Source organism: Schistocerca americana, chromosome 2, assembly GCF_021461395.2.
Source record: "Schistocerca americana isolate TAMUIC-IGC-003095 chromosome 2, iqSchAmer2.1, whole genome shotgun sequence".
Lineage (NCBI taxonomy): Eukaryota > Metazoa > Arthropoda > Insecta > Orthoptera > Acrididae > Schistocerca > Schistocerca americana.
This window is the reverse complement of record NC_060120.1, coordinates 865,932,123-866,004,211: the sequence shown is the minus strand read 5'-3', so window position 1 is coordinate 866,004,211 and position 72,089 is coordinate 865,932,123.

Genomic DNA, 72,089 nt, shown 5'->3' with positions numbered 1-72,089 from the left:
GCTAGACGTTATAAGTAGTAATTTTTCTTCCTTTGATGAATTCCTATTTGCATACGTAGCAGCAACAGTTCTGCACCATTGCTGTTAATAAAAAATACGTGAAAGCAGGGGAATAACGCGTGAAGTTTAAGTTTCGGCCTTGTTAGCGTAAAACGCAAACAACAGCGTCATTATGTTGCCACGTTACTGTTTCGGATTGATGCTGACGCCACTACGCTCACTCCATCGATATTCCTTCTTTGAGTGTCTTCACAATGGCTACCGGAAATCAGTTTGCAGAAGGACAATATTGTCAGTTAAAGTGTACATCACACATTGCTATACTCTACAGCAACCGCGCATCTGGAAAACCACAACTTTAGATGTTTTGATTCACTCGTTCGGAATATCCACGCAAACAAAATTGTGAATCACTATGTCCGTTTTAATGTAAAGGCTTGTAACTGAGAGTGTAGAAGTATTCTGCTAACAACAGGAGATTCTGTTGTGGAGAGAGCACATATTCCTGATGCCTAGGAGGAAATCGAGGACTTCTAAGGCAGTTGCGTGCCACTGCCCCAAGAGCGAAGCATGTTGCAATGGTGCGGCTTGTCCGTTACGCGGGCGTCAAGTCCATTAGGCAGGAACACTTTGCAGCTGTATATGGTTTCCAAGAGCAATTAGAGGACGATAAGCAAAGTGGCTGCATCTTGATCGACCACATTCTTAACGGTTGTGTCAGGAAGTCGTCAGCTGATGTACAAGCACAATGTCAGTAATAAGAGGAACAACAACTAACCACAAGTAAGAGGTAGATGAGATAAAAAAATTAATTCCGTGGTTAAGAATTTGAAAAACCTGTTTTCAATGGCTACTAAAGGTCTTTTCATTTACGAATCGTCTTGATGGTATTTTAGTGGTGTTACGCATTTTTTAAAACTCCCTAAAACTATATTTAGAAAAGTGGTGGTCCTAGAACAGCACGTTGTAATACTTAACAGCACTCCAGTCAGATTCAAAACTGTTACCGGTCTATGCTGGTCTAAAATTATGTTGTATCACCATTAGTAGCTATATTATTGCAACCAGTTTCAGCTTTTACTGGGCGCCTGAGTGAATTCGTGAACACACCACTGAAAAAATGTGGGACACCGAACTTGTACGATCTTATAAATTCGAAAAAAATGTACGTCCAAGAAAGTTTTCGATTACAGTTGTGGATAGATACACGACGTTCCAGTTCACTCTGCATTAGTGTTGCTACGTGTCCCGTATTGTACGGGACATCCCTTATTTGAAGCGAAATTTATGCGTCTCGTATTATGAACTGTTGTCCCGTAAAAACGAGCGTTTGTCTTTTTTTGTCACTAAATATTTTTAAATCTGTGTTTCAAATGGTTCAAATGGCTCTGAGCACTATGGGACTCAACTGCTGAGGTCATTAGTCCTCTAGAACTTAGAACTAGTTAAACGTAACTAACTTAAGGACATCACAAACATCCATGCCCGAGGCAGGATTCGAACCTGCGACCGTAGCGGTCTTGCGGTTCCAGACTGCAGCGCCTTTAACCGCACGGCCACTTCGGCCGGCAATCTGTGTTTGATTTGATCGCCGTTGTAGTTCGAAGCTCAATTATTTTTTTTTCTCCTTTGGAGCCTCAGGAGAAGGAAATCTCGCGATGTCTCGCCATTCGCTGTTAAAGCTGAGCATGCTGGGTTATTTACCACGTTTCCCACCGTGTACTTTCGGTTCCTTCCCATCCAATCTCCAACGTGATTGTTCGTTCTGTTTGAGAGTAAATGAACGTAATCTGTGAAGTTATCAAAGGTAATCGAAGACATCAGTGTTAAGATGTCTGATACTGACGAAAATTGAATCAGTACAATTCCTTAGAAGAAAGTAAAACGAGTCACGTCGTATCAGAATAGCTGGGAACCGTCATGCACGTGGGTGATACCTCTTACTGGACAATGGGACGAGACCCTACGTCCAATCTGTGCGCGTGAATTCTTTGTATCTTGAGGCGGCGAGTCAGATCTTAATAAACATGCTAGGACTGAAACCCATGAAGGAAATACAAGAGCCGGCCGCTGTGGCCGAGCGGTTCTAGGTGCTTCAGTCCGGAACCGCGCAGCTGCTACGGTCGCAGGTTTGAATCCTGCCTCGGGCATGGATGTGTGTGATGTCCTTAGGTTTAAGTAGTTGTTAGAAGACTGATGACCTCAGATGTTAAGTCCCATAGTGCTTAGGGACTTTTTTTTGAAATACAAGATCACAAAATAAAACGAAAAATCTGAATTCGTATTTTTCTAGTCAAGTGATGTCTCAAACAAAACAAGTTTCTGTATGTTCATTTTTCTGATTGGAGGTTTGAAAGACCTTGGCCGTTCACTTATGTAATAAAATGGAACACCTACAGCCGTCCTTACAATGTTATTTATTATTCATCTACCTGTTTCGGTGTTCCAGTGCACCATCCTCAGGCCTTGACTGATGCTGAGAGGGTTAATTCCAATTGTATACACGATCCATCAGCGGCCAACATCTAAGAGCTGGTTTTCACAGAGTACGTGTAACAACGATGTTGTCTCCAATCATCAACTACCAACTCATTTGCATACGACAGTCGAGAAAATAGTTGAAGTTTTCGTTTGTGGCGGATATTGCCAAAGAGAGCAGAGGCGTATTTGTTTGCTGAAAGATATCCTGACAGAGACTGCCAGGCCCTCACGACTTGTCTTTGCAAACATTACAAACAGAAAATTTCTTGAAACTGGAAGTGTGAAGAATAAAACACGCCAACGAAAAAAAAAAAGATTCACGAAAACTTCGTCTGACACAAAATAAAATATTGTTAAAAGTTTGGTATTACATTTCTTGTTTGACCATCTCCAGTCCACTTCATCAGTAAACCACGTAAGAGCCCTCGGCTCTTCCATGAGAGGCGTTCAGAAAGTAATGCAACGAAGTTTTTCTCTCTGAAAGTGCATTTAAGATTCCAATACACCACTCTTTTGGCTACAAAATCTGTTATTCAACATAATCTTCGTTCAATGCGACGGCCTCACTCCACCCCTCTGGGAGGGCCCGTATACCAGCGCCCGCATATTACCAGTCCATTAGTCGACGTCGTACGTGCAGCAACAATAACCTCCCTTTCGTACAAGTACTGCTACCCGAGGAGTGCATCCTTCATTGGGCCAAACAGATGTAAGTCGGTAGGTGCGAGATCCACGATGTAAGGTGGATGAGGTAGAACAGTCCAACGAAGTTTTGTGAGATCCTCTCGGGTGGACAGAGTTGTGTCAGGTCTTGCCTTGTCCCGGAGAAGCAAAAGTTCGTTTGCATTTTTGTGCTGACGAACACGTTGAAGCAGTTTCTTCAATTTCCTATACGAAAAAATGGTTTAAATGGCTCTGAACACTGTGGGACTTAACTTCTGGGATCATCAGTCCCCTAGAACTTAGAACTACTTAAACCTAACTAACCTAGAGACATCACACACATCCATGACCGAGGCAGGATTCGAACCTGCGACCGTAGCGGTCGCGCGGTTCCAGACTGAAGCGCCCAGAACCGCTCGGCCACTGCGGCCGGCTCTCCTGTACGTAGCACAATACACTTCAGAGTTGATCGTAGCACAATGAGGGAGGAAATCAAACAAAATCCGGTTCGAAGTGATGATCCCATGCTTCATCGCCAATGACGATGTTGGACAAAATATTGTCACCATCAGCCTCCTAACGTGCAAGTCATTATACACATCTGGTCCTTCGTTGTTCTAGGTGCAGAGGAACACAGTGGGCACGCAGCTTTGAGTAACCCAACTGGTAGACGAGTGTGTCAGTACTACCGACAGAGACGTCCAGTTGTGCATCGAGATGTCTCATGGTGATCCGTCGATCGCCTCCAGTGAGACTGTCCACACGTACCAACACTGCAGGAGTCAGAGCTGTGTGCGACTGGCCGGCGCGCAGGAGGTCCGACAGGATTGCTCGACCTTGTTGCGATGCTGACAGACGCCTCTGCCAACGATTCATCGTACATTCGCTCACCACCACGTCTCCGTAGACATTCTGCAAGCTCCTATGGATATCTGCGATCCTCTGGTTTTCCGCCAAAAGAAGCCGAGACAGCCCTCTGCTTGTAACTCCTTACAAACGCCATTTTGAAGGCTACATGTTGCACCGCCATCAGACGGAAGTTCATGAAACTATAAAAAATTCCGCATTTCTTTCATTCCAAGTTGGTTGAGAAAAAGATATGTTGCATTACTTATCGAATGTACATAGTACCTGTTGGGCAAACTTCGGACCTTGGACGGGGGACCTTTTATAGACGCAAATTTTATCGCGTGCAACTTCCTGGAAGATTAAAACTGTGTGCCGGACCGAGACTCGAACTCGGGACCTTTGCCTTTAGCGGGCAAGTCCTCTACCAACTGAGCCTACCTAAGCACGACTCACGCCCCGTCCTCACAGCTTTACTTCCGCCAATACCTCGTCTCCAACCTCCCAAACTTGACAGAAGATCTCCTACGAACGTTGCAGGACTAGAACTCCTAAAAGAAATGATATTGCGGAGATATGGCTTAGCCACAGCCTGGGGGATGTTTCCAAGATGAGATTTTCAGTCTGCAGCAGAGTGTGCGCTGATATGAAACTTCCTGACAAAATGGTTCAAATGGCTCTGAGCACTATGGGACTCAACTGCTGAGGTCATTAGTCCCCTAGAACTTAGAACTAGTTAAACCTAACTAACCTAAGGACATCACAAACATCCATGCCCGAGGCAGGATTCGAACCTGCGACCGTAGCGGTCTTGCGGTTCCAGACTGCAGCGCCTTTAACCGCACGGCCACTTCGGCCGGCAAACTTCCTGACATTAAAACTGTCTGCCGGACCGAGACGCAAACTCGGGACCTTTGCCTTTCGCTGCAGAGTGAAAATCTCATTCTGGAAACATCCCCCAGGCTGTGGCTAAGCCATATCTCCGCAGTGTCCTTTCGGTGAGGAGTGCTAGTCCTGCAAGGTTCGTAGGAGAACTTCTGTAAAGTTTGGAAGGTAGGAGACGAGGTACTGGCGGAAGTAGAGCTGTGAGGATGGGGCCTGAATCGTGCTTCGGTAGCTATGTTGGTAGAGCACTTGCCCGAGTTCGAGCCTTGGTCCGCCACACAGTTTTAATCTTCTAGGAACTTTCATATCAGCGCACACTCCGCTGCAGAGTGAAAATCTCATTCTGGAAATTTATCGGCTGCAGTTTATAAAACAACAAAAGCACAGAAATTGATAACAGTATGCAACAAATGTTTTATTAATTATATCACATAATGCGCACGTCATTACTGTTAGCCAGTCTGAATATAGGAGTGGTTTCAGTTAACGACGTGTTCTGTGAATACTACATTACAACGCATTTCATCCATTCCACATTTCGCTCTATAAACAACTTTATGCCAGTGACTTACAGTTCTCCGAATTTTGTCTACGAAACCTACAAAAAATGTGCGATATTTCTGTGCGTACGAGGCATCATATATTCACCTCGGGCCAATCAATCTTCGAGTCGTTAGGCGAGGAGTCTGTCATCGCTGCAGCAAGGTAGCGCTGACCTATCTCCGGCTTTCTTGCCGGCCACACATAGTTCTGACTCTTGCCGTGTTCGAACGTGCGGACAGTCTCATTCGAGGTGATGGACGGAACACAATGAGACACCTCGCTTCACAGCTGGACGTCTTTGTTGGCAGTGGTGGCACATTCGCCCACCAGTTGGGGAACTCAAAGACGTGTGCCCACTAGGTTCCTCGCTGCCTAGTAGAAAACTATAAAGAGCAAAGAAGGATCATTTGTGCTAATTTCTCCTTGTCCATGACGACCCAAGGCCTTTCCTCACGCACCCTACAGTTCGGATCTCGCACTTTCCAACTTCCATATATTTGGCCCAATGAAGGATGCACTGTGCGGGAAGCTGTTCGTGGATGATGAGGAGGTTATTGATGCAGCAAGATGTTGGCTCCGACGTCGACCAGTAGATGATACCATGCGAGCATGTGGGCCCTCTTAGCAACATAGCGTAAGGTCGTGGCACTGAACGGAGATTATACTGAAAAACAGTGTTTCGTAGCCAAAAGAGTGAGGAATAATATGGTGTATTGGAATCCTCAATAAAACCAAGCTGCTTTCAGAAAATGATGTGTTGCTTTACTTACTGAACGCCGATCGTATTAAAAAGCTGTGAAGACCACTGAGTCCTCGCTGATTATTTACTTACAAATCATTAAGTATACTGAAACAGCATTATCGACTCTAATATTGAGTTATAGTTACAAATAAAGTGTACTGTAGTTCTTGCAATGACGAAGCCTATTCAGGCTGATTTTACACTGTACCTGTGGTTTAGGCGTAGCGTCTGTAACCAAAATGTCCTCATTCTCCGATTCGTACGTCGCCACTGCTTAAACATTGAATCAAAATTACCAGCAATGGCGCCCGAAGGCTTCCAGCATAAGAAGTCACCCACGTTCTGCGAACGGCGTTGTCAAAGAGGGTGGAAGAGCAGATAGAGGTTAAGGGCACTCTCTTGCCCTTGGGATAAGAAACTGCCACTAAAACTGAGAGGAGTCAGTAATAATCAATGGCACGAAGATGCAGAAGGCAATGGAAATCGCTGCATTAATAATCCGTAATGTATATTCAGAGGACGTGTGGCCTGCAGTTGAAAACAGTGTCATGATGCTCTCTCAATTGGCAAAAGATTCCGGACTAGTCCGTCATTCGGATCTCCATGAGGGGACTGCCAGGCAGAAGGTGACAATGAGGAAAAGGTTGAATAACCAACGAAAGGGTAACGTTCTACGAGTCGCGGCGTGGAATGTCAGATGTTTGAATGTGCTAGAGAAGGTAGAAAATCTGAATAGGGAAATGCATAGGATCAAAAATGGCTCTGAGCACTATGGGACTTAATATGTGAGGTCATCAGTCCCCTAGAACTTAGAACTACTTAAACCTAACCAACCTGAGGACATCACATACATCTAAGCCCGAGGCAGGATTCGAACCTGCGACCGCAGCAGTCGCGCGGTTCCGGACTGAAGCGCCTAGAGCCGCGGCCGGCTCATAGGATAAATCTCGATATAGTTAGGGACAGTAAGTGGAATGAAGAGAACACAAGTTTTCCTGGTCAGGCAAGTATGGGGTTATATCAACAGCGGTATAACAAGAGTAGGATTCCTTATGAGCAGAAGGTGAGCAGAGAGTGAGTTACAATGAACACTTCAGTGATAGGACTTCAGCAATAGTTTAGGTATACAAGCCGATGTCGCTGACAGAGGATGAAGACAACGAGAAAGTGTGTGAGGATACTGAACGGGTTATGCAGTACATAAAGCATAAGCAGATGAAAATCTAATAGTCGTCGTGGACTGGAATCCGGTTGCGGTGGAGGATCTAGAAGAAAGGATTGTGAAAGAATATGCGCTTGGTAGTAGGAACAAGGGAGGAGAAAGATTAATTGAGTTCTGCAATAAATATCAGTTAGCGAATACTCTGTTCTAGAATGGCAAGAGGAGGAGGCGTACTTGGAAAAGACCAGGTAATACGAAAAAACTCTAGCTAGAATACATGATGATCAAACAGAGACTCTGCAATCAGATATTGGATTGTAAGGTATACTGAGGAGCAAATGTAGACTCAAGTCACAATTTAGTACTGAAGTTTGAGAGACTAGTCAGAAAGAATCAATGCGCAAAAATGTGGGACACAGAAATCCTAAGGAATGAAGAGCTGCTCTTGAGGTTCTTTGAGGCTATAGTTACTGCAATAATAAGTAGCTCAGTAGGAACTTCAGTAGAAGAGTAATGGATATCTCGAAATAGGGTAATCACAGAAATTGGAAAGAAAACCATTGGTGCAAGGAAGGTAAATGCGAAAAAACCGTGGATAACAGAAGAAATGCTTCAGTTGATGCGTGAAAGAACGAAGTACAAAAATGTGGATGGAACTTCAGGATTAAAGTGACACCGATCACTTAGGAATGAAATAAAAATGATGTGCAGGGAATCTAAGTCGAAATGGCTGCTTGAAAAATGTGAGGAAATCGAAAAATAAATGTCAGTCTAAGGAATTAGCATACAGAAAAGTCAAAACAGCCTTCGCTTAAATTAAAAACAAGGGCGGTAGCATTAACAGAGTACTGGGAATTCCACTGATAAATGCAGAGGAGAGAGCGGACAGGCGGAAAAAGTACACTGAAGGCCTCTGTGAGGGGGAGGACTTGTCTCACGACGTGATATAAGAATAAACAGGAGCCGGTAGAGAAGAGATAGGAGATCGGTATTAGATTTAGAATTTAAAAGAGCAGGAATGATAACATTCCATCGGAATTTCTAAAATAATTGGGGGAAGTGGAAACAAAACGGCTATTCATGTTGGTGTGTAGAATGTATGAGATTGGCGATATACCATCACACTTCCGGAAAAAAACATTAGTCACACAATTCCGAAGATAGCAAGAGCCGACAAATGCGAGAATTATCGCACAATCAGTTTAACAGCTCATGCATCGAAGTTGCTGACAAGAATAATATACAGAAGAATGGAAAAGAAAATTAAGGATGTGTTAGATGACTATCCGTTCGGCTTAGGAAGAGTAAAGGCACCAGAGAAGCAGTTCTGATGTTGCGGTTGATAATGGAAGCAAAATTGAAGAAAAATCAAGTCATGTTCATTGGATTTGTCGGCCTGCATAAGGCGTTCCAGAAGGTAAGATGGTGCAAGATGTTCGAAATTCTGAGGAAAATAGGAGTGAGCTGTAGAGAAAGACGGATAATATGCAATGCGTACAAGAACCAAGAGGGACCAATAAGAGTGGAAGACCAAGAAAGAAGTGCTCGGATTAAAAAGGGTATAAGACAGGGATGTAGTCTTTCACCCCTAGTGTTCAGTCTATACATCGAAGAAGCAGTGATGGGAATTTGAGTAAGGTTAAAAAATGGGATTAAAATTCACGGTGAAAGGATGTCAGTGATATGGCTCGGTGTTGACATTGCTATCCTGAGTGAAAGTGAAGAAGTATTTCTGGAAGTGTTGGGTGGAACGAACAGTCTAATGAGTGCAGAATATGTGTTGGTAATAAATCGAAGGAAGACAAAAGTAATGAGAAGTAGCAGAAATGAGAACGGCGAGAAACTTAACATCACAATTCGGGATCAAGATGTAGACGAAGTTAAGTAATTCTACGACCTAGATGACAAAATAATTCATGACGAACGAAGCAGGGAGGACATAAAAAGCAGACAAGTGTCGGCAGAAAAGGCATTCTTGCCCAAGAGAAGTGGATTAGTATCAAACATCGGCCTTAATTTGAAGAATAAATATCTGAGAATGTACATTTGGAGAACCGGACTGTTTGGACTGTGAGAAAACAGGAAAAGAAGAGAATCGAACTATTTGAGATATTGTGCTAGAGATGAATGTTGAAAACAGGGTGGCCTGATAAGGTTTGGAATCAGGAGGTGCTCCGTAGAATCGGCGAGCAAAGGAATATATGGAAAACACTGACAAGAAGAAGGGGCAGTATGCTAGCACATCTGATGTTAAGACATCAGGGAATATCTTCCATGGTACTAGAGGAAGCTGAAGAGGGTAAAAACTGTAGAGAAAGTCAGATGTGGGAGTACATCCAGCATATAATTATTATTGGTAATTATAATTGAGGATGCAGGTCGCAATTGCTACTCTGAGACGAAAAGGTTTGGCACAGCGGAGGAATTCGTGGCGTGACACGTCAAACCAGTCAGAAGACTGAAGACTGAAAAAAAGCACACCACATTCGTAAATGAGCATTTATCATTCTGATTCTATAAATTTAAGAGTGTTTAAGGCCTTGCAACAGTACCGGTAAATAGCTTTATGATGAAACTAGCTGCTCGCAGCTCGTTTCACTAGCGTTTGATCAATAAACCAACATTAAACGTCACTCAAATTACCCTCCTGTCACCATAAACTACAGTCAAATCTAACTTTTTTCAACTGTAATTTCCTATGTACTGCACACACATTTTCTATGTTTTGAACGTTGACCCACGACACAATGCCAATGAATTTTTGGCCACGAGGGATATCTGGCTTTAGTGAGTAAATATGTGAAGAGTACGTCCTTCTTCTTATCAGCCATTCACACATCCACTTTTTCTTTCCTTATTGGTTTTTCGACTGTCAGTGACAGTAATTAAAATTGCCACAAACGACGCGTTCAAAATGATTAGCGAAGATTCGCATTTTTTTCACACCGTTTCTCTCCTGTTGCTCCCATGGGGTTCGGCTGTTTCTTTCGCAAGCAATACTTGGTGGAAAGAAGCTACCGTACAGTCGGAGGGAAGCTAGGGCTATAATTACGCTTGGAAGAACTAATTAGATATTTACATAGTCGATGGTATTGCTTTCGTTTACAAAAAATTTTGCGTATTTCGATTTCTGGATATTAAGGGGAGGTTTGCTATCTTTTGGTTAAAAAATCGATTTTTTTAAAATTGCATTTTTGGACCCATGAAAGTGTTTAGAATCCATCCCTGAAACGGTTTTTCCGAATACGGAACGGAAATGTTTGTTATTCGCGATTGAACAAAAAAATACACCTGCCTGAAGTCGACCTTTTTCACGCACCAATTTTTTTTCGGGAATTTCGACTTTGTAGCCGCGAAAATTTATTCTATGTGCTTGCCCATGACTAAAACTGATAAAGTGATCAAGGAGCTTACGACGTACTACGGCTTGGCAATCCGATGGCAATCCAATTCGGTGGAACAGATGAAGAAAGCAATTTGGGCAACGTATTTCCACAAGTGTTCGACGGATGAACACCCACAACACCAAAATTGTCCGGCTGGGGAAACTAGTTGGCGCAAGTGGCTCATTGCAAAGGCTACCGGAGACCTGGACGAATATTAACACGACCAGCCGCTTTCCAAAGAAGTTCAAAAAGTGATTCATCCGTTCTACGAAGCCCTTTCAGAGGAAGAGTTATTGTACCGGTGCTTGGGAGGAAACACAAAATTCAAATGAAAGTTTGAACGCGTGTTTTTGGAAGCTAGCCCCCAAGCATTTGCATTCTGGTGTGAAGGCTGTGGAGATTGCGACTTTCCTGGCAGTGAGCAGCTTCAACGAAGGGTATTCAGCAATTCTAAAGACTATGACAACGGTGGACGTCACCCTGGGACAATATTCGACGCAGTTTGCCAAGCATTCGGACGACCACGGATTTCAAGCGGCAGAAAACCGCTCGTCACCGGCCGTACGAGCGGCTCTGGAGAAGCGCAGGATGACTCAGATCGAGCAGAACGCCCTCTGTGAGGAAGAGAAAGAGAGAAAGGACTCGTTTATGGACCCAGAATAGCAGATTGAACGTAATTTGCATAATATTGGTTTTATGTGTAGTCAAAACTTCAAACGCGTTATTTTTTTAATCTCGCGGTATGGAAACTTCAAATCTACTGATCCGATTGGCGTGATTCTTTGTCTCCGACGAAGCTAACTAAATTTTCTAGAAGTTGTGCCACTTTTATTCCGATCCATCGACTATAAATAATTTTACTTGTCCGACGAAGTCGGAAAATCGATGAAAAAACCCTATTTTTTTTCAAACGCCCTCCATTTTGTTTCCTATGCTCCAAATAACTTAAGCGAGGTACAACTCCTAAATAATCTTATATACTTCGCTAACGTCAACTCAGTTTTGATTTTAGACGAGCCGGCTGACCTGTGACATACCGCGCGTGGAGGTCTACATCGAAATTTTGTTTCGTTCCGACGGCACTTTCGCCTTTGTTCTTAAACATTTCCGGGCCGAAAAAATTCCAGTTTCTAGAGGAGATGTCAATAAACATTTTGACCAAATTTAACATTGATATCTGTAATACCTCGCGAGAAAAAAATTCTGAAAGAACATGCTCTTTTTCGGGCGAAAGGTAGTAAACCTCCCCTTAAAAAGAAGCTCTGTATGTCGATACATTTGGCCGGCCGCAGTGGCCGTGCGGTTCTAGGCGCTCCAGTCCGAATCCTGCCTCGGGCATGGGTGTGTGTGATGTCCTTAGGTTAGTTAGGTCTAGGTAGTTCTAAGTTCTAGGGGACTGATGACCACAGCAGTTGAGTCCCATAGTGATCAGAGCCATTTGAACCATTTGTCGATACATTGGAACGGTAGTGTGTTGGTGTTAGATGCAACTATTAAATCTAAAATCCATCCATGTAGTGGGGCACCATCAATTAACTGTGTGAGTATTATTATTTGATAACGTGATTTCAAGAAGCCAAGATGTTGAATAAGGAGTTCCCTTAAGTACAGCTTGTGTCGGGTAAGACACAGAGGTGGCGGCTTGAAATGGGGCACGACGAGTAAGGGAGGGCCTCCCTTGCCTGAGGAGTCGCCGGTCAATCTACCTGGCTATGGGGAAAACCCTGCCGCTCCCCGCATAAGTCCACTATCGCAACTGTTGGACATTCCAAGCGCCATCGGCGCTCCCATTAGGTGGTCCACCGTTTGGACTCTAGACTGGTTCACTAGTTGTTTACGAAACGCCCCACATTCCTCCGTCGCTAACATTTCCTGTGTGAGCGGCGGGAAATCATGGCGACGAGTAACTTTTCCCGACGGCTGGACTCACAAACAACAGACAAATAATATAACATTCAAGCAAGAAATTAAGAGTGCTGTTCGGAAAATAAGGTCCCATCGGTCGCGAAATGGAAGCCACTGTGAAAATCAAGAATGTTTTATGTGCAACAGTTAGCTACACCTTCCAGCTATTTCTCTACACAGACGCCGCTCTGACTTAGACATTAGTCGTGGCGTTGTACCAACTTTCCAACACCCTCGCCATGGAAGGCAGCCGCCTGCGTTTCCGCCAGTACTTTACGCTGATATACAGCCCGCTGTCTGCGCTAAAATGATGTCTTCATAGCCAGCGGTTCTTGTGAGCACGAATGAAACTCAGGGGGAGCCAATTACGGTCTGTATTGTGAGTGATGAAACACTTCCAATCGGAAACGCTGAAGGAGCATCTTCGTTTCCCTTGCATAGGGCGAGCGAGAATTGTCCTGAATAAGGAAACGCGTGGCAGTTATGTGGACTGCAAGACATGAGTCGAAATTTCTCACCAGGCTCCCATACTTGGCGGGAGAATCTATTGTTATAGGCTTCCTCACGTGTTCACTGTGCGCTCGGAATTAAAAAAAGAGATGTGACGCGATCGACGGGCATACTAGAGACACTGTCCAAAACATCTGCTCAAAGCCTCATCGGATTTTCACTGTGGTTTCCATTTCGCGAGTTATCTGACCTTGCATTCAGAATAGACCTCGTACAATGATTCATTTCTCCAAGACGTTCTTTGCAATGTAGGGTTTTCAACCTAATAGCATTATTTTATTAATTGAAGAAATACATAAATAACCTGCCCGAGAGACTTGATTTTAGAACCACGGCTGCAGTGTAGGTTTTTAAAGTTAACCATCATTTAAGCTTTACTGAATAAAGGAGATGGCTAGAGAATAAAACGCTCGTGAATAAATCAGCGCGAGCTCATTTTTCATATTGAATATTCACACCCATTCACACAACATCATGGAATTCATTCTCACATGTATACTGTGGCGTCAGTTTCGTCTACACGCAGTCACAATTACGACACATCAGTATATTACATTTCCTAACACGCTCTACTACTGCCAATTGCTACCTAATACCACGTGTGCACATATAACCAGTGCCGCAATAGCACAACACCTCCTCGTGGCCTTATACCTGTCGTCATAAATTTGCCCCACATCTAAAACATAAGTACATCTGTTGGGGACGGCAGATTACATACACATTAATCAAATGAACATATTCCTGGAACATAAGAACACTTCTTTTACGTATAGACAATTTCAATCACAGTGGCACTTCGATTTAAGCAATACTAAAGAAAAACAATTTAGAATAAACCTGTCGTTTGTACTTCGGGTGCATAAAAAATACTTTATACCATTCATCGTATCTTCCGCCTGGATTCTTGCTTGGGCATCTAATGAAATAAATGTAATCGTACATGGTTAACCATAATCTTACAATAAATATATACAAAATATTCGGCATACCAGACGACTTGATCCTGCTTTCTGGCTACCTCCATTCTCATCCTCGCTTCGCACGTTAGAGCAAGGTTTGTGGAACAACTTTCGACATTCCTGTACTCGGAACTCCTTCGTGAAATTGTTAATTGCACAATGGTCACAACTCAGATCGAGAAAGAAATCTCAGGCACCTCCGACTGATTTCTCAAGACATATTTCTCAAAATTCAATTCAACGTTTTTTCCCTCAACTTTTAGGTCATAAAACCTCCACTTAAACCCATAATTGCGCGGTGTGTACTCATGAACTTGGACCCAAATATCATTTGAAGATTCATTAGGGGAACAATTAAAAAATTAACTGCAAAAACTGGTCCCTGGGACTTAAAATAAACTCGGGCCTGCCGTATGAGTTCCACACACTTTCCCGAATTTGCTCCCTTCAGCCTTGTCCAGTGGTCGTCAAACTGCGGCCCGAATCAAGCGTTCGTGCAGTCCGCGATTCTCAGCCATATTTTTTAATAACATACTTTCAGCAACTAACGGCAGAATAAAAAAAGTCAACTAACGTTAAGAGCTTCTTAAAGATATATATTTCTTGCTCAGTAAGAAACAAAAATACGTACAGAGACAGTAATACTTTAAGCTACGCTTGATTTTAATTGAGGCTGGTGATTTCGGCGTGAGCTAAATAAGCCGCCTACGTCAGGGGCATTGTGGTATGTAGAGCGTCCGCTACAAGGTAAATACGAGTAGAAGTTAGAGGGTGAATGTCTTCTTGTCTTCCAATGCTGACGGCTCACGAGCGTGTACAACTAGCACCAGTTAACTGCTGTGATATAAATGTCAGAAGGAAGTAACATGTATTCATGAAGGCGCATTGTTACGGAGACAGTCATCTTCAAATGTGGTACATGTTTGTAACAAGTAATATGAGATCAAATTAAGGCTGTTGTAGTACAATGCGAACCGCAAAAGAAAATTGACATTCAAAACTTTCAGTAAACATTTGTGATCGTGTCTCATATTGAAACTACTGTTATTAACCGAAATGACAAACCAATTTATGTAGACTACTAATTAATACAGTAAACTCGTGATAATCCACGAGTGGTTCATTTCTTTTTTTTTAAGCTGGTGTAAATTTTTCTTTCACCCAGGAGTGATTGCAGGTGAACGGTAATGTCACGTTACAACACGAGTGTAGCGAACAATGCGCTGGCCGGCCGGGTTGGACGAGCGGTTCTAGGCGCTACAGTCTGGAACCGCGCGACCGCTACGGTCGCAGGTTCGAATCGGGCAGGTTCGAATCGGGCATGGATGTGTGTGATGTCCTTAGGTTAGTTAGGTTTAAGTAGTTCTAAGTTCTAGGGGACTGATGACCACAGCAGTTAAGTCCCATAGTGCTCAGAGCCATTTTTGAAACAATGTGCTGCTCGACCATCTCGAACGCTGGACTGTATTGTCGCGGTCGATAGTGTAGTCATTTGGTTTCTGTTGGGGCCGAATAATGTCTGGAAAGCAAAATGTGTTGTGCTGATGACTCAGCAACTGGTAATAATACACAAAGTCGAAGAAGGCAGTACTGATACGCGGAATCTGGCACTGATTTACGATCCGTGATTTTCGGATAACAAAGACAAAATCCAAATGGTTCAAATGGCTCTAAGCACTATGGGACTTAACATCTGAGGTCATCAGTCCCCTAGACTTAGAACTACTTAAACCTAACTAACCTAAGGACATTACACACTTCCATGTCCGAGGCAGGATTCGTACCTGCGACCGTAGCGGTCGCGCGGTTTCGGACTGAAGCGCCAAGAACCGCTTGGCCACAGCGGCCGGCAAAGACAAAATAATTCAGTTTGCTAGCAGTTCCGATTCATCTAAAAATTTGTCAAAGCGGAAGGCTGTGAATATGTCTGCGTACACAGAACTAGATAAAGCCACATGAAATGATTTCAGCAGAAAACTGGAGAGAGCAGTCAAGTATCTGGCCCAGTATGCACCAAATATGTCCAGTTTTTCTGAAAAATCTCGCCGATTGAAGAAGATTTTTAATGCATCTTCCGGCTGGCTAACAAGATGTAAATAGCGCCATGAAGATTGCCATCAAAGGGGAGGAGTTAAGCGCAGATGTAAGGCTACTCCTGATTTCTTGGTGTTTATTTCACGAGAAAATTTCGAGTTGGGTAAATATACAATGCGTTTGAAAGGGGATGTTTTGGAAGTGTCTTCCAACAGGCGTGCTTTCGAAACAGAGCTAGTTCGCCTGGTTATGAATCAACTTAGGAAAGGATAGTTGTATTGTGTTATGCTAATGGTATGGGATCACGTCAAGTTAAGATTGGCATAATAGATAAAGTTAAAAAGCCGCGTTTTCTGACGAGTTGGCGTGCGTAAAATTCGCAGAGCGATATGTGAAACGCAAACTACCTCACTGAGATAGAAATCAATTCAAGACTATTTTGTTTCGAAGTAGCGTAGTGTAAGGTGAAATTGGCTTGCACTCTATTCCTTGTAAGCACTGTATTCTGACACAAAATACGACGAATACACTAGAAATTATTATAAACATTAATAAGTGATTCTAATTACGACCTTGTAATTAATTTTTGTTTTTGAACAACTCTGGTACATTAACATGTACTTTAATTGTGGGTATATACGGAATTCAATTATTCGCAGTTTTCAAGTCCCCAGTTACCGTGGAAAATCGACTTTACGCTGTACTAAGGTAGATATGGGAATTTCAGTAATGTGGCCAGGTCAAGAAAAGTGGCCATTGCATATTTTTTTCTTCTGAACAGTGTTGCTACCTGCTGAGAAGCGGTCACTCTAGTTCTAAAATACATCGCCGCTGTTGTCAGTAAAAACATTTGTTTTTGAGTCATTTGAAGTAGGACAAGTCATTTATACTATACTTGTTACTTCACTTATATGGAGAGTAATAATTTTTTACAGTATCAGTGTTCAAATAACGTCTTCTGGGCTGAAAATGTAATTCCTTGTTATTTGTTTCAGTTTGTTAGTTTCTTCTGTGGATGACTGATACAGACACCGCGTCCGATCGGGAAAAGTGGCCATGCTACTCGTCGGGAAAACTGGCCAAGTTGTTTACTCCAGTACGAGTTATTTTCTTACAAAAAGCACACATAACACAACAGACGAATCTGACTGTTAAACCCTTTTGTATACATTGCTATCATCCGCCATTCTATACCTTTGTGACAATTTTGAACTAATTAAGTTGTGTGATACCGTCTCTTTTCTGTTGTATTTGGGTTAATACAAAAGTTCGACTGCTGGAAAACGGTTCGCTGGAGCAGCTTGGTATTGTTTCAGGTACTGGAGCGTGAAGACGCCTAGAAAACGTGCCCGGAAATCAGGTAATCAAACATTGGATCCTGTTGCGAAGACACTGGCCAACTGGCCACAGTAGACGCTATGTAAGCTTTGAGAAAAATGTAGTTCCAATACATTATTTTCCTTTCCAGTTAAAAATACACCGCTGGCCACCGTAAATGCAACACCCTGAAGGAAGCATCCGAATCAAGTGAAATTTACACCATGGGTTTGCAGCGATGAGATATGCAACTGATTAGAATTTCAGCGCAGACGCACATCATGCGCGCCTGTGGCGCCACCTCATAGCGCCATTTAAGGCTTGGCGATTTCGACGAGTGTACGTTCGGCACGTGTGTTTACCTTGTGGTTGTTTCACAAGACGATCAGTTATGCCTCGTAGACAACAGCGAACATCGTTTGATCAAGTATCCGAGTTCGACAGATGAAGGATAGTGGCTTACCGAGATTGTGGATTATCATACAGAGAAATCGCTAGTCGTGTTGGACGAAACCAAACAACTGTAATGCGGATATGTGACAGTTGGATGCAGGAGGGTACGACGGACCGACGTGGTCGATCGCATTCACCTCGGTGCACCACTGCACGTGCTGATGGGCAAATTGTGCGCATGGCAGTGACATCCCGAACCATAGCACAGCACATTGCGTCTGTAACGTATCATCCAGTGTCTGCGCGTACCATTCGACGCCGTTTACAGCAGAGTGGTCTGTCCGCAAGACGTCCATTGCTTCGTCTACCATTGACGCAGAACCACAGACGTCTCCGTCGCCAATGGTGTGATGACAGACGGATGTGGACGGCAGAATGGAATGACGTTGTCTTTACTGACGAGGCACGCTTCTGTCTGCAGCACCACGATGGTCGGATTCGAGTGTGGAGACACCGTGGAGAGAGGATGCTGGACAGCTGCATTATGCACCGCCACACTGGTCTTGCACCGGGTATTATGGTATGGGGCGGTATTGGATATTACTCTCGCACGCCTCTAGTACGCATTGCCGGTACTTTAAATAGCCGGCACTACATATCCGAGGTGCTGGAGCCAGTTGTCCTTCCTTACCTTCAGGGCTCGGCCACAGCTATATTTCAACAGGATAATGCGCGACCACACGTGGCACGCATTGTCCAAAGGTTCTTCGTCAATAACCAGATTGAATTGCTTCCCTGGCAGGCTCACTCTCCGGATCTTTCGCCGATAGAAAACATGTGGTCCATGGTTGCTCAACGAGTGACCCAGATTACATCCCCAGCTGCCACACCAGATGATCTTTGGCAACGTGTGGAAGCTGCTTGGGCTGCTGTACCCCAGGAACACATCCAACGTCTCTTTGACTCAATGGCGAGACGTGTGGCAGCGGTGATCTCCAACAATGGCGGCTACTCTGGCTACTGATTCTGGCAGGAACCACATGTCACAGACGTCTGTAAACGTAATCATTTGATACTTGGTCAACATGTTATCTACAAAATAAATTTTGTTGTGCTCCCTCTTGTCTTTCTTGGTGTTGCATTTACGGTGGCCAGCAGTGTATTTTGTGTGATACCCCCCCCCCTCCCCCCCTCCACTTCCCCCGCTTTTCCCAAGCGGCTCTAGGTATCGCCCTACAATGCCAATATTGGCTCTTAAGCAGAAAAGTTTGACGGCAACTGCCCCAGACCCTCTCAACGGCAAGTTGGGCCAAGCTTCAACCTCTTCGGATTTCCGAACCGTAACCTCACCGATTGCAGAGAAAGGACCACTGGTGTCGAGAATACACGCCAGTGATTTATCTCTGATATAAATCATTACAACTGGGCTGACAGCACAGTCTTCCTGGCTAATGTAAGGCACACTGTTAAGTTCTTGTCGTGATTCGCTGTTGAGCAACGCCGTAATCAGCTGGCAGCGGTCATAGCTGTGGCACCGGTTCGTTTTCCGGTTGGTTATTGGGTGACTGGTTGATCTGAGCTGCGCTCCTTGTAGAATAACTATTCTTTCGTGTCCGTCACGGTGCCAATCCCGGTTTCCGTGACCATTCCTCTGAAAACCTGGTCTATTTCCATACCGGTTGACACTCCCTATTATTGGTGGCGACTGTTGGGTCGCCCATCGTCTCCCGTGCGATTGCGTCGCCTGTTTTTACTACGCCGGCGACTGTCATCTCGAGCCGCGCCACGTAAATGGCTTTGCGCCGCTTGCACATTACCGTATTTTATCGCGTAACCCCCCTTTTTTTCTCGAAAAATTTTCCTGAAAACAGCAGGGAGGGAATTATGCGAAATAGCAGAGTGGTGCCTCTAGGAATTCAGAAAGGAAGGGAAACGATGTATTAGGTAGGTAAAATTTATATTTACGGTAATTTGTGTAGAAAGTGGTACCTACCGGTATTTATTTTCAGTTGACACAAAAGAACACCATGATTTCATTACGCCTCCAATCACGGGCAGCTGTGCGTTGTTTCATTGTTTCTTTTCTGTCACTATTCTGCGGCATCACATTCGTCACTATCATCACTATTTCCAGGCTCAGATAACGCATCATTTTCTTCACTTTCACTATTACGCAACATGTCGCCGTCGGAACCTTAAATGACACAAGTTTATTTTAAAACTCTTCCCAAGAATATCGTCTAATTTTCTCACATGCACGGATTATCCGCACGCACATCGTCGCTATTGATGGCTTCCTTATCTTGCCTCCTGGAGTCAGCTGATGAGATCCCGCCGCCATCCGTTCTGAATAAAGGCGTGGAAGAGGTTTTTTGAAACGTTTGCTGACTCTGACACGTAAAGGTTGAAGAATAGACGTTAAACCTCCAGGGATGATGACAGGATGGGACTTCATCCGTTTCATTTCCTGCTTTACAGCTTCCTGACCCCGGAAACTGTTTAGCCCAAGAACGGTATTCTTTTGTATTAATGCCCCTGGCCGTCTTCCCCAGACTTTCTCCAACCAATGTACCATGAAATCTGCTGTCATCCAGACCTTTTCCTGTACTCGCAAATGAATTCCGTTTGGTGTAGTCTCCTTTGGCAATGTCTTCCTTTAAAAAAATGGCATTCGGTGGAAGTTTATTGCCGTCTGCTATAATGCACATCTTCACTGCGTATCTAAGTTTCTCCGGTCCAGATGTCTTCACAGAGACACTTTTTGAGCCAGATGGAGCAACGCCGGTGTTATGTGGCATATCAATAAATACTGACGTCTGGTCAGCGTTACCAACCTGGGAGAGCACTTGTATTACGTAACAATGGAACTCAATTACCTTATCTGTGTAGTCTCGACGTAAACGCTGGCACAAAGATGTTCGCCTTCGTAGATTAAGATTTTGCTGTCTCTAAAACGAATCATCCAACCAATGCTTGCTTTAAAATCTTTCCTGTCAATGTTGAGCGTGGCAGCTATCTCGCAAGCTTTGTTCTGAACCATTTCGTAAGAGACAGCACAACCAACATTCTGAAGTTCATTGGCATAAGCAGTTACACCATTATCAATTTCGGGATATTTCCTTGTTTTAGGCCAAGGGAAATATTTGGAGCTTGCCTTTGCAGCCATGAGTTTATCTTTTTGTCTCCTCTAATATAGTACTGAATTAGAATGAACGGAGAAATGCCTTCCTGCAGCTTTCAGTCCGTTTGTATCGGCGTAAGATAACACAGCTAATTTAAATTTTGCCGCGTAGTTTCAGTATTTCGGCATTATGAGGACATGTAACAAACTGAGCAAGAAATATGCCCGCAACTTCAAATGTACGGTATGTTGTGACAATGGAAATATTTTTATGCCAAGTACCACTGTGTCCATTGTTCTCATTGTCAAGTCATTTGAAGGCCGCTCCAGTAAGAACGAACCCGGGGAGGAAATATGCGCAATATTAAAAAAATAATTTTAATGATGAAAAATCGTAGGCGATGGGAATATGAGAGGGAGGAGCTTACGTGATAAAATGGGGTATATTTAGTTCTCTCACCGAGTCATACTCTGACTCCTTGAGTAGTGAGTTGAACGTTTCCACATCATCCTCACATCGTCCAGAATGAAGCGCAGAATTTGTGTGGGTAATTTCTATACACAAATAATATCAGCTCGGCCGGACTGTAGGGGTTGTACACACCTTAATTGCACTGAACACAGTGCTCAAAGAGCTGCCTAGATAGCAAAACTCACTTCCTACTTTAAGTTTCTCGTTTCCTAATCTAATTCCCTAAACATCGCTAGTTCAATTCTACTACATTCTATTATCTTGCTTTGCCTTTTGTGAATGTTTATCTTATACATTTCTTTGAAGACATCGTCCATTCCGTTTAAGCTCTTTGTTGTCTCTGACAGAATTACAATGTCATCGATGAACATCAAAGTTTTTATTTCTTGTCCCTGAACTTTAATTAATTCTCCAAATTTTTCTTTCCTACTAATTGGAAAATTTCCTGTTCTGAACACGAAGCCATATTTAAGGTTTTGTTCCTGACGTTAGTCTATTGTAGAGTTTTGGAAAACGTTTTATGTTCGCGTTTTATGATCTTTCTGGAGGCCGAAAATATCCCCTGTGGGAATCCACATATCTACAGGAGTACTGCACAACTGCTGTATTGGTCAGTGAATAAGAAGCCACGAGCTGATGAACTACTGACTGTATTTTACAGAACAGAAAATGTAATTATACAAAAAATACACAAGTATCGTCAAAATTAAACTGCTGAAATACATACTATGAACACCTTGGTGATGACATATATAAAGACAGTATGTAACAAACAAAGCTTTCTTGGCAGACTAACTGACTATCTACAACGCAGTAACGAGGAAGACAGTTTAAGCCACCAGAGGGCGGTGGTGAATAAAAATGTAGCGCCACGTAGCGACAAAAGCAGAAAAAACATTTTTTCTTTTTCTTAAGAAATGTAGAATATAAAGTTATACACTTACAACAATTTACAAAGTTTGAATAGTAAAATGAAAGGTTACATAAAAAAGAAATACATGTAAACTGACGGATAAACAGAATAAAAATTCCAGAACGATTATATGAATTCAAACTTTCATGCATAAACGAAACATGTGAAGGAAAACAATTTAACAAGGTAAAATAAAATAGCAGTAATAACACCAATCGTAAGATAGGGCAAGGACTCAGTCACTCACAAGATTATGTGAGGGACACATTGCAAGTAAAAGTCATTAAAAGATAAAATATATAATGTGATAATAAAAGACCATGAGAACGCAAAGGAAAATATTAGGTCTACAACTTTGCTTCCGCCGTTTTGCAGTAGACGACAGTAGCAGCAAGTGAGGTTCGCGTGATTGGTCATAGGTATAATACAATAAGCTTAGGCATCTGTAAGCCTAATGCCATAAAAATATTAGCCATTTTGTGATTGTATCATAAGGTTACTCTCGATTAAGCACGTCAACTTACGTACCTATTCCTCGCCATTTGCGTGAAGTTTTAATTTTCTGCTTTAACATGAAGAAATCTGCGGCTGTGGCTCTTAAAATGTTGGGTAAGACCAATGGTGAGGGAATTATTAGTGGAGGAACGTACAGAGAATGTTTTCAACGCCTTAAGAACGGTGATTTTGATGTCGAAGACCGCCATGGCGGTGGAAGACAGAACGTTTTCGTAGCTACTGAAACAGACGAAGACAGTCACAGTGCATCATTATCGAAAGCAATTGATGCGTCCGAGACCAGCCCTGAAACACAAACGGCCACAATATAGCGATAGACACGTAAAGGTAATTTTGTAGCATGTCAGTGCTCGACCCCATGTCGCAAAACGCGTCAAAATATATATGGAAACGTTGAAATGAGAGGTCCTATACCTCCCGCCGTATTCTCCATACATTGCTGACTCTGACAACCACCTTTAGCGATCAGTGGCATACAGTTTGGCTGACCAGCACTTCCGATCATATGAACAAGTGCAAAATGGAATCGATTCATGGATCCCCACAAAAGACGCCCAGTTCTTCCGCCACGGGATTCGTATGCTACCCGAAAGACGGGAGAATGTAGTGGCCAGTGATGGGCAATACTATGAATCATAATTTTTTTGCAAGTTTTTCACATTAAAGCCCCGAACTTCGAGAAAAAACGGTGGAAGCAAAGTTGTAGACCTAGTAGAACACTAATTATTATAGTATGTGATATAAGGAGTATGTATTCATCACCGGCCTCTTGTGGCTTAAATTGTTTTCCTGGTTATTACGCTGTAACTAGTCAGTTAGTCTGCCCCGACATCTTTGTTTCTTACGCATTGTCTTTGTATATTTGATCACCAAGATGTTCCTGGTGTATGTTTCAGCTGTTTAATTTTGACGATACTTGTAGTTTCACACTCTTGTATATTCTTTGTATAGATACATTTTCTGTTATTTCTTATGTTTTTCTAGTTTGTAGAAAATCTGATAAGGGTTTCTACCGAAATGCATCAAATAAAGTCTTTAGTTTAGCACCTAGTGGCTTCTTATTCAGTGACCAATACGGTAAATGTGTAGTACACCCATTGACTTCCAATATGATCGCATTTTCTTAGCGTAACTTTATGGCACAATTACAAATCCACATATCTCGCTAAAAGACTATCAATGTTAAAATTAGAGATGCTCGAGCTCACATGGCAGCTTACGAATAATCATTCTTCTCGCGAAGCGTTCGTAATTGGAACAGGGAAGGGGGGAAGTGATAGTGGTGGTCAAAGTAAGCTTTTGAACACAGCGTAAAGTGGGCTGCGGAGTATACGGGGTGAAGCCGAAGTCCGGCGACAAAATTTCCGAGTTATGCAGGAATATTCATCTACATCTACATGGATACCCTGCACACTTAAATGCCTGGTAGAGGGTTGGCAGAACCACTTTCACAGGAGTTCTCTAGTATTCCAATCTCGAACAGCACGCGGAAGAACGAACTTTAGTATCTTTCCGTGCGAGTTCTGATTTCCCACATTTTATTATGACGATCGTTTCTCGTATTCGGAGGAGAAAGTTGGTGACTGAAATTTCGTGAGAAGATCCCGTCACAAAGAAAAACACTTTTGTTTTAATGATGCCCATCTCGAATCCTGCATCATGGCCGTGACATTCTCTCCCCTATTTCTCGATAGTACAAAACGTGCTGCACTTCTTTGAACTTTCTTGATGTATTCCATTAATCCTGTCTGGTAAGGATCCCGCACCGCGCAGAAGTATTCTGAAAGGGGACGGACAAGCGTAGTGTAGGCAGTCTCTTTAGGAGACCTGTTTGCATATTCTAAGCGTCCTGCCAAGAAAACGCAGTCTTTAGTTCGCCTACACCACAACATTTTCAATGTGTTTTTTCCAATTTAAGTTGTTCGTAATTCAAATTCCTAGGTATTTAGTTGAATTTACGCCCTTCACATTTGACTGATTTATCGTGTAACCGAAGTTTAATCAATTCCTTTTAGCACTCTTGTGGATGACCTCACACTTTTCGTTATTTAGGGTCAATTGCCAATTTTGCCACCATACAGATAACTTTTCTAAATCATTATAAAATTTGTTTTGATCTTCTGAGGACTTAACTAGATGATAAACGACAGTACCATTTGCAAAAAACCTAAGACGGCTGCTCAGATTGTGTCCTACATCGTTTATATAGATAAGGAACAGGGCCTATAACACTATCTTGGGGAAAGCCAGAAATCATTTCTACTTTACTCGATGACTTCCCGTCAGTTACTACGAACTGTGACCTCTCTGACAGGAAATCACGAATCCAGTGTCACATACAGGGTGAGTCAGGAGGAAAGGTACATGCTTTGAAATGCAACAGTATTAGTGATTCTAAACAAAAAACTTCGTGTGGACATATGCCCTATTGCGAATGGTTTCCGAGACAGGACACGTTTAACAACACTTTTGTACGCATTTCTTTAATAACTCGAAAAGCGCACACTCCAACGAAAACGTATCTCAGTACATAATTAATCTAAATTAAATTTTATACAAAAAGGTCTTATTTATTTTTTGTCTAGGACTAACAGTTTGCGCGGAGAGATCGTGAGAATATTGAAAATCTCGCGCAATGCGCGTGCGCCGTATCTTAGGTACTTTTTGTAGGCCAGTTTGAGGTAGTTTTTCAACTTGATAGACCACAAGCGTGCTGTAGCAACATGTTCGTCTCAACTTCCTCTATATTACTGTGGTACGTTGTAAATAATGACAGTGAATAATACAGAAAATAAATAGAAATGTACGTTAAAAGTGTTCTATTTAGGAAACCATTCGGAATAGGGCATATATCCACATCAAGTTTTCTTTGTTCAGAATCACTAATGCTGTCACCCGCCAAAACATGTACCTTTCTTCCTGACTCACCCTGTGTATCATGTGAGCACTTTGATATAAGGCACCCGTAGTCACCAGCAGCATGTATCTTTGTGTCTGTATTGCACTTAAAATATATGCACATCAGTGCAAATGTCGACGGTATATGCTGTGCGTGGTATTTGGAAACAAAAGTTATCCTCTTCACTCACGGTATCTACATTTGACAACAATAATGTCCACTTTACTGTCCACTCTCAAGCTAGCATCCATTTCTACCAAGTTCCGTCTTGGTTATGTTTTTTCGACAGTTGTCGTCAGAAATTGTGCACAGCAGTAGGGACAGTTTTATTGATGAAGAATTGGCCGATACGCACCTCGTGTTTTTGACAGGGTGGAGCCCCTCCACGCCCACACCAGCATGATGGCCAACACAAAAGGTCTACTGCCATCTCTTCATACGGGTTAGTGTTCACTAAATGAGATCTTAGCAGGGTGTGGGAACTGCGATGTTTGCGTACGTCTGGTTAAATGGCTCTGAGCGCTATGGGACTTAACTTCTGAGGTCATGTCCACTAGAACTTAGAACTACTTAAATCTAACTAACCTAAGGACATCACACACATCCATGCCGGAGGCAGGATTCGAACCTGCGACCGTTGCGGTCGCGCGGTTCCAGACTGTAGCGCCTAGAACCGCTCGGCCACCCCAGGCCGGCGTACGTCTGGTTATGATTTGCCATTAATACGCGCTCACCTGGAGATACATTGTGTCAAAAATTGAACGAAGGTTAGCGGTTTGAAGGACAGAAGAAAAAAAGTGCCAAGGTAATTACGAAGGGGGAAAAAAACCTCTGCGATAGTCGTGTCGGTTAGCGGACTGCTTGCCACCTGCGATCATGCAAGGGATAAGTAATAGCAGAGGGTATCGTGCAGGCGAATATCTTTGACGTTACGGAGCGTTGTCACTCGGCGGCTGCAGCTGGGTGCCGGCGTTGTCTTCTCGGCCAGCGTCAGCGTACCTGTAACAGTTGAGTTCGTCATCGGTTAATGTACGGATGCACAGTGTAGGGCAGGATAGCGGTTTGTTTGTGCGAGTTTATTGGCTTCCCTGCTGTTGCCTGTTGGTCAACTGTGGTGACAGCTGGCAGGTCCAGACAGTATTGTTGATGTGCAGGGGCTGGCCGTTGTCGTTTATGAGTGTGTGTTAGCTCGCCATAGGTGGTTAGGCCCTAGCTAGCAGTGTCCTTGTTCGCTTATGTTTCCACCTATGGTTGTGATAATAGTTCCCCAGAGTAAGGATGAAAGGATTGTTCCAGTGTCTCTAGTTCAAATGGTTCAAATGACTCTAAGCACTATGGGACTTAACATCTGAGGTCATCAGTTCCCTAGAACTTAGAACTACTTAAACCTAACTAAGGTAAGAACATCACACACATCCATGCCCGAGGCAGGATTCGAACCTGAGACCGTAGCGGTCGCGCGGTTCCAGACTGAAGTGCCTAGAACCGCTCGGTCACAAGGGCCGGCTGTCTCGCATTTCTGTATAGTTGTGTAGCGAGTTTTTTGAATACTCCCTGGACGGTTTTAAGGCGGTATCCATTGTGAAGACCCGCGGTACGAGTGTAGCGTGGAGTTCTGCTACTGATACGGAGGACTTTGTTCTCTATGTGGATTTACTGAATGCAGCGCAAGAGCGCCACAACGGCGCTATGGCGAGCTGTTACCACTGCTACGGCACCCACATCACACTACTTTTGAATGTGGGTAACACTGCGTTACCCTGCGTTTTGAATTTTTACGTTTTGGTGATTCCATATTGCAGGTGGTTTCAGTGATGTGAAGGTATTTTCACATAAACAAAGGGATTTCGGGTAACAAACGAAATAAACCATAATTAACTTATAACAAGCCTCCGCAGGTGACGGATCCCTTATACCAAAATACATAGAATATAACCCTGAAGAACATCCGAAATTTGGTCGGCGGATTTCTTGTTCACCCTGTAGATATAGGTGAAGGCTGTCTAGATCTCGTAACTGTTTCTAAGCTTCTTCACAACATCAGAAGTTACGCCCGAGGACTCTGTAAGCGATGTAGATCTGAGAACGACGAATTTGTGTAGTAGAAGGTAGGTAACGAATACGAAAGTTTCAAGCCACAGCCCTGGACTCTCTGTGTTAACGAATACGAAAATTTCAAGCCACAGCCATGGATTCATTGCGTATGACTTTATCTGCTTCCCGTGATACGAACGCCAGAGAGCAAGAGGAGCGTTTCAGATGGAATTTGATTTGTTTCAATAATGGTAAAGTACAAACGAATTGACAGCTGAAGTAAATGCTCTACACATATATACCGATATTTGTGCTGGACAGAACCGATATCTGTGCTGGACAGAACAATAACACTCGTGTAACTGTAACGTGCACGGTGGCTCTGCAGGCAGAACTGGAAGTAATTGGCAATAAATATTTGCTGCTAGGACACACGAAAATGTAGGGTGATCCATCACACAGCTGATCGAAAGAAAAAAACGAGGTATTTCCATGGATCCACTGAACATCAGCATGACGGGGCAGAATTGATTCGGCCGTATGGTAAAACCAAACCATTGCTACGCGCCTGCTTCAAGACAACTTCATTGACTTTACATCGCCGATAAAAACAAAACAGACGCACCCTAACTCCGTCACTTCGTACCTGCTCAACAAGTTACTTTTTGTATCGCCGAAGCGAGACGAGGACAGTGGCTGAGGCTGATGAAAGATAAGTGGGCGAGAGTAACCAAAATTCTGTGAGATTACTCATGCGACTCAGTAGTGATCCTAGTAAACCAACACATTATAATGTCGCAACAAACCAATAGCTCACAAGATTTTACAGAATATACAACCATCTAAACCTTGTTGAAGTGAGATGAGGGAAATGGAGAAGGGTCATGAAGGGGAGACATGTTCACTCACCAAACCCTTCTCTTTGGATGTTTTGCACTGCGCAATAGATCAGTATAACTGCATGAACACGTGCAAAGTACCACGGGTGTGAGGGCACCTGAATGATAGCAGTTCTCAAGCTGGAGAAAGAGCCAATCGCAAAAAAAAACAAAAAAAACTACAGACCTATTTCGCTTATATGTCACCTAGTCACCTATACAAGGTTTCTGGATCTTATGATTCCTGAAAGACTTGAGATGAGCATCTAACCACTTGTGATTCCTGTATTTAGATGTAACAATGGGTACCACTCTCACTTAAAAATAGAATACTACATAAACACCAATACGAAAGTGTCAGCTAGAAATAACGTCTTTCGCAAACTGACTCGAACCAGTTGGGGTACACAACCAGCGGTGTTGGCAACTCCCTTTGGTCTGTGCTACTCCGCCACAGAGTATGCTTGCTCTGTTTTTACCCGGATCCAGTCATTCAAAACACGTTGACACTTCTCTGAATGAAACAAACTCATCGCTGGTTGCCTGAGACCAACTTAACATGACAAATTTATTGTTTGGCAGGAGTCGCTCCACGAGCTATTAGAGTTGCGTCCATGAGCGAGAGATTTAAAGTACTTGATTCACAAGCGCATCTCTTACGTGGATATCATATGCCCATCTACGACTGAGGTCTAGGAGGATAATCCATTAGACAACCGAAAATGTAAATGAACCTCTTACGACTGCAAGGTTAATATTATGGTGAACGAGAATCGCTCACCTTGCTGGTTGGGTGCTAGCAATCTAACTTATCCACGGAGAGCATGAAGAACTCTGTTCTAATTGGAAATCGGTAAACATGACCTCGTGGTGGTGTTGGCAGATCCAAAATGAGTATTTAAAGCGGGGCTTCCCTAGCGAATGTGGCGGAGATCTAACCACAGTTCACTTCATGAACTGCAGCAAACGCCCTTTGAGATGCGCAATGGGGCCTTCTTGGCATCAATACCTAATGCCCGTCAATTGGCAAAACTCTGTGCAGATACTATTTTATTTGTTTCGTCATTAGGTACCATTATACAATCAAATTTGCATTTTGATCACTGTTTCCTTCTGATACAAATAAAACAACCCTGATCAACACCCGAATTCCGCAACTTACCCCAAAACTACCCCTATCGCAAGTACGTGAAATCTGCAGCAAGCAGCAGACCAGTCGAAGCCTGGGTGCAACTGCCAGGGAACTATATAAATTACATCTACGGCTGTCCAACCGGATCAAATCCTCAACATGGGAATCGACATGATACGTTGCGCTACTTTATGACCGTGTGTGTGCGTGTAACACGAACATTACATTGTATGCATAATACTGATCATTTATCGCTGGTTTTCATAGGAAAAAGCTCCTTAATAAGTATACGGAGAGTGGCGACGGATAATAACTGTTCATGATTTGTTGTTTCCGCCGTTGCTATAGCATTAACCATCCATGTGTTTTATATTCTGCCCCTGAGATTCTTTTCAACTTTATCAAATGTATTAAAGTAATTTTCGTACCTTGCGGCGTATTCATCAGTGGTATATATACCTTCTCTCTTTTGATATAATTTATAACATTTGAATCTTTGTCAGTACTATATACTTAGGAGATTTCCATAATATGTAGACGACTAACTCCAACATATACACTTTAGTTTTTTGTATCTCGTAACTTTATAAAAATACGATAACTCATATTTTTCTGGTTTTTCACTTCTGAAAGAAACATGGTTAATCTAAAAATTACTCTTCAGTTTTTCACACGACCACAAGAAAATATGTTTATTTTCACTTTTGCCCTGGAAAAAATTCACAGTTACAAAAGTGTTACAGTCGTCATCGTCGTTCTAAGGTTTCCCAGAAAACGATACACAGGCAACCTCTGGTGCGAGAAACAAATGACAACTAACAAGTACAAGTAACTTCCAATATTATTTTTCTTTTGTTGTAGAATTTCGTTGTTTTAAATAATGATCACAGTGAATGGGAACAAAACGGTTATATCTTGTGGTGTACGAAGTCAATCGTGCGCCTATGATTCCCGCTCGATGAACGTGGGACATACGCAAAATAATCTCCAGGTATCCACAAAAGGTACTACAGCACAGAAGTATTAATATATGCTTGACATTGTTAAGTTCGGAGGCGATGTAGGTTAATGCAGTAGCAGACGCACAACTTCAACAGCCAAGATCGCTGTTGTACAGTTTTTATTGTGATGACCGGTTAAAAGAAAAAGAAAAAAAAAGGCTCAAATAGCTCTGAGCACTATGGGACTTAACTTCTGAGGTCATCAGTCCCCTAAAACTTAGAACTACTTAAACCTAATTAACCTAAGGACGTCACACACATCCATGCCCGAGGCAGGATTCGAACCTGCGACCGTAGCGGTCGCGCGGTTCCACACTGAAGCGCCGGTTTCAAAAACTATGTTGGCATCATCCAGTCTCTAAAGCATAGATCAACACTTTCAAGCACACTGGGCTCAGTTTATTTGCTGTATGTCTACAGTGTAACATTCTTGGATTACTGACTTGTTTTTATATGACAGACGTACTTTGGTTAGTAACTATTATAACAGTGCCACATGGTGGCTGGTTGTAACGTCTGTGATGTTCACTTGAGAATCTTGGTCTTCATTCTGCTAATATGCGAACATGAGGTTGTATAATCAGTGCAATATGTACGTTGTTTTATGTAACAGTTATTTTATGCTTGAGTTGTTGATACACTATTGTTTTCATGTTCATAAAATATCGTTCTGTGATGTGATACGATATACAACGCATTTGGTCAAGATTCAATGAAATATACTGCAGAAAGTACATTATATTCCATGGAATAATCCATGTTTCAGTAAAATTGTATTATGCCGCTTTACTTCCGATCCCAGTCTGGTTGTAGATGTTGATCTGTGCTTTACAGATCTGATGATGGCAACGTATTTCGCTGAAACCGGTCGTCACAATAACGATCTTGGCTGTCTGAATTTGTACTTTTGTTTCTGAAGAAATATTAATAATTTCATTTCAAGCCCTCGCATTTGTACACCGAACTACCACTGGCGAATAATTTATATTTTTAATGTCTCTTCGTGTGTTCTCATCAATAACGACAGCTGCCATTAGTTCTAGTGAAACGTGGAAATCTCGCTATTGGCGAACAAACAATACTGACATGACGTCTATTTGTGGGTAGGTGCTGGGTTCGAATCCCAGTCAAGCAAAAAAAAAAAAAAATTATTTTGTCATTTCACATTAAATCATATCGCTACTGGTGAAAAGTTCTCTATCTAACACCTGATTTAACTTGGTTAACAGTCAGATTAGGTGTTACGTGCTGTGCTGGGTTCAAATCCCCGTCACAAAACTTTACATCATGACATTTCAATTTTAAACACGTGCACACCTTTTCCTTATGAACGAATCTATTTTAACGTTTTTAGTAGTTAGTTAACAGGGAGATAAGAGTATGACAGGAATTCCTATCGAGCGCAAAAATTTTCCTAATTTACTTTCAAGTTTAGATTTGCTGGTGAAAACCTTTATATTTCACGTATCTTTATGCCCAGTCAACAGTGACGATCTTTGTCGTGATAAGAGTCTCTGTCAAGCACGAAAGCTTTGCTTAGTTAGCAGTTGGTATAGGTGCTGCGTTTCAATCCAGATGCAGAACAAGAAAGTTCATCGTGTCATGTAAAGTTTAAACATGTGCACAAATAACTGTTCGTGAAACATGAGTATAGTGAAATTATTGCTGACACTCTTTTAATGTTGTGGTATCCATTAGAGCTCTTACCGCTGTTAATCGCGTTTTTTTTTTTTTTTTTTTTTTTTTTTTTTTTTTTTTTTTTTTTTTGAATTCAGTAACCAGTTATGCAAAGCCACTCGCCATAGGAACACCGCTTAAGGTGTAGGATAGCCTTTTAGAGAGCAAAATATTTCTGATTGTCATAGAACTTGAGGAAACCGGGCATTGTTTCAAAATCTATTGTTCATAAAAATATTTAATTTTGCCCAAGGATTGATGAGTGATTTGCGTGATAGAGGTAATTTTCTCGAGGTCTAATGAGAATGGTAACGCTTCTGAAATGTCACTTGTTGTAATATAGCTTACAAGCGTTAAGGACTGTCACCTCCCTAATAACGTGTTTCCTAGTATTTGAAATGTCGTGGTGCTTACAAACATCTGGATTATTGCCATAAAGAACTGAGTTCTGTAGTGGTCTTGTGGTATCCTTTTTCTGTAGTCGAACGACTGTGTTGTAAATAGACTAGAGGGCCTGCACGACAGATATGTTCTGTGGACTGCCTGCAAATCAGGCGGAACTCAATTCAGTTCATTCGTATGATAGTACGGGATACGAAATTTCGAGGAGGAAGCCCTGGAGTTGACAGGTGGAACCAACTTGCTTTTCTCGTTATACTTTCGATACATCTGAAATTTGGCCACATAAAATTCAAAGGCTCCATCATACACCTGGTCTCCAGACGTACAAACAAAGCGTCACTATAGAGATACGGGCTGCGGAACTATTCTTTTCGTATAAGTCGTGGTAGAAAGAAAAGCAGTTGGAACATAAGCCACAAGGTTTACCGCTAGAAGACACACACACAGCTATAGCTACACTCACATAGCTGTCACTACGCGGCGCAAAGGAATGGATTGCTCAATCCGATAATACACAGGACTAGTACGGTCTCGAACGTAGACAGGTCTCCCTCGACAAACAGAGCGTGTGGAAACGGTGTTCCGGAGAACCCGTTACCTTTAATGGCAGATCGACGAGCGCTACGCCCCACGACGGCAGCACGACGTACAGCGACAAAAGAAAAACGGGAAGAACGAGTGGCCACAGCCGTTGCTGAGGTATCAGGAAAGAGTAAGCGAATCCTCAAAAAACATCGCGTTACGTCAGTCTTATGTTTACCAGCAAAAACTAGGGCACTACGATGTAGTATATAGGATTTTGTCTAGGACTACTTAATGCAGGATTTACCAATTACCGTGCAGTGCTGAAACAAGTGTGTAGAAAGGCTATCGCTTCATTATTTGCAGTAGTAGATACGTGTTTCGGTTTCACATATACATATAACAAACAAATGAAAATTCAATAAAAGAAAAATACTTTCTCTTAAAAATCATAATAAGACGATATTTTTTATCAATATTTTCCATTTTAACACTAAAATGTCTTTAATATGCGGTTAAAGCATACACACATCACAAAAAGATTTTGAATCACCCCGGTTCCCAGAACTTCTGAAGATAGACTTTGACTGCGAATATTGTATCATAGACACAGTCCCTTTGACTCTTCGAAGATGTCACCAACCCCTGTGTCCCTTTGACTCTTCGGACATGTCACCAACCCCGCCCAAAGACGTAAACAACCATGCATGTGCAGCGCCTATTAGAAGGAGGGGGTCCGACAGCCGATAAGTTCCAGTCATTCCACCAGGAAGGAGGTACACGGCTCCTGTTGTCTGTAGTTCAACCATACCTAGACGGTCAATATCGCGGTTCGATCGCGTCCGCATTGTTATTTGTGCCAGGAAGGGATCTCAACAAGGGAAACGTGCAGGCGCCCCGGAGTGAACCAAAGCAATGTTGTTCGGGCATGGAGGAGATACAGAGAGATAGGAGCTGTCGTTGACATGCCTCGCTTAGGCCGCCAAAGGGCTACTACCGCAGTGGATGAACGCTACCTACGGATTATGGCGCGGAGGAACCCTGACAGCAACGCCACCATGCCTTTCGTGCAGCCACAGGACGTCGTGTTACGACTCAAACTGTGTGGTATAGGCTGCATGATGCGCAACTTCACTTCCGACGTCCTTGGCGAGGTACATCTTTGCAACCACGACATCATGCAGCGCAGTACGGATGGGCCCAAAAACATGCCGTATGGACCGTTCAGGATTAGCATCACGTTGTCTTCAGCGATGAGTGTCACATATGCCTTTACCCAGACAATAGTCGGAGACGTGTTTGGAGGCAACCCGGTCAGGATGAACGCCTTAGACGCCCTGTCCAGCGAGTGAAGCAAGGTGGAGGTTCCCTGATGTTTTGGGGTGTCATTGTGTGGCCCAACGTACGCCGCTGGTGGTCATGGAATGCGACGTAACGGCTGTACGATACGTGAATGCCCTCCTCCGACCGATACTGCATCCATATCGGCAGCATGTTGGTGAGGCATTGGTCTTCGTGGACGACAATTCGCGCCGCCATCGTGCACATCTTGTGAATGACTTCCTTCACATTAATGACATCGCTCGACTAGAGTGACCAGCATTTTCTCCAGACATGAACCCTAACGAACATGCCTGGGATAGATTGTAAAGGGCTTTTCATGGATGACGTGACCCACCAACTACTCTGAGGGATCTACACCGAATCGCCGTTGAGGAGTGGGGAAAACTGGACCAACAGTGCCTTGATTAACTTGTGGATAATATCCCACGACGAATACAGACATGAATCAATGCAAGAGGACGTGCTACTGTGTTTTAGAGGTACCGGTGTGTACAGCAATGTGGACCACCACCTCTGAAAGTCTCGTTATACTGTGGTACAACATGCAATGTGTGGTTTTCATGAGCAATAAAAAGGGAAATAATGTTTAGTTTGATCTGTGTTCCAATTTCCTGTACAGGTTCCTGAACTCTCGGAACCGAAGTGATGCAAAACTTTTTTTGACGTATGTAGTTACCGTGGATACAGGAACAATTTTCGATCTCTCTGCTTTATGGGAGATCCCATCACTTATTAATCCTTTCAAATGCTTTTGCATGTTGCCGATCCTATTTATGGTGTACTCCGTATTCTTGACTCAGCGTCGTTTTCAGATCTTTCAAGCTGATTGTTTCTTCTCTTGTCCTTCTGAAGAGTTTGTAGCACTACTCTGGTGGCTGAGAGAATGTCTGAGCACATTAATGATAATTACAAAAAAGCAGCACCGTTACGAGGTATGGTGTGCTTCGGGTCATTACCTTGGAAAAATATGAATGTTCATCTAACCCTAACTTTTCTGCACTCATTTGCGAATGTTTCTTCAGGATGTCCATACTTGTTTAACGTGCTGTCAGTGAGTAATCTCTGTCTCACCAGATGACGAAACAAAGTCCCTTACTGAAACACTCGTCTTCACGTGTTTTACAGAACTTGGAAATATTTAGCCTGCTACTCGTCATTTTGCTTTCCTTAAGCCACAGTTCTTTCGCCTGTTGATAAGATGCTCAGGCGGTTCTCGTCAACAGCCCTCCAGACAGTTAATTCCCACACTTGCCCACTCACCACACACGTACAACAGCTGGACTGCTCTTTCAATTGCACTTAATCGAGATTTTTGCTGAATCTTTGTTAATCACCTATCTTCTCCATATACGAGAGGCGTCCAATAAGTAACGGAAGGCTTTTTTCTCGGCTAATTTCGGCTGAAAAAATCCGTAATTTGTTGTGGAAAATCGTGGAATATTCCCGCTTCAGCCACTTTAGTTTCATGAAATTCCCATAGGTGGCGGCGCTATACGTAGCCTTTAAAATGGCGTCTGTAACGGAGGTGCGTTCCAAGCAGAGCTGTATTCTGTTGACGGAAAACCAACAGGTTCTTTGAGAATTTCTACAAAGACCTGTCAGTGAACAAAAGCACGGCGAGTCGTTGGCCGAAGCGTCTGTCATCATCGTAACAAGGTCGCGCAAGCCTGTCCGATCTCCGGCGTGCCAGCCAGCCACATACAGCTCAGACTTGTGCGGTGTTGGAACGGGCAGACACTCTCATTCGAGGTGACCGACGGATCACACTCAAACACTTTGCTGCTCAAGTGGACGTCTCTGTTGGTAGTGCTGACACACACGTCCAGCACTTGGAGTACTGGAAGGCGCTGGGCTCGCCTGCCGGAGTGGCCGAGCGGTTCTAGGCGCTACAGTCTGGAACCGCTCGACCGCTACGGTCGTAGGTTAGAATCCTTCCTCGGGCGTGGATGTGTGTGATGTCCTTAGGTTAGTTAGGTTTAAGTAGTTCTAAGTTCTAGGGGACTGATGACCTCAGAAGTTAAGTCTCATAGTGCTCAGAGCCAATTCAACCAGTTTTGAACCGCTGGGCTCCTCACCACCTAACAGAATACCTTAAAGAGCAGCGAAGGACCGTCTGTGCGCAATAGCTTGCAAGTTACGAGGCTGATCGTGACAATTTTTTGTCGAACATCGTCACAGGTGATGGAACACGGGTTCATCGCTTCGGACCGAAAAGAAAACGGCAGTCCAAGGAGTGGCTCCACACCATCTCTCCTCCAAAGAAAAAGTTCAAAGCCGCACCTTCATCCTCTGAATTCATGGCGACAGTCTCTTGGGACTCTGTAGGTATTATTCCGTTTGATATCCTCCCTCCTGGTGCAACGATCAACTCTGAAGTATACTGTGCTACCCGCAGAAAACTGAAGCAACCACTTCACCGTGTTCATCGCCACAAAAATGTCAGCGAACTAATCCTTCTCCAGACAACACAAAGCCTCACACATGACTACGCACCTGAGAGAAACTCACAAAACCTCAATCGACTGTTCTTCCTCCATTATGGAGCTACCACTAGCTTGGACAGTTCCGTGATGACAACCTGAATGCATGACTTCGTGGGGTCTTGAACACTACTATCAGCTCTTACCAACTGAAACTGGGACTCATCTGATGAGGCCACGATTTTCCAGTTGTGTAGGGCCCAACGGATGTGAACACGCTGCAGGTACTGTCGTGCTGTTAGCAAAGGCGCTGTCATCGTTCGTCTGCTGCCATAGCCCGTTAACGCCAAATTTCGCCGCACCCTAGTAACGGATACGTTCGTCATATGTCCCACATTGATTTCTGCGGTTATTTCTCACACTGTTGCCTGTATGTTAGCACTGACAACTGCACGCAAACGCCGCTGCTCTCGGTCGTTGAGGGCCGTCGGCCTGTGCGTTACTCGTGCTGAGAGGTAACGCCTGAAATTTGCTATTCTCGGCACCTTCTTGATACTGTCGATCTCGGAATACTAATTTCCCTAATGTTTCCCGAATGTCCTATGCCTTTATCTCCAACTACCATTCCGTCTCCAAAGTCCGTTAATCCACGTCGTGTGGCCAAAATCAGGTCGGAATCCCCTGAGTACAAATGACAGCTTCCCAAATGCACTGCTCTTTTATACCTTGAGTATGCGATACCACCGCCATCCGTGTATCTGAAAATCGCTACTTATGACTTTTGTACCTCAATGTGTTTCCCCCTCCTATCTTTCTATATCCTCTTCCACCTCTGTCTGACCTTGCCTTTTGTACCTCAATGTGTTTCCCCCTCCTATCTTTCTATATCCTCTTCCACCTCTGTCTGACCTTGACTTTTGTACCTCAATGTGTCTCCCCCTCCTATCTTTCTATATTCTCTTCCACCTCTGTCTGACCTTGACTTTTGTACCTCAATGTGTTTCCCCCTCCTATCTTTCTATATCCTCTTCCACCTCTGTCTGACCTTGGGCATTGTTTATTAATATTGCGAGCGAAATCTTGGTTGAGAATTTAAGACGCTTAAATTAAATGGGTAAACCGGTGTACGGGGTATGTTCAACTACTTGGACATCATTCGCAGGCAAAAAACGATGTAATTTTTATTGATGACGTGGGGCCACAACTGTTCGCGACTGGTTTGAAGACAGTTATCGACAATCTAAGCGAATGATTTGCCCACCCAGATCGCACGATATGAATGAATCCGAATGAATCCAATCCAACATTTATGGGAGGTAATCGAGTGGTCAGTTGGTGCACTAAATGCTACACCAGCAACACCTTCGCAACCGTCGACGGTAAAGAGGCGCCATGGCTCAATATTTCTGCAGGAGACTTCCAACGACTTGTTGAGTCCATGCCACGTCGACCTGCTGCACTACGCCGGGCAAAAGGAGGTCCGATACGATATTAGCAGGTACCCGATGACTTTTGCCTCTTCATTGTAGGGGAAGGTAGCGATGGAAAGAAATACACTATGTGATCAAAAGTATATGTTTTTCATATTAGGTGCATTGTGCTTCCACCTACTGTCAGGTATTCCATATCAGTGACCTCAGTAGTCATTTGACATCGTGAGAGAGTAGAGTGTGGCGCTATGCAGGACTCACGGACTTCGAACTTGGTCAGGTGATTGGGTGTCACTTGTCATACGTCTGTATGCGAGATTTCCACACTCCTAAACATTCTCAGATCCACTGTTTTCGAAGTGGTAGTGAAGTGGAAACGTGAAGGGCCACGTACAGCCCAAAAGCGTACAGGCCGACCTCGTCTGTTGACTGACAGAGACCACCGACATGTGAAGAGGGTCCTAATGTGTAATAGGCAGACATCTATCCAGACCATAACACAGGAATTCCAAACTGCATCAGGATCCACTGCAAGTACTATGACAGTTAGGCGGGAGGTGAGAAAACTTGGATTTCATGGTCGAGCGGCTGCTCATAAGTCACACATCACGCCAGTAAATACCAAACGACGCCTCGCTTGGTGTAAGGAGCGTAAACATCGGACGATTGAACAGTGTAAAAACGTTGTGTGGAGTGATGAATCACGGTACACAATGTGGCGATCCGATGGCAGGATGTGGGTATGGCGAATGCCCGGTGAACGTCATCTGCCAGTGTGTGTAGTGCCAACATTAAAATTCGGAAGCGGTATGTTACGGTGTGGTCGTGTTTTTCACGGAGGGGGCTTGTACCCATTGTTGTTTTGTGTGGCACTATCACAGCATAGGCCTACACTGATGTTTTGAGCACCTTCTTGCTTCTCACTGTTGGAGAACAATTCGGTGATGGTGACTGCATCTTTCAACACGATCGAGCATCAGTTCATAATGAACGGTCTGTGGCGGAATGGTTATACGACACTAACATCCCTGTAATGGACTGGCTTGCACTGAGTCCTGACCTGAATCCTATAGAACACCTTTGGAATCTTTTGGAACGCCGAAATCGTGCCAGGCCTCACCGACCGACATCGATACTTCTCCTCAGTGCAGCACTTCGTGAAGAATGGGCTGCCATTCCCCAAGATACCTTCCAGCACCTGACCGATCGTATGCTTGCGAGAGTGGAAACTGTCATCAAGGCTAAGGGTGGGTCGACACCATACTGAATTCCAGCATTACCGATGGAGGGTGCCACGAACTTGTAAGTCATTTTCAGCCAGGTGGCCGGATACTTTTGATCACGTAGTGTAGGTGGTAGGTGAAGATGGAGAGAGGGAGAAGGAGGAGGATTTGATGGAGTGGGGGAGAGGAGATGGACAGAGAGACTGGGGAGAAGGAGACAAGGATGCATATTCAGTTCCCATAAATAATTTAGCAGTTGCGAAGCATTGCCAGGTTCGCTATGGTTCAATTCTTTTATCTTGGCGGTTCGCGCATGCCGGCCCAGACGCGGGAGATCGCTGCGTTGCCAGTTTCACGCGACAAGAGAAGCAGCGCCATAGTATAGTTCGCAAACTTACGTTTATGGGGGAGCGCGTAGTTTATCAAGTAAAGCCACCACGGCCGCATTAACCCTTTCGCTGCTACAGAGACGTGCTCCATGCATTCCGTGCTGTGCGCGATTTTGTCTTCGCTGCACTGCTCGCCTGTGCAGACACATGGTGTTTCGGCTGCTTTGACACACTTTATCATTCGATTTCACAAAAACTGTTTGGACCAAATATTTGATTTTTACACATCTTCTTGACTGATACCTTCCCCCCATAAATGACTTAATTTTGTTTCGATGTTCAAATGCAGTTATTGTGCAGCATTAGATGCAGTAAACCATTGCACGAAATTTTGAAGAGTTCGCAGGGGAAAAGTCCATAGCGTATACTTTCCGTATGGTCGATTTTAGTTGCCACTGGAAATTTCAAAAAATTACATTGAAACGAATAAAATTCATGAAGTATGACACTTAGATATTGTTTTTAAATAAAGGAAATATTAAGCACCAAACAAGGTTTGAACTCAAAACATTTCATTTAGCAGCCCAACACTTTCACCATTACGCTAACGCAGCTCATCATTCAATCAACCTCTCTAAGAACTGTAAAATCTCACGCAAAATACCGACAAACATTGTTGGTATGACTATGAATTACTCACGATTCGTCAAAGTACAATAGGAAATAAACAATTACCACTGTTCTTTATTGCAAAAAAGCGGTTAGTGAGAATGATACAAACACCTCTCCTTGCTATCGCCTAAATTAGGAGGCTTATTGCTTGTTTGGTTTAATTAATTAATAGAATATGAAGCAATTGGTATAAAGAATGCTTTCTCCAAACTTTCTATACCAAGACATTGCTATCAAGACATCTGCTATCAAGACATTGCTTTGGTTCAATTACTTTATTTATGACTGAACGTTTCTAAAACTGAAGACACTCGTCCGTGCTCTGCACTGCAGTCGAGCTCTGGCAACGCCGTTCTCTGTTCATTGGCTGACTGAGTCTTGTGATGTCAGATGCGCAGAACGAACCTAAACTCGGCCGCCGTCGTAAATGACGCGGACTTTAGTATTTGTGTAGTCTGGACACCTTCTATCGTAAAGACAAGGTTATTTTTCTCCAAATTAACAGCTCACTCTCCACATAATTAGTGTTGCACATCAAGACTGATATGTTCTGATCGGTAGCGCACGATAGACTGAAAGCCGCGTGTAAAACTTCTCATATGGTCGCTCAGGCAGGTGGAATTTCTGCAGAAAAATAGGCATGGCGTACAGTGTTGTGCGCGACCGTGAAGAGGTGTGCAGCCTGTGAAGCAGTGGCTGGAATTCCAGCGCTGTGTGGTCTCTCTCACTCAGACGTCTTTCCTCCGACTTGAGTTCTACTGCAAGCACTGCACTTGTGGTCGTTGCTTTAAGGAAGCAGTTTGTTTTCAAGGCAGCCGCGCATCGTTATTTACAATTTCGCACCACGTGAGAATCTCACTGTGTCCATTTCTCTAGCCACAATTAGTTGATGGAGATACAAGACGCAACCGCGTGTCTAATTAAAAAACGTGGTATCACGTTATTTATAAGGCTAGCGATCTGTTGTCCACAGCTCGTGCTCGTGCGGTAGCGTTCTCGCTTCCCACGCCCGGTTTCCCGGGTTCGATTCCCGGCGGGGCCAGGGGTTTTCTCTGCCTCGTGATGACTGGGTGTTGTGTGATGTCCTTAGGTTAGTTAGGTTTAAGTAGTTCTAAGTTCTAGGGGACTGATAACCATAGATGTTAAGTCCCATAGTGCTCAGAGCCATTTTTGAGCGATCTGTTTCTCGTAATGGAACAAACAGACTGTGTTGTCGGTATATTTTTATTTACTTGTCGACCACCACGTCGTTCAGATCACGGATTTACTTCAGTCTTTCTACACTTTCAGTAGCCCAGTAGGACGATGGAGTGTGCGAACAGTAAGGCGTACTGTTTAGGTGATTTCGAGAAAACCGCAAAAGAAGTTCAAAATGGCTCTGAGCACTATGGGACTTAACATCTATGGTCATCAGCCACCTAGAACTTAGAACTACTTAAACCTAACTAACCTAAGGACAGCACGAGGCAGAGAAAATCCCTGACCCCGCCGGGAATCGAACCCGGGAACCCGGGCGTGGGAAGCGAGAACGCTACCGCACGACCACGGGATGCGGGCCGGAAAAGAAGTTTTACGGGTCAGTGACGTACCGGCTCTTTACGTCGTTGAACACGAGCCGGCAGCGGTCGTATAGCCTTTAAGCTCCGTAATCGATGGATTTCTGGGTCGAGTCCCGCTGATGTTTCTTTTTACTTTGGTTTTTTTTCAGGACTAGTCACATTATTTCGTTCGTACTACGTTTGAGGGGCAATATAATGAGTAGACACGTGTATTTGCGTGAATTTTTATTGAATAGCCTTTGGTGTTTGGCTGTTTACCACTTTTTATTATTACAACAAATGTTATGCGGCTTTTATTTCTGTAACCAAGTTAAAAACTGTATCAAGCGCCTTCAGTCTTGTTCATATTTCATTGACTACGAAAGACAAATTGCTTCTCGTTTAGATGCTACTAAAACGCATTCAATCGCAAATCGCCAATTTTCGGCACCAATACTTACGAAAATGTTGCGTTAACATGGTATGCATCCAAATCGTCGAAAGAAAGAGAAACTTTTGAAAATGTCGGGGAGCTTTCCTTTTCGTTAGAAAGGTTCTTTGAGCATGCGGGAAAATTGCATCCATTCGATGAAGGAGATGCCGATGCGATTTATGTTACCCGTGTATATATGAGAAATATCATTCTGCAACCTGTAATGTCGAAAACACGCCTACCGATTAGTCGTCCATTACCCTCGCATTCTGTCATATTTTAACTTGTTTTATTACTGAAAAAAGTTATTTACGCCTTTATTTGTCGATGTTTGACTTGGGATTTCCATGTTTTGTTTCTCGTCCTTAAAACCTATATCTACAGATCTAAGCGTCCAAGTGCAAAGCAATTCTCGGTACCTTACCAGATTTTGGATATAAGGGATTTGTGAAATCACGACAGACGTACAGTTTCAGAAAAACTGTATGCGTTTGGTCATTTACTTGTCGACAATTATAAATATAGTATTGCTGTGATAATAAAAAATGAGCGAACAACCAAATAACATTTGAAATTCAATAAAAGTCATGCAAATACACGTGTTTTTTCATCATGTTACCTTCCAAATGCAATATGTATGAAATAATGTGGTCAGTACTGAAAAATAATATGAATTAAATAAAAAGCATGAGCGGGACTCAACCCAGCAACACATCGGCTACGGGGCATGAACGGTAACCACATGACCACCACCATATCGTGCACAGTATTGCAACGCACTGGTACATCAATGACGTCTAATTTTCTTGCGGTTTTCTGGAAATCATCTAAGTTGTGCAGCTTACTGCGTGCACATTACGTTGCCCTAATGGACTACTAAAACTGTACAAAATTTGAATCACTGTGGGTATCTGGTATTGTATTCGATAGGCCCCTATCTTTAGTTCAGTATTAATTTCCAGATTGTCAGGAGACTTTGTTGGGGGAATGAAGGTGATTCTGACAATGAGTGTTTTTCTCTGGTTACAATACTCATCGAGTCGTGCTCGTAATAAAATCGCGCGTCGTGCCTTCTTCTGTTGTACGTTTGCAGCCCCGCCGCCGGCAGCGAAAACAAAAATAACCTAAAACCGAAGTTAACTTCAACCCCCTGACTGCTAAGAGCTTGACGCGCGAGCAAAGCATAACGCCTCACATTTAACTCAAAATACCTTGTTTTAACAGTCTCCGACACCTTTACGAGTAAAATTTGGAGCATATGAAAATATAATTTATTCATAAGTTTCTGTTCACGTAACTTCAGTAACAAAAAGGTTTTTCACAGGTTGAAAGTTCGCGTACGTCATCGGGAAATACAGTGCAAAAATATTCTGTGAATCTTCTTGTAAATTACTGGAAATAAAAGTAATCTGAAAACACAGTGCGGTAGTTTCAGAACACACGGATGCCACTTCTACCTGTCTATACTGAATAGTTTGCAAGTCTGAGAGAGTGAACTGAAGCGTAGAGCCCATTTTCCACGAGCGACCCTCGTTTTTTGAACGACTGCGCGTAGCAAGCGAATCTACTGCGGCGCCCCAGGAGTTTTTCAATTTTTTTTGTACTGACTCTCTCGTGTCACGAATGATCGTTTTTTTATGCACCTAGTCGCCAAAGTTGCGCAAGCTGTTCAAAAATCTTCAAATGTGTGTGAAATCTTATGGAACTTAACTGCTAAGGCCATCAGTCCCTACGCTTACACACTACTTAACCCATGCCCGAGGGAGGACTCGAACCTCCGCCGGGACCAGCCGCACCATCCATGACTGCAGCGCCTAAGACCGCTCGGCTAATCCCGCGCGGCAGGACAGTTGGGGTTCTTGCAACTCCTAAGTATTATTGATTGGCGATTCCATGGAGTGTCCTGTACACCATGACCAGATAATGGATATAATTGGAAGGAGAAACATCATTGGACGTAGTTTCTTGTTTTATTATCCGCAAAATCGATTTTCGGTCACTTAGCGACGATCCTATGTGCTGGAAGTTAAAAATTTTTTTACATAGCGATCAGAGAGTATAAAACAGAAAATCACAACTACACCTGCGTATGAACATAACAGTTGGTAGGAACGTACCTGTAATATAAGTATTATGTACTAATAAGCGGAATGCGTGCTCACGAACTAGAGCACGATATGCAATTGTTTGTCGATGGAAGCCAGGTTTGTCAGCTGCGAGCAGAACCAGTGTCAGGCATGGCTAAGATTCTTACAAACAAGAAATATCGTAAAATATGGAACATTTTGACTACAGACACTAGAAAGTTTCAAATATTCAAGGACAGTAGGAATCCGATGCACCCGAAGGCTTGGCTTGAACAAGCTGGTCTATGTTTCCCACTACCGTGGTCATTAATGCAATGGTTAGAGTTTATCTGTGAACTTCTGTAGGGAGAGATCGCCGTGAAAATGCGATCGATCGCGCAACACTGCTCAACATATAAAGAATTCCGAGACGCTTTCTTAGGCACTATGAGTCTAAAGCTGTGCAAGGAAGGGTGAAGGTAGAACTAATATGGAGCATGATTTCGAGGGTTCCAAAGCGCATATTGCTGAGAAATTCCTGGAAACTATTCTTAAGAAAAATCAGTCCTTAGCCCGCGCCTTACGATTCTGAAGAAATCATTCGATTTTGCAACCAGAAGTTACCACCATACTTTCAGGACATACTTGCAGGATGCATGAGAGATGCTGCACGAACGTGAGATAGTGCAACGACCATGTGATTCAGAATGCAGTTTTGCTGGTCCACAATGACCTCATAAAGATCGTAAGAACGAAAGGGCTCAAATGAACGGAAGTGGCCTTTTTGACAGCCTCAAACTCACCATGGTGGATGTAATTGTTTACAACACCATAATAATTCAATGAATTCGAAAGTAAAGTTCTATGTACTGACTTGGCAGAAAATCCTAAGACATTTTGCTCTTATGTCAAAGCGGTAGGTGGATCAAAACAAAATGTCCAGACACTCTGTGACCAAAATGGTACTGAAACAGAGGATGACAGACTAAAGGCCGAAATACTAAATGTCTTTTTCCAAATCTGTTTCACAGAGGAAGACTGCATTGTAGTTCCTTCTCTAGATTGTCGCACAGATGACAAAATGGTAGATATCGAAATAGACGACAGAGGGATAGAGAAACAATTAAAATCACTCAAAAGAGAAAAGGCCACTGGACCTGATGGGATACTAGTTCGATTTTACACAGAGTACGCGAAGGAATTTGCCCCCCCTGGATAACATCGGATGTTCACTGAGGCTTTTTGCAGATGATGCTGTGGTGTATCGAGAGGTTGTAACAATGGAAAATTGTACTGAAATGCAGGAGGATCTGGAGCGAATTGACGCATGGTGCAGGGAATGGCAATTGAATCTCAATGTAGACAAGTGTAATGTGCTGCGAATACATAGAAAGATAGATCCCTTATCATTTAGCTACAAAATAGCAGGTCAGCAACTGGAAGCAGTTAATTCCATAAATTATCTGGGAGTACGCATTAGGAGTGATTTAAAATGGAATGATCATATAAAGTTGATCGTCGGTAAAGCAGATGCCAGACTGAGATTCATTGGAAGAATCCTAAGGAAATGCAATCCGAAAACAAAGGAAGTAGGTTACAGTACGCTTGTTCGCCCACTGCTTGAATACTGCTCAGCAGTGTGGGATCCGTACCAGATAGGGTTGATAGAAGAGATAGAGAAGATCCAACGGAGAGCAGCGCGCTTCGTTACTGGATCATTTAGTAATCGCGAAAGCGTTACGGAGATGATAGATAAACTCCAATGGAAGACTCCGCAGGAGAGACGCTCAGTAGCTCGGTACGGGCTTTTGTTAAAGTTTCGAGAACATACTTTCATCGAAGAGTCAAGCAGTATATTGCTCCCTCCTCCGTATATCTCGCGAAGAGACCATGAGGATAAAATCAGAGAGATTAGAGCCCACACAGAAGCATACCGACAATCCTTCTTTCCACGAAGAATATGAGACTGGAATAGAAGGGAGAACCGATAGAGGTACTCAGGGTACCCTCCGCCACACACCGTCTGGTGGCTTGCGGAGTATGGATGTAGAGATGTAGATAGCAAAAATAATCGAGTGAGACCGGGAGAAAACAATCGGATACTTCTCAGACAGCCTGCGGAGGTGATTGAAATATGTCCAACTGCCACACGATCAAACGCTATTGCTGGCCCGTTCAAAATGGTTCAAATGGCTCTGAGCACTATGGGACTTAACAGCTGTGGTCATCAGTTCCCTAGAACTTAGAACTACTTAAACCTAACTAACCTAAGGACATCACACACATCCATGCCCGAGGCAGGTTTCGAACCTGCGACCGTAGCAGTCGCGCGGTTCCGGACTGCGCGCCTAGAACCGCGGGACCACCGCGGCCGGCTGCTGGCTCGTCTTCGCAATACTGACGAAGAGCTGGCACTGTTCAAGTAGAAGAAGTGTGCTGGGCCTTAGAGCAGACGACGTTAACATCTTAGTATATAAGGATTTACGGAAGGCTATAAAGAAGTGAAAGGAGCGGGCCGATAGGAATAGAAAATTTTCGTAGTATCACGGGGACCAGGACGCGCTTATCAAGTCATATAACCGATCCAACAAGACAAGTGTTCGTGCTATAAGTTTTTTCCATTGTACTGCGGGCCATTACGCATACGGTGATTCGTGACTGAATCACTGAAGTCGCAAAAATGTCACGGAACCTGTCATTTAAACAATGTCAAACCCTTCAAGGAATAAATATGTTTGAACTTACTGACAAGCACTTTAGACGTTTTGATTATATGTGATTACGCTAGTGGGGGTTAATTAGCTAGAAAAGATATGGCAATACTGATTGTTAGTAAAATTCAAAAGATAGGGCGTGTGGGTGGAAAGGCGTATGTTCTTCAGATTGTGTGATGTGACGTGTTAGTATGAGCATTTATGATTGAGTTGCGCTTTTGCTGGTCGCATATTTTTGTGGAATTGAGTGTGTCCCCAATTTCTACCCTCTGGTGGCATTGAGGTATTGTGATGGTGGTGTACACGTTGTGAGGTGATGTTCGGAGGAAAATTGAAATATTGCTCAAGTTGCATAAGGTGCAGTCCTAATTACGGTATAGAATATCACGTAGTTGTGGTCATTCATTGTGAAAGACGATGTGGAGGTGGACTGATGAAAAGGTGAACTGAACGAGCGTTGGCATTGTTTGGTTACTGTGGCAAAAGATGGTCCTCATTGAGATATAAGCTTTAGTTTTTGGATCTTGCCACATGTTGTCTGTGACTTACTAGGATTTTAGTATTAGGATTTTAGTATTAAGTGACGAAGTGAGTGATCATATTATGATCGCACTATACAGCGTTTGAGGCCTTTTGAGGACATTTATGAGGAGTTTAGCCCTCGTCTACAGACGTGTGGACCGCGTTGTAATGAGATTTTTTGTTGTTTTTTGTTTTTGTCTTAAGGAATAAGTGTCAGAAAGATGAGTAGGAAACGAAGCTGCCACATTGCGGTGAAATGGAATCAAAGACGAGAAGGAAAATCCCAGTGCTCTGTGAGGCGAACACTTGCAAACGACTGAGCATAGATGTATTGTATTATGGTAATCATTTAAAGTTACAATGTTCTGTTTGTTCCTGTTTTGTAGCGGATGCGAGAGAACCACCATATGAGGAAAATATGGAGAGGAGAAAATGTAAGAAGGATGACTATATTTTAAAACCAGTAGCAGAGTTTCCACCTATGGGCAAATAAATTAGACGCAAGTGTTCGAGGTGAATAAAGAGTCACACCAAAGGAATAACGAGGACGAAGAGGAACAGTACGGTGAGACGACACGAGATATAGTAGTCTGGCTTAAAAAATAAATCTATACTTGTCATAAATCTAAGCGCGGGACAGATTTCTGAACTTTCACCAGGGTGATGACGATGTAAAAAAAAAAAAAAAAATGGGGAGACTAATGTTTTTGCATGTGCTGGGTTTGTTTTACAAGTCTTTTAGAGATGAAGTGCGTGACAGATCTACCACAAGGAGGAGGTTTCACGGAAGTCAAAGTAAATTTAATTCGTCTATTCATTTTGGGTGGGAGCATGAGGTCTGTGTTTCGGTCTGCGACTGTTCGGGGATTTTTTGTTATGCTTATACGCATGATAAAAGACTAGGTGCATTAAATAAGTGTAACGTAGGTAGCTAGAGTAATATTCTTAACGTTTAAGCACTGACCAGTAAAATTTCGCTTGCTATAAATATCATAAGGATTGAGCCTTGAGTTCAGGCTTTATTAATTTCGATGAAGCGCCAACACCAGAGTAGTTGTAAATCTCAGACATTGTGTCCTATAAACACTGTTAAGAGCTGTAATTTTCAAACTTTGAGTCCCATAAACATTTATAAGACCCAGAAGCTCATTGTTAATATTATAAGTTGTACCATGTATCAAACTAATTGCTAGGATATCAGTTACACTACCCTGCAAATGGCTACAGGTGAACCTTCAGTTGGTTCGTTTTTTATATAGTTCTCATTTTCTTTTTTTAAGACGAGACAAATTGTAGAGTTAAAGCACTCAGTCTTTGTAAGATCTGAGCGGACGACACTTTGAGCAGCAAACACTGCAGCTGTCGGAAGCTGGACAGACGGTACATGACGTCAGATAAGACTCCCGGTGGACGTGGCGGACTCGCTGCGACACGACATTCCTGGGGCGTGATCCTTAGGCCACTGCGAGCAGAGGTTTAACAGGGTGGAGAGGCATGAGCCACTCCTCACGGGGAGTCCACTGATCAGGGCCGCCGCATGCGCCATGTCGCTTTAACATTTCACGTATCTAGGCGAGCTAACTAGCCTTCTATAACTGCTACGAGATGAGATGAATTTGATGCGTGCCGAACTCTAGCAGGTCAAGGGCTCAGTGACCGCCGCGGCCGGCCCGGGTAGCTGACCGTTTCCGGCTAGCCAGGTCAAGAGCACCACCACCTAGAGACAAGGTGGTGGTATCAAGAAACAATGAACACGTCGCTGAGAACGGGTAAATCCCAGAGCTGGGAATTTGGGCCCCTGATGCTCCTCTTGCCTTTGTACAGAATATGCTCCGGGAAATGGGAAAGTGTCAGACACTCTTTAAAGATGGCCAAGTTACAGCTCTTTGAGATTCGACAATAACTCACGTCAAATTTGAGTGCAAGTCCGAGTAGATTTGAGATCTCAGAAGAATCAATCATATCTCAATATTTTTTAAAATTACACAAGATAATATCTCACAGCGAATAAACATTTCCACAATGGCCTGTATGTTTTATTCGTGCTATCTTAAAAATATCAGTTTGCCTTCCTGTCAACATTGTCAAATGTTTTCTCAAAATCGGCAAATACTAGAACTGACTAGAACTGTAAGTTTGGCATTCTTCAGACTATTTTCTAAGATAGGGCCAGTATTGTTTCATGTGCTCCGGCATTTCTCTGGAATCCAAACTGATTCCCATTTTTTCCATACTTCTCTAAACAATCCGTGTCAGTATTTCGTAACCATTACTTATTATATCGAATGCTCGGTAATATTCTCGTCTGTCAGCAACTGTCAGCTTTGGAATTGGGATTATTATATTCTCCATGATCTCTAAACGTATTTCGCCTCTATCATATATTTTGCATACCAGATTGAATAGTTTTGTCGTGATATTTTCTGTCTAGGGTCTCGATAATTTTGACAGAATGTCGTCAATTCCAAATACTTGTTTCGACTTATGTGGATCAGTGCTCTGTCGCTTCAGTTCAGTATCTCGTCTGTTATCCAAGGATTTTGTTTATCTATCACTAAAGTTACTGTCAATGTTAAGCGTCTCAGCAAAAAATCTTAATCAAAGGGCTCTAGTTCAAACAGAGACATCCGTGCAAATTAATGAACAACAGATATTAATTACTTACGAACAATGATGGAGCGCCTCCTGTGATGTGTGGGGTCCTGGGGTGTCGATGCAATTAACATACGGTTAAGCAATTCTTTCCCCATCAGATAGTAAATGTGGCTTATAATTACACAACGAACGGCTGCACTTGAATTGTATCCGGTGAATTAACTTTTCAGTTTACAGTAAGCATAAGACAGAAAAAAACTGCAAAATATAGCGAAGGACAAGGCCATCCAAATAATTTCCCCTGCTCTTAAGTTGCGGTGTCAGGTTGCATTCAGTGCACCTAAAAGTTATTCATAGCTACGCTTTAACACCAACCCTTGTTACAGAAACGTGAATAAAATTAACTGGCAGATTGGTTTGATCAGAATGGCGGGGCTGCCTGCTCCTTATCTTTCAAATGCAAGTAGCAGACGCTCAATAAAGAGCTCAGCTATGTAAACGTATTATTTCTGCCACTAACTAGAGATCTGATGTCATCCCAGCGTATATTTGGCGACTGTGAATTCCGACTTACTTCCTAAAATGGCTGAGAATTATCCTACTACTATGAAATTGTGTAGAAATTGTGAATAATTTTGACATCAGCTGTATTAGGATTGGAAATCATACTCTTTTGGTGACACATGAAAATTTGTGCCAGATTGGAACTCGAACCTGGGTTTCCCGCTTGTCGCGAGCCGTCGCCACAACATCTTGGCTATTCGTACACGGTTCCAGGACCGACCCAACCCTCCCTATGCCACGGTGTCTATGTCCCCATTGCTCACAGCTTACCTGGTTTCCCATAACAGGGGTAATGGGACAGACGTGTCAACTTCAACATTATCGTCGTATTGCATCTCAATTCTGTAGTACTGCATGTCTGAAGGAACAGATATTGTAAGATTAAGAATTATCCTACTACATTCACTTGATATTTTCATGTTATTTGGATTAAATGTGAAAAATTCCCACTTAATAGATAACATTAAGCTAGCAAATTTGTCTTTCCGACTTCAAGATGCTCGTTCCAAGCAAAAACTACAACCAATCTCGTCTTTTACCTTGCAAGTTACCTGTCACCGGGTCAAAGAGGAATCTGTGTCTTCTGCAGTTGTTTGTTATTTCAGCAGCAGAGTTTTCCCCCTTCAAAGATAAGAGTGCAGCTGTCGGTTCAAATCGTCCTGGAGATAAAAATTTTACCTCTTCTATGACAAAGCAACACTCAGGCAGATCGAAAACCAATCAAGAAAGGTTTTTGAAAACTTCTCCGACATAAGTTTTCTTGCCACCTTGATTGAGTCCCCCGTAGATTTAAAGGTGAAAAACTTGTAGATTTGCACACTTGATAATGCCTGCTTTTTCCGCTTCTGTCGACATTACTTTCAGTCTTTTTATGAAGAAACAGATGCATTCTTTTAGTTGTTCCACAGAAAAATTTGTTATCTCTTATCTGTCTGTCCCCACTACTACATTTCCATACTTTCATGGTAGCCCTGTAACGCTACTTCTGTATAGCCATGGACTGCACAAAGACACAGACTGCTTTTAGGCCAAAATTGCACAGTATCTTGCTAATGCGTAAGGATCTAAGGACACTCGTGATTGGATACTTTGTTTTATTATAGAAGATTTTTGTTGTGAGGTTAGCGTGGTAAACAGCAATTCATTTTTATTGGTAGAGTCAGTACTTCGTAATGTTTTATCGTTAGTTTAATGAACACAATAGCACAAGAATAAGTCAACCATCAGCAACATAGTCTTCCACGTTATGTACTATTATCGAGCTTGCTCTGTACTCATTCACTTGTTTCATTTCTTTCACGGCTTTTTGTATCCTACTTTTAACTCACCACACAGGTTTTTCTTTGAGCAGTTTGCTTTTCCGATTTGAAATTATATGTTATTTACAGCTCATGCACTTTCTTTCGGAATGTTACCAGCAATCAGTGTTACGTTATCTTTTCATTTGTGTTCTCATGTCTTAGAGGTGGTGCCACTAACACATTTAAACCGAGCGAGATGGCGCAGTGGTTAGTACACTGGACTCGCATTCGGGAGGACGACGGTTCAATTCCGCGTGCGGCCATCCTGATTTACGGTTTCCGTGATTTCCCTAAATCGCCCCAGGTAAATGCCGGGATGGTTCCTTTGAAAGGGCACGGCCGACTTCCTTCCCGGACCTTCCCTAATCTGATGAGACCGATGACCTCGCTCTTTGGTCTCTTCCCCCAAACAACCCAACCCCACTAACAGATTTCTTAAAAAAGTATTTTTAATTGAATAGTACTAAAATAATGTTATTTACTCAAAATGTTAACAGCACCTGGTGATGCGAAGGAAGCGAATACTCGCAGCGAATGAGCTTTTTATTTTGCAGTACGCGAAAGACAAAAGGAACAATTATAGCTATGACAGCGACAGAAGAATAGGGCCACACAAAGACACTCATGTTCAGGAAAACAGAACACCTTGAACGACTAGACATAGGACGTTTATATTCACAGATCATGTATATTAGTATGTTCTGCAGAAATGATTAGCAATTGAACCATATTGGCTAGCGGCTTCAAGTTCAACATCCATATCTCGACGCAACACCTCCTACCGGTAAAATGTGCCTGCAGCTCACGTTTTCACTAAAAACCGAAGATAATGGATCGATGTGATTTGAGCAGACGTGCAGTATGCCTCGCATATGAATGCGTGAACCGTACCGTAAATCAGTGAGTTTGAAAGAGGACGCATTATCGGCGTGAGGGAATGTGATGCGTCCACTCGAGAAATTGCTGCTCGTGTGGGACGACGTGTTTCCGCAGTGTAACGGGTGTGTGCAGAATTGTTCACGGAAGGCTTTAGAACACGACGAGATGGGTCAGGCCCCACCACCCAACCACTTTCCGAGAAGATCAACATCTCATCTGAATGGTATTGCAGAGCAAATTTGCGTCCTCTTCGGCTCTGGCGCAGTAGTGAAACAGTGTAACACATCGTACATTATCAGGAGTGACAGTCTATCGCCATTACGGCATGGGTTACGGTAACTTACGTGCGCGTCGTCCACTTCTCCGCCTACCTTTGACGAATGTGCAGAAACATGCTAGACGGCAATGGTGTGTGGAACGACATCGTTGGCGACAGGAATGGCATCAGATAGTGTTCTCGGACGAATCCAGGTTCTATTTGTTTGAAAATAATGCCACATTTTGGTTCGCTGCAGACAGGGGGAGCGACATCACAGTGACTGCATTCGGACAAGACATACAGCGCCAACTCAAGGCGTTATGGTGTGCGGTGGTACTGGGTACGATCACAAATCACAGTTGGTGCGTGTCCAGGGCACTGTGACCAGTGTGTCCTACGTGAATGGCATCCTGCGACCCGTAGCCGTAACCTTTCTGCACAACACCCCAGATGCCATTTATCGGCAAGACAACTCATGACCATACGTTGCCGCACGAACCAGGGCTTTCTTGGTTTCCAGCCTTTTGCCAGTCCTCTAGATCACCAGACATTTCACCTCACGAAAATGTGTAGGCTGTGACCCAACGCCAACCACGACAAATGAACTCTGAAACCAGGTGAACGCAGCATGGATGGCTACACCACAGGACGCCATTCGCGCCTGACACGCACCGATGCCATTACGCATGGATCATGTAACCAGAGCCCATGGCGGACCCTGTACCTACTAGGCAACATGACACATGCTGAACGCAGGTGACTGAAATACTAATCATTTCTGCAGAACATGCTAATGGGCACCCCCTATGAATATGAACGTCCTATCTCTAATCGTTCAAGGTGTTCTGTTCTGTTTTTTCTGAACATAAATCTAATTTTCCTGCTCTTTACATCTGATGTTCGAGTTGCAGTCAGTGCATCTGGATGTTATTCGTAACTGTGCTTTAGATCCAAGTCATAGTTACAGAAATGCGAATAAAACTCATTGTCCTATACGTTAGGTAATCAAATGAAATGGTTCCAAAGAGCTGGCCAGTGTGGCCGAGCGGTTCAAGGCGTTACAGTCTGGAACCGCGCGACCGCTACGGTCGCAGGTTCGAATCCTGCTTCGGGCATAGATGTGTGTGATGTCTTTAGGTTAGTTAGATTTAAGTAGTTCTAAGTTCTAGAGGACTGATGACCTCAAATTTAAGTCCCATAGTGCTCAGAGCCATTTGAACCATTTTTTTGGTCCCAAAGAACTTTTCAAGTCTCAATCGTCTACGATGCATACAGGTAGAAGCGACGCACGAAAATTTGTACGAAGAGATCTTGGTCTTGGTACAAGTTTTCATTCGTCGCTTCAGATATAATTCAGGTATATCGGCCCTCTATCAACTCGGTGACAGATGGCGCTACGCGTTTTCAAAGCGTGAGCTTCCTAATAGCTTGAAGGTTCAGCATATTAACTGAGCAAACGTGTTCATCCTGACACTAGTCAAATGACGAATCGACAACATTGTAGAACATGTTTGACAGCTATAAGACTATCGATTTACTTCCTGGATGACTTCAGAACTGTTCTGACAAATTCTCTTTATATTTTCTTGTCATTTCCAAAATGGCTCAAATGGCTCTGAGCACTATGGGACTCAACTGCTGAGGTCATTAGTCCCCTAGAACTTAGAACTAGTTAAACCTAACTAACCTAAGGACATCACAAACATCCATGCCCGAGGCAGGATTCGAACCTGCGACCGTAGCGGTCTTGCGGTTCCAGACTGCAGCGCCTTTAACCGCACGGCCACTTCGGCCGGCTTGTCATTTCCAATAACTAATCTTATTGAAGAATATCCTAGCAGGTCAAAACTGTGTGCCGGACGTGACTCGAATTCAGGAACTTTTGCCTTCTGCGGTAAAGTGCTTTACCGACTGAGCTACCCAGGCACGACTCACAACTCGTCCTGACTTCGCCATTGCCTCATCTCCTGCCTTCCACGGCACTTGCCTGCGACAGGCAAAAAGTTCCGTGATCGAGTCTCAGTTAGGCACACAGTTTTAATCTTCCAGGAAGTTTCATAACAGCACACACTCCGCTGCAGGACGAAAATTTCATTCTGGAAAAATAATGATTCTCACTTAAGGTGTAAAATCGGGTTGTCCAATTTATCATCGGATTCCAGGACGGTCATTCCATACAGAATCTATAACTAATCTCATATTTTACTCTGCAGATTATGTTTTCTGTCGATCACTACGGCAAGAGCTTTCTGCAAGTAGTACTGGTTGGCTAGCTAATTGCTAATACAGTCGCTTTATGAAAGCGCAGATGCATATGACCTAGGTCATAATCTCGTTCTAAACCTAGACCATTTGTATGATTTTTATTTCTTCTCTTACTGAGCTACAAGCTTCCAAATAGAAAATCAGTATAGACCTCTTAAATTCTCCATCTTAAATATTTTCGCAATCTAGATTTAGTGCCCCCCCTAGATAAAGATGTCTTCAATCCAAGTTTAAAGAGCATTTACGTCCAGAAAGAAATTTTCTTGGTGGGTGCTACATAAGGGGCGACAATGGTAAGCTTTTGAGGGCACTAGTTCAGAAGAATAAGTACAGTAGGGATTTCTTTCCAGCCAAGCTCCTGGATAAGTTCTTTCATTAAACCAGTAGAATTCCGACGAGCAATCACGTACAGTAGCAACACCTGATGGTTTCCTTGGTAGTTTTTCTTTCGTCGCGACCGCAAGGCGTCTCAGTTGTTGACAACAGATGCCGACTGTGAAGAACATACCCGTGAGATGCAGTTCATAACACAGAACACCTTCTTTATACCACCAGATGCATAAGGTCACATTCGAAGACTCACTCTGGCATTTTCTTGAGATTTTTTTGTTACAGACAGCCATTTCGTATTCCTTGTGGAGTTCTAATTCGCGACCTTATTTAGGGTTTCCGCCATTTCCTCAAATCATTCAAACAAATGCTGAAATCTTTGAAACAGCACAGTCGACTTCCCTTTCAAATGTAGCTTCTCCTTCGTCTCTAATGATCTTGTGATCAACGGGGCGTTTAACCCTATGGACCCTTACTTTCTTTTTTCCCAAACATTGCCCATTCAATGTAAGTATCTCGCGAAGGTTAAATGGTTGCATTTCATCACATTTGCCAGTAATAGATTGAACCGTATTGGTAAACTCTGAAAACGTCATTCATCAAAGTCCCTTGGTCTTCTTGAACGTGGCGAATAAGTCACGTTAAAACGATTGTACTTGAAACGAGAAAAGCATTTTCTGGAGCTATTTCTTCGATGCCCATACAGGGCACAACTGTTTCTATCTGCCTCTGCAGGCAGAAATCCTCTATTTAGTCGATAGAGAATAAAATGTCACGAATGATAGACTTTCTCCCGTTTTATACTTCGTTTTCTATCGCTTAAACAAAAATCCTCTTGATGTTCAAACGTGAAAAATCCAATAAACCATCCCAAAAACCATTTAGAACATCAAATAAAAAATGACAATTGATAAATACACTTATAGTTACCTGCATTCAAACACACCAAGGAAAATCTTCACGAACTTATGTAGCAATCTACTTTTCTCTGGTGAATTCTGCCCTGGCTAATTAAATACATCAATAATTTTCACATGAAATGCTGCATGAGAAAATGTCACTAAACCCTTGCCTACGCTATTATATCACACGAAATGCGATTTCAAAAAATAAGCAAAGGAAGCTCGATATCTGGCCTTTGCATTTACACTGCGTCAGATTTACCACTACAAGCGTATACTATCATAACTTTATTATATGAGACGAAATGCGGCTTCAAAAAATAACGAAATGAGTGTGTTCGATATCTGGCTATTGCATTTACACTGCGTCAGATTTACTATTACAGGCGTATACTATCATAACTTTCAGATGTCTTGACCACACGTTTTATTATTTCCAAAATCGCCGTATGTGTTTCAACGTTCCGCCAGTTTTAAAGGCTATAAAATCTAATACAAAAGAATGTAATACAAAATTGTCCGATGGATACATTCTATCTCGTCAACATTCTTTACCATGAGACGAGTGCCGTTGTTATTGAAGTTACTCAAGTGCATCCAAATGACCGCTTCGTCTCACAGAATTTTCATGCAAATTACAACACATACGCTATCAATGAAACTCAAGTGGAAAGCAACATTTCGTGCAAAAATTTTGGCATCCTAATGTTTTGCCAGTTCTTGCAGCTGACTGTTATATGAATTCGTTTTAGTGTCTACAAAATAAAATCCGAAGTAGGCATTAAGAGCCAAGAAAGCTAATGAATATTGATGTAAATGAAGAAGAGATGAGTGTTTTGAACAGGCTGTAATCAAAAAGGGAATGAATGGCTGGAAGAAGCTGTAATCAGTCACCAGGGAATCAGAATTCTCAGCCAGTGTGGAACATTCTTCGTTACGAAAAAGTCGTGAGCCAGCGATACGCTAATTCAGAGATCTGATTCAATGATTCTAGCTTCATACGCTTAAGGTCAGGAACGATTCACGCACCAGATAACCATTTTCAACAAGCACGAACACGACCACTTCATCTCTGATAAACCAACTGAACAGCGTAGGTTTGCAATGGGGTTCCAAAGCCACGTTAATCATGATATCGCTTTCCTGTCTACTGGGTGAGGGTGTGTGTAGGTTGGACTATAGCAGAGGCAGAAGTCGCGGCAAGTTGAAACTTTCTTACGCCAGAAATATCATTTTATTAATGAGCCAATCGTCGAGTAAGGTCACAAGGCACCTAGTTCTTATTGTATTTGAACTCGACACGTTGAAACTATTGGTGCTGGACTGAGATTTGAACTCAGATCTCACTTTTTGCTGGATAAGCCTCCTTCACCACGATTTAGTTCCATTCGTTGTTACCCGAAGACTCCAAAATCCTCAAGGTCTCCACAAATGGCAAGTTGTAAAGTATCATTTCAAGTTACAGCAAGCGCACAACGAACTGCAGTTGGTAAATAATCATGGTTTTTCATGTCTCTTCGTGTGTTGTCAACTATAGCTAATGGTGCAGATTTCGATTTCCAGTCAGACACGCAACTTGTCATCACATCATTTCAGGCTCATACATGCCGGTCCTAGTTACTGGCGAAAAATAATTCGGTATTTACGGCAGTTAATGTCTTTTCGTGCATAGTCAACAACGATGGCATGTGCAGGTTTCGACTCCCAGACTACACAGAACTTTGTGGAACGTAATGTCCAGTTCAGACATGTACACAGCTCGCTACTGGTGAAATAAACCGATATTTAAAGTCTATTCGTAGTTAGAAAACAACATGATACGTGCTGGTTGTGAATCCCGGTAAGGGTAAGGCATACCTTTTTCGTCCCCCCATTTCAGTTCGAGCCATCTCGCTACAGGTGCAATAGTTTGATAGCTTGTATCTGATAGTGCTTAGTTAACAGTCAACTAGAAGCCATATCTGAATCCCCGTCCAACACAGATCATCATGCCATGTCATTTCAAGTTAAAAATGCGCTCACTTCGTTACCTTTGATTGAAACCATGTTTAAGATATTTCGTAGTTACTTAACAGGGGCAATAGTTCCTGAATTGGAATCCCGGGCCCGAATACAGTACAAAAAATTCGTAATTTAATTTCAAATAAATACTTTTAGATACTTCATTACTGTGATAAAGTTGAGTATCATCTTAAATAACGTGTTTTATGATGTTTTCATTATTGTAGTGTTAATTTGCATCTGGCGTCATAGACCGGTTTTCACTAATGGCCTGCTGTAGTAAAAATTTTGTATAGTCAAACGACTGTAGCGAAAAGAGAGCAGAGGACCAGGAAGACAGTTAAGTTACCTGAGTTGGTTACAAACCAGGATAATCGGAATTCAGGTCGTTCGGGTGCTTTCGAGCAATGCATTATATGCGATGGGATGCGGAGTACAGATTTCGGTGTGGCCCTCTGTACGATGAGTTGCAGAATACACATGTTGGTGGGACAGCTGTATTTACTATGGCGTGCAAATTACAGATGTAGGCGTGGCCTCCTGTACATGCAGTGGTTTGCGGAGTACAGATGTCGTGAGACCCATTGTATGTTTGTTGGCTTGCAGACTGCAGGTAGACGTGGGACCCCCATATCTACGTCTACATGACTACTCTGCAATCCACATTTAACTGCCTGGCAGTGGCTTAATCAAACCACCTTCAGACTATTGCTCTATCCTTCCATTCTCGAATCGTTCATGGGAAAAAAACTAACATTTAAATCTGTCCGTGCGAGCTCTGACTTCTTTTACTTTATTACGATGATTATTTCTCTCTGTATAGGTGGGCGTCAACAAAATACTTTCATAATCGCAGGATAAAGCTCATGACTGTAATTTTGTGAAAATGTCTCGCCGCAACGAAAAACACTTTTGTTTTAATGACTCCCACCTCATCTCGCGTATCTATGACATCCTCTTTCCCACTTCGCGATAACACCAAGCGAATTGACCTTCCTTGAATTTTCTCTATGTCCTCCGTCAATCCTATCTCGTAAAGAATCCCACACCATGCAACAGTATTCTAGACGAGGACGGTGAAGCGTAGAATAGGTAGTCTACTTAGAAGACATGTTGCATTTTCTACCTATTCTGCCAATAAATCGTAATCTTCGGTTCGCGCTCTTCTCAGCATTTCTTATATGATCGTTCCAATTTAAGTTTTTCGTAATAATAGTCCCTTGGTAGTTAGTTGAACTGAAAATCTATAAATTTGTGTGATTTATCTTGTAACCGGAATTTTTAATATTCATGTTGAGGACCTAACCCTTTTTATTCTTTAGAATGATAGCAGATGGCCTGTAATTCTTCTTTGGGGAATGACAGATCTGTGAACATTCCTAAATCATTTTTTATAGATTAGGAATAGCAGAGGACGTATAGTTCTCCTTTGGGGAACGCCAAATATTATGTCTGGTGATGACTTTCCGTCAGATAGAACGAAGTGTTCTCCCTGAGAGGGAATCACGAGTACAGTTGCACGACGGGACAATATTCCATAGCCACCAACTTAATTAGAAGTCGCTTCTGAGGGACGGTGTCAAAGGCATTCTGAAAATCTAGAAATACGGAATCATTCTGAGATCTCCTGTCGATAACACTCATTACTTTGTGTTTGTGAAGTGACTGTTATGTTACACAAGAACAATTTTTTCTGTATCCGTGCAATGTGTCAATAGATGGTTTTCTTGGAAATAATTAATAATGTTCGAACACACCACATGTTCCAAAATCCTGCTGAAAATCGACGTCAGTGACACGGGTCTTCGATTCTGCGGATTATTCATATTTCCTTTCTCGAGTATTTGTTATATTGCTAGAGAAGGCCGAAATGCACGCTATAAGCTCACGCAGGATGGCGTGAGGTCTGAAACAGGATACGCAATGAATGCTATAAAGAAAAGTACGTAGCTTCTGGAATACTTAACTTTAATCCATCATTTGTATACATCGTTCTTGATGAGACATGCTTCATACGATAACTATCAATTGCTATGGCGCCTTGCTAGGTCGTAGCCATTGACTTAGCTGAAGGCTATTCTAACTATCTTCTCTGCAAATAAGCGAGGCTTCGTCAGTGTTGCATCGCTAGCTAAGTCGTCCGTACAACTGGGGCTAGTGCTCGTAAGTCTCTGGAGACCTGCCGTGTGGTGGCGCTCGGTCTGCGATCACTGACATGTACTAATGGACCGCGGCCGATTTAAAGGTACCACCTAGCAAGTGTGGTGTCTGGCGGTGACACCACAGTATTGGTATGATGAATACAGCTTTACAGTCTTTAGGTAAAGATCTTTCGTCGAGCGTGAGGTTATATATGGTTTCTATTATGTCAACATACTCTGAAAGGAATCTAATTAGCATACAACGTAGGCTGGAACACTTGCCGTTATTAAGTGATTTAAGTTGCTTAGCTACACCAAGTACATTTACATCTAAGTCACAAATGTTGGCAGCTTTTCTAGACTCGACTCTAGAGTATTTACTTCGTCTTCTTCGATGAAGAAATGTCGGGAAACCTTGTTTAGTAACTTCGCTTTGGTGGCACTGTCATTGGTAACATTACCATTGCTGTCGCGCAATAGAGTGTTGATTGTGTCTTGTCGATGGTGTACGCTTGAATGTGATGCATTGAAGTCTGTGATAAATTTCGAGCTTCTGCAAAACATAGCCAGTCTTGGAGACTTTTGCGTTCTTTTAATTTGGTATGTTTTCTTCGTCGCTCTTGCAACAGCGCTCTGAGTTGTTTTATTCTGTATACCGTAGGGGATCAGTTTCGTTTTTTATTAACTTATTTGGTATATATCTCTCAATTTACACTGTCAATATTTCTTTGAATTAAAGTCCCATCTGCTCTACGCTTACACAGTTTGGAAGGAATGGAGACTGTCTCTTAGAAAGACATCAAGTGAACATTTACGTGCTTTTTAACAGCGTTTCTTTTTCTGGATTTCTATGTTACGGCACTCAGTCTCGCTTTAAAGACCTTGTGGTCGATAAGCCCTGTATTCGTTAACATGTTCCCTCTCTGCTCAGGATGTCAAATGTGTTTTCCCAACGACTTACACTTCGACTGAGATACTGAATTATTTGCTCAAAATAATTTTCTGGGGAACAATTTAATGCCTTTTCGGACGATGTTTTATGCTTAGCACCGAGTTTAAATACCTGTCTTCGTCAACATATCGAGGGGTATTGAAGTCTTCACCAATTATAATTGTACGAGTGGGTATCTATTTGAAACGAGACTGAAGTTTTCTTCGAATCTTTCATCAGCTGTATCATCTGAGTCAGGATGGAGGGAGTCGGTAAATGCAAGCAATTATTTTTTTGTGTCAAGCAAATCCTTTACCCAAACCAACTCATGGGAACTATCTACTTCAGTTTCAATGAGTGATAATACTTCTAACAGCAAAACACGCCACCACCAACAGTATTAGTTTATTCTTTCTGAACACCGTTATATACACTGTAAACTTTTCGGCTGAGATTGTCGTTGAGTTTAGCCAGCTTCCTGTATCTATAATGACTTAAGGTTCATTGCTTTTTTATTATCACTGGGATCATTGGTTCTTTCCCAACAGGGCACTGACAATTTACAACTATAATATCGATGGTTCCTAGGTTTATCCTCATCCTGTGTTTGACTGCAGGTTTCGAGACCGAAGCCCCTTTTGCGCTTTCCAGAGACAGTTTAACCCAAACAACCGCCTGTCCACTCCACACAGGCGCCGCTAACCGTGTAGCCGCCCCCTTTATATGCTATAATGTGCAGTACACTGATATTGATGGACGGTGTCCACAGTACAGGTGTGTATGGGACGCCTTTTGCGTATAATGGCTTGCAGTGTATAGATGTTGGTTTGACTCTCTGTGCGTCTTGTGGTGAGCAGGATCAAATGAAGACAATGTGAGACCTCCTGTACGTACGAGTACTATAGCACGCAAAGTACAGCTGTAGATGGGACAGACAGCACTGTGGTTGTGTAAGCTCGAGCTTCCGACCAAATGCTTCGTTTTATTAACAACTATCTACATTGCCACAGCGCATACGCGCATAAACAAGGCAAACACTTGTGCTGTTCTTCAAATCAGTTATCTTCAAATGGTTGGTTGGTGGTTAGTGTTTAACGTCCCGTCGACAACGAGGTCATTAGAGACGGAGCGCAAGCTCGGGTGAGGGAAGGATTGGGAAGGAAATCGGCCGTGCCCTTTCAAAGGAACCATCCCGGCATTTGCCTGAAACGATTTAGGGAAATCACGGAAAACCTAAATCAGGATGGCTGGAGACGGGATTGAACCGTCGTCCTCCCGAATGCGAGTCTAGTGTGCTAACCACTGCGCCACCTCGCTCGGTTATCTTCAAATGAAGCAACAATTTAAAAAAAACAAATACTTGCCAGATAGTAATAAAATGAGAAAAACTTCAAGGGGGCCTCTAAGAACGCATAATAGTACTTAACCAAGTTAATCAGAACTCCGTCGACAAATTGTCAGAGGTGGTAATGTGGAAAATATGGACCAAAAGAAGAAGAAAATGTCAAGTAAGCATGGGCTCTAAAATGCATACCTTAACAGCTACGAGCTATTGCTCATCTTCACTACTTTGCAAAAACATCTCTTCTACTGAATATGTGCCCATAGCTCTTAGTGTCTGCACTTTTGAGACCATATTTACTGGATATTACTTTCTTGTTTTGCTCCATACTAATTCCTGCAAAAATATGGAACGCAAAGAGGTGTCATTAGTAGAAATGTGTTTCACAGTATCGAAGATCAAGAAGTGCTCGATAGCTGTTAACTTATGCGTTTTAGAGTCCATGTTTACAAGACCTTTTTTTCTTGTTTTCATGCATACTACAATCTCTGAACGTCTCTCTGTAAAGTTCTGGTTCACACTGTATACAAGGAGAGGTATTTAAGGCAGGCCACCCCAAATACACACATCAGAAAATGTTTTGCATCATCTCGGTTCCGAGAGTTCCAGAACCTGTACAGAAAATTGGAATAGAGATCGACATAAACATCTTTCCCCCCTTTTTATTGCTCATGAAAACTACACACTGCATGTTGTACCATCATACAGCGAGAACTTCAGAGGTGGTGGTCCAGATTGCTGTACACACAGGCCGCGCGTAATGGCCGAGCGGTCTGGGGAGGCAATGTCACGGACTGCGCAGCCCCTCCCGCCGGAGGTACGAGTCCTCCCTCGGGCATGGGTGTGAGTGTTGTTCTTAGCGAAAGTTAGTTTAAGTAGTGTGTATGACTAGGGACCGATGACCTAAGCAATTTGGTCCCTTAGAAATTCACACACATTTGAACATTTGTACGCATCGGTACCTCTAATACCCTGTAGCACGTCCTCTTGCATTGACGCATGCCTATATTCGTCGTGGCATACTATCCACAAGTTCATCAAGCCACTGTTGGTCCAGATTGTCGCACTCCTCAACGGCGATTCGGCGTAGATCCCTCAGAGTGGTTGGTGGGTCAAGTCGTCCATGAACAGCCCTTTTTAATCTATCCCAGGCATATTCGACAGGGTTCATATCTGGAGAACATGCTGTCCACTCTAGTTGAGCGATGTCGTTATCCTGAAGCAAGTGAGTCACAAGATGTGCACGATGGTGGCGCGAATTGTCGTCCATGCAGCCGAATGCCTCGCCAATAAGCTGCCGATATGGTTGCACTGTCGGTCGGAGGATGGCATTCACGTATCGTACAGCTGTTACGGAGCCTTCCATGACCACCAGCGACGTACGTCGGTCTCACATAATGCTACCCCAAAACAGCAAGGAACCTCCACCTTGCTCCACTCGCTGGAAAGTGTGTCTAAGGCGTTCATCCTCACCGGGTTGCCTCCAAACACGTCTCCGACGATTGTCTGGTTGAAGGCATATGCGACACTCATCGATGAAGAGAATGAGCGGTCCATTCGGCTTGTTCTTGGGCCCATCGGTACCGTGCTGCATGGTGTCATGGTTCCAAAGATGGACCTCGCCATGGACGTCGGGAGTGAAGTTGTGCATCATGCAGTCTATTGCGCACAGTTTGAGTCGTAACACGACATCATGTGGCTACACGAAAAGCATTATTCAACATGGTGGCGTTGCTGTCAGGGTTCCTTTGAGCCATAATGCGTAGGTAGCTGTCATCCACTGCAGTAGTAGTCCTTGGTCGGCCTGAGTGAGGCATGTCATCGACAGTTCTTGTCTCTCTGTATCTCCTCCATCTCCGAACAACATCGCTTTGATTCAGAGACGCCTGGACACTTCCCTTGTTGAGAGCTCTTCCTGGCACAAAGTAACAATGCGGACGCGATCGAACCGCAGTATTGAGCGTCTAGACATGGTTGAGCTACATACAACACGAGCCGTGTACCTCTTTCCTGGTTGAATGACTGGAACTGATGGGCTGTAGGACCCCCTCCGTCTAACAGGCGCTGCTCATGCATGGTTGTTTACATCTTTTGGCGGGTTTAGTGACATATCTGAACAGTCATTGGGACTGTGTCTGTGATTCAGTATCCACAGTCAACATCTATCTTCAGGAGTTCTGGAAACCGGGTGATGCAAAACTTTTTTTGATAAGTGCATATACAGAATGAATAAGGTGCAGTTTTCGGCAAGTTATAGCGGAAAGTATGGCGAATTTCCTGATTTTCGAAAGTAATTTTTATCGTTTATAGACACCGAATTACCACATCGACTTTGTTTTTTTCCTACTGGAACCTTCTTTGTGGCATTTGAAATAAGATTTTTAGAGATCTAGTACATAACGTGTATGGGACCTGACCAAACAGTATCGAAATAACAGCGATTCAAACCGTTGTCTCATCGTCAGGAGAAGAGTTTCACAAACGCTTGCCCTGTTATAGCAAATGTAAGCAAACAAGTAACTTAGGTTCGCTTCGTGTGGTTATTAGCACGGCTGTCATACCAAGTGCTTACAGTGCTGACCTTGACAATTCCTACACTCTATAAAGTTATTCCGGAGAAACAATACTGCACGTTCAATTTAATCTGAGTTAACGGACGCGGCCCTTGTTATTAGGCATTTTATGCCTTGTGGAGTCGTCGGTGTTTCCTAATAGACTTCGTGTTTTAGTTTACGCCACAGATAACACTACAACGTTAAGTTTGGTGAATGTGCAGGCTATTTTACGTTTCCTGAACGACCGTCCCAATACTCTCCAAATGCTCTGTTAAGAGGCTCTGTCACTACATGTGCGGAATGGGGGGCATATCTGTCATGTTGATGCCACACCGACTGCCTTATGTCCAGTGGGATGGCATCCAATAACTATGGAAGGACCATATCTTAGAAACTCGAGGTACTTGACTGTATTTAGATTACCATCATAGACCAGGGATCAATGAAACAGATCTTGATCTACGCGCACCAAACGTTGACAGACCAGGAGCATTGTTTTTAACGACTTTTTTGAGTCAAGTCAGTGTGGATTTTCAACTGACGATTAGTGAATACTGCGAAGATTGACTTGCCCGTGGTTTGTAAATGATGCATCTTCCTGAAACAAATTTTTGCAAAGATAAGCTGCATCACATTGCACTTTTCGTAGATAACATTCGGAGAACTATAACAAATTTTGCTATGAAGCTGTCGATGCAGTGAAACACGAAAAGGATGAAATGCAATGGAATGTGGTGTTCGCAGCACTCGTTGTTTGTTCTCTCTCGCACTTTCGAGATGCCTCTCAGTGACATTAGTATTGTGTTTTACTGCTGCTAAAATGTTAGTTTCATTTCTTTCTTCAGTTGCTCTTCTCTTTCATTGAAATACTTTATTCTCCACACTTCCAGCTTCCAGAACGTTTTTTATATGTTTGCAAAGACTGATCGTGAGTGCTTGGCACTATCTGGATGTGCTTCAGCATACAGCCTCGCCGCTACTGTAATAGTTTGGTGACATTCGCCGTAAACGATACTAACTTTTTCGACTCCCGTATAAACTGTGAACGTCAGAATAGCTTTACCAGCAACAGCAGCAGAACACAGATTGATGGACTCCAAGCGCACATACCTTTTACGTGCGTTTTACATTTGGCGTAATAAGACATACGTTTGTGGAACTTCTTCTCCTGACGGCAGGACAGTAGTTTGCGGTGCTGTTATTTTGATACTATTCGATCTTGTTACGTTGTTGGAGTTCTGGAAAAACGAAGTTGGTGTCGTAATACGGCACAATAACAGATAAAAATTATTTGCGACCGTAAAGAAATTCGCCATACCGTCCGCTATAACTTGCCGAAAACTGTACTTCAATATATTTATTCATTGTAGATATACGCGCATTTGGAGGGGACCGTCTCAGCTGCCTCGGCCTGTACACAGGGTAGCCAGAAACAGTCTGAAATGCTTGCAAGTGTATTACAAGGGAGGTTGTGATGAAAAATGACTGTTAAGAAAAAATTCGATAGCTTGCGCCGTTTTTAAATTATTTAGCACTGACGTTAGCCAGTCATGTTATCATGCGCAAATTCAAGCAGTCTGCCAGAGACAGTGTCGCCAGACGTGATCTTTGATTTTCTCAAGCCGAAAAAACGTAGTTTTTGCTTACCTAGCTTATATTTATCACTTCCGAAAAGGTAATGAGCATTTCAACAAGTGGTAACTCACGAACCCACAAATATCTATGTATTACCGCTTTTAGCACCTGCAAGTGTTCGAATCTGGGCTACACTACTGGCCATTAAAATTGCTACACCACGAAGATGACGTGCTACAGACGCGAAATTTAACCAATACGAAGAAGATGCTGTGATATGCTAATGATTATCTTTACGGAGCATTTACACAAGGTTGAAGCCGGTGCCCACATCTACAACGTGCTGACATGAGTAAAGTTTCCAACCGATTTCTCATACACAAACAGCAGTTGACCGGCGCTGCCTGGTGAAACGTTGTTGTGATGCCTCGTGTAACTAGAGGAAATGCGTACCATCACGATTCCGGCTTTGATAATGGTCGGTTTATCGTATCGCGACATTGCTGCTCGCGTTGGTCGAGATCCAATGACTGTTAGCAGCAGATGGAATCGGTGGCTTCAGGAGTGTAATACGAAACGCAGGGCCGGATCTCAACGGCCTCGTATCACTAGCAGTCGAGATGACAGGCATCTTATCCGCATGGCTGTAACGGATCGTGCAACCACATCTCGATCCCTGAGTCAAGAGATGGGGACGTTTGCAAGACAACAACCATCTGCACGAACAATTGGACGACGTTTGCAGCAGCATGGACTATCAGCTCGGAGACCATGGCTGCGGTTACCCTTGGCGTTGCATCACAGGCAGGAGCGCCTGCGATGGTGTGCTCAACGACGAACCTGGGTGCACGAATGGCAAAACGTCATTCTGTTTACAGCATCATGATGGTCGCATCCGTGTTTGGCGACATCGCGGTGAACGCACATTGGATGCGTGTATTCGTCATCGCCATACTGGCGTATCACGTGCGTGATGGTACGGGGTGACATTGGTTACACGTCTCGGTCACCTCTTGTTCGCATTGACGGCACTTTGAACAATGGACGTTACATTTCAGATGTGTTTGACCCGTGGCTCTACCCTTCATTCGATCCCTGCGAAACCCTACATTTCAGCAGGATAATGCAAGACCGCATGTTGCAGGTCCTGTACGCGCGTTTCTGGATACAGAAAATGTTCGCCTGCTGCCCTGGCCAGCAGATTCTCCAGATCTCTCACCTATTGAAAAGGCCAATGGTGGCCGAGCAACTGGCTCGTCACAATACGCCAGTCACTACTCTTGATGAACTGTGGTATCGTGTTGAAGCTGCACGGGCAGCTGTACCTGTACACACCATCCAAGCTCTGTTTGACTCAATGCCCAGGCATATTAAGGCCAGACGTGGTTGTTCTGGGCACTGATTTCTCAGGATCTATGCACCCAAATTGGGTGAAAATGTAATCACATGTCGGTTCTAGTATAATATATTTGTGCAATGAATACCCGTTTATCATCTGCATTTCTTCTTGGTGTAGCAATTTTAATGGCCAGTAGTGTATCATTCGACACACGCTCTGTACGTGAATAGAACGACAAGAAGTCCTAATGTTGGGTAGAATTGAAAATACCCTCCACTATACACTTCTGTATCTTCATCTACTTACATCTATGCTCAGCAAGCTACCTTGCGTACTTTGTATACCACTGTCGGTGGAAGAACGAATCTCTCTGATTTCGTCTTCACGGTCTTTTCGGGAGATACAAGTAGGAGGGAGCAATATATTTGTTGCCTCTTCTAGGAACGTACGCTGTAGGAACTTCAAAAATAAACCACATCGTGATGCAGTACGCCTCTCTTGAAGCACCTTCCAATGGAGTTGGCCGATCATCGCTTCGACGCTTTCGCGCTTTCTAAATGAACCTGTAACGAAACGCACCACTCTTCGTTGCATCTTCTTTATTTCCTGCATGAGTCCTCCCTAATACCGATGAGCACTATTCAAGTATTGGTCAAAAGAGCTTTTTGTAAGCTACTTCCATTATTGATGGACGACATTTCATGAAGAGCCATTCAGTGAATCTACCATTATCGCGATTTATTTTATGTGGTCGTTCCATTTCAAATCGCTGCATACGCATGCTCCTAGGTATTTATGGAAGTAACTGCTTCCAGTGATTGTTCTGCAATTCTGTAATCATACAATAAATGATCTTTCTGTTTATGTGTTCACAATACATTACATTTGTGTTTGTCGAGGGTCAATTGCAACTCCCTGCACCAAGGATCAATCCGCTGCAGGTTCTCCTGTATTTCGCTACATTTTTTCTTACCATCGCGACTTCTCTGTATAAAACAGAATCATCCGCGAAAAGCCTCATGGAACTTCCGACGTTATCTACTGTTGTTGTTGTTGTTGCCGTCGTCTTCAGTCCTGAGACTGGTTTGATGCAGCTCTCCATGCTACTCTATCCTGTGCAAGCTTCCTTATCTCCCAGTACCTACTGCAATCTACATCGTTTTGAATCTGCTTAGTGTATTCATCTCTTGGTCTCCTTCTACGATTTTTACCCTCCACGCTCCTCTCCAGTACTAAATTGGTGATCCCTTGATGACTCAGAATGTGTACTACCAACGGTCCCTTCTTTTAGTCAAGTTTTGCCACAAATACCTCTTCTCCCCAATTCTATTCAGCACCTCCTCGTTAATTATGTGGTGTATATATATTCTTCAGGATACTTCTGTATCGCCTCACTTCGAAAACTTCTATTCTCTTCTTGTCTGCCGGCCGGAGTGGCCGAGCGGTTAAAGGCGCTACAGTCTGGATCCGCACGACCGCTACGGTCGCAGGTTCGAATCCTGCCTCGGGCATGGGTGTGAGTGATGTCCTTAGGTTAGTTAGGTTTAAATAGTTCTAAGTTCTAGGGGTCTTATGACCACAGCAGTTGAGTCCCATAGTGCTCAGAGCCATATGAACCATTTTTTTCTTCTTGTCTAAACTGTCAAACGTCCACGTCTCACTTCAATACATGGTTACTCTCCATACAAATACTTTCAGAAAAGACTTCCTGACACTTAAATCTATATTCGATGTTAACAAATTCCCCACCTTCAGAAACGCATTCCTTGCCATAGGCAGTCTACGTTTATATCCTCTCTACTTCGACCATCCTCAGTTATTTTGCTCCCCAAATAGCAAAACTCGTCTACTGCTTTAAGTATCTCATTTCTTAATCTGATTCCCTCAGCATCATCTGATATAATTCGACTACAATCTATTATCCTCGTTTTGCTTTTGTTGATGTTCATCGTATATCCGCCGTTCAAGACACTGCCCATTCCGTTGAACTGCTCTTACAGGTCATTTGCTGTCTCTGACAGTATTACAGTGACGTCGGCAAACCTCAATTCCTCTACAAATATTTCTTTTGATTCCTTTACTGCTTGCTCAACATAGAGATTGAATAACATCGGGGATAGGCTACAACGCCGTCTCACTCCCTTCTCAACCACTACTTCCCTTTCATGCCCCTCGACTCTTATAACTGCCATCTGATTTCTGCACAAATTGAAAACAGCCTTTCGCTCCCCGTATTTCACTCCTGCCACATTCAAAATTTACAAGAGATTATTCCAAGCCGGCCGGAGTGGCCGAGCGGTTCTAGGCGCTTTAGTCTGGAACCGCGCGACCGCTACTATCGCAGGTTCGAATCCCGCCTCGGGCATGGATGTGTGTGATGTCCTTAGGTTAGTTAGGTTTAAGTAGTTCTAAGTTCTAGGGGACTGATGACCTGAGCAGTTAAGTCCTATAGTACTCAGAGCCATTTGAACCATTTTTGATTATTCCAATCAACATTGCCTTCTCTAAGTTTACAAATGCTATAAACGTAGGTTTGCCTTTCCATAATCTATCTTCTAAGAGAAGTCTTAGGGTTACATTGCCGAGCTTGTTCCAGCATTTCTAAGGAATCCACGCTGGTCTTCCCCGATGTCGGCTTCTACCAGTCTATCTACTACTTACTAGATCATTTAAATAAACTTCGATATGTAGTGGGTTTGTAACACTCCCATGTGGCGCGCGCTAAGTTATTTTTACGTCTGGAAACCTCTCTCCGTTCAGGACGACATGCGATGTCCTGTTTGCTAGAAACTCTTCAACCAGTCGCACTGTTGGTATGATATTCCTTACGCTCGTATTATGTTCATTAGGCGGCAGTGTAGAACTGTATCGAATACCTTCCGAAGACAAGGTACACAGCATCTACCTGGACGCCTGCACATATTGCCTTCTGGGTCTCCTGTGCGAACAGAGCGAATAGGGTTTCACAATATAGTTGCTCTTTCTACCCACGTAGATTTTCGGCTTCCAGAAATGTCGTAATA